This window comes from Ranitomeya imitator, chromosome 2 (genome assembly GCF_032444005.1).
Source record: "Ranitomeya imitator isolate aRanImi1 chromosome 2, aRanImi1.pri, whole genome shotgun sequence".
Classification (NCBI taxonomy): domain Eukaryota; kingdom Metazoa; phylum Chordata; class Amphibia; order Anura; family Dendrobatidae; genus Ranitomeya; species Ranitomeya imitator.
In genome coordinates this window covers 46,483,126-46,555,214 of record NC_091283.1, presented here as the reverse complement: position 1 = coordinate 46,555,214, position 72,089 = coordinate 46,483,126, and the positions used below count along the sequence as shown (strand labels likewise).

Genomic DNA, 72,089 nt, shown 5'->3' with positions numbered 1-72,089 from the left:
TGGCTGCATGGCCCCATGCACATCTCTTTGCCTCAGACTGCTCCAGTCTACTTCCTGGCACTTACTAACTCTCTTTTCCTCCAAGCCAGAATCTATATCAGGGAAGTTCACCCTTAATCTGGGTTCAGAGCTCCCCCTTCTGGCCTGGAGTATGAACATGTTGTGTGTTTTGTGATTACCTGATAAAAGAGATCTTTCATCGCTTCGTAGCCTGACATCACTCTCCCCGCGAGGAAAGCAATGCCACTGTGACAACCAGGACCCTGGGGCATCACACTTACACCATTCTTCATTCTCTACCTCTGATGTTGCTTCTCCCACTCTTCTGTATAAGATATCTGTATTGGTATAATCATATTTAGTGCTAAATAGTCCTAAAAATTAATTGATGCCTTGGAACTTTGAGAAACTTTGATGAATGTCTATAATGAAGGACAAGAAGAAGAATCAATCACTCTTAAGAGATACCGTTACAAGTGTTTTATTTTTATGGTGAATAATGCAAATTAAAGGTTGGAAAAGTGAAAGAATTTTTAACGTTTCAAACCATTCCGGGTCTTTATCGTAGAGTCGCTGAATCTGAAAACCAAGATGGGAAGAATGTGGCAAGTATAAATGGCGCTGTGGTCAAAACTGGATCCAATAGTGCTTGCTGTATGGGTATAGCAAGTGCTACCACCGCTATTGCAGAGGTCTCTTCTAGAGATGAGTGAGTGTGCTCGTTACTCGAGTTTCCGAGCATCCTCGAGTGATCTCCGCGTATCTTGGGCATGCTCGTAGATTATGTTTGTGTCCCCCGTTATGATACGGTGCTCTAGGAGCAACATGGAACGAGCTCTGAAGGAAGTGGTAACTCTACTGACCGCAGTCCCTAAGCTCAACACAACACTAGAAGTAGCCGTGGAATGCTCCTAACTCTCCCTAGGCATCTCGTCACTGCCTAAGAGCTAACTACCCCTAAAGATAGAAGCAGGAAAGCTATCTTGCCTCAGAGAAAATCCCCAAAGGATAGATTAGCCCCCCACAAATAATGACTGTGAGTGGAGAGGGAAAAGACATACACAGAATGAAACCAGGATGAGCACAGGAGGCCAGTCTAGCTTGATAGATAGGACAGGATGGAATACTGTGCGGTCAGTATAAAACACTACAAAAATCCACGCAGAGTTTACTAAAAATTTCCACACCTGACTAAAGGTGTGGAGGGCAAATCTGCCTCCCAGAGCTTCCAGCAAGACAGAATCAATTCACACTGATAAGCTGGACAAACATAGCACAGAATGGATAAGTCCACAAACTATGGACAGAAAAGGGCAAGCAAAAACTTAGCTTAACTGAACTGGTCAGGATAACAGGGAACTCCAAAGAGATGTGAATCCAATCAGGAACCATTTACAAGTGGCACTGGCTGAAGATAGAGCCAGACTTAAATAGCAGAAGAGACGATAAGTGGAGGCAGCTGATGGCAGCTAACTCCAAGGAGCAGCCATACCACTAGAAACCACAAGAGGGAGCCCAAGAGCAGAACTCACAAAAGTGCCACTTACAACCACCGGAGGGAGCCCAAGAGCGGAATTCACAACAGTACCCCCCCCCTTGAGGAGGGGTCACCGAACCCTCACCAGAGCCCCCAGGCCGATCAGGACGAGCCAAGTGAAAAGCACGAACCAAATCGGTGGCATGGACATCGGAGGCAACAACCCAAGAATTATCCTCCTGGCCATAACCCTTCCACTTGACAAGATACTGAAGCCTCCGCCTCGAAAAACGAGAATCCAAAATCTTCTCAACCTCATATTCCAACTCTCCCTCAACCAACACCGGGGCAGGAGGGTCAACCGAGGGAACAACGGGCACCACATATCTCCGCAACAAAGATCTATGGAAAACATTATGAATGGCAAAAGAGGCAGGAAGAGCCAAAGGAAAAGACACCGGATTAGTAATTTCAGAAATTTTATTAGGACCAATAAACCGAGGCTTAAACTTAGGAGAAGAAACCTTCATAGGAACATGACGAGAAGACAACCAAACCAAATCCCCCACACGAAGCCGGGGACCAACACACCGACGGCGGTTGACAAAACATTGAGCCCTTTCCTGAGACAACGTCAAATTGTCCACCACATGAGTCCAAATCTGCTGCAGCCTGTCCACCACAGAATCAACACCAGGACAATCAGAAGGCTCAACCTGCCCAGAAGAAAAACGAGGATGAAAACCAAAATTAGAAAAGAAAGGTGAAACCAAAATAGCTGAACTAGCCCGATTATTAAGGGCAAACTCGGCCAACGGCAAGAAAGACACCCAATCATCCTGATCAGCAGACACAAAGCATCTCAAATAGGTCTCCAAGGTCTGATTAGTTCGCTCAGTTTGGCCATTAGTCTGAGGATGAAACGCCGAAGAAAAAGACAAATCAATGCCCATCCTAGCACAAAAGGCCCGCCAAAATCTAGAGACAAACTGAGAACCTCTGTCAGACACAGTATTCTCCAGAATGCCATGCAAACGAACCACATGCTGAAAAAATAATGGAACCAGATCTGAGGAGGAAGGCAACTTAGGCAAAGGTACCAGATGGACCATTTTAGAGAACCGGTCACAAACAACCCAGATAACAGACATCTTCTGGGAAACAGGAAGATCCGAAATAAAATCCATGGAAATATGCGTCCAGGGCCTCTCAGGGACCGGCAAAGGCAAAAGCAACCCACTAGCGCGGGAACAGCAAGGCTTGGCCCGGGCGCAAGTCCCACAGGACTGCACAAAAGCACGCACATCGCGCGACAAGGAAGGCCACCAAAAGGACCTAGCAACCAAATCTCTGGTACCAAAAATCCCAGGATGCCCAGCCAACACTGAACAATGAACCTCAGAAATTACCTTACTTGTCCATCTATCAGGAACAAACAGCTTCCTCACTGGACAGCGGTCAGGTCTATCAGCCTGAAATTCCTGAAGCACCCGCCGCAAATCATGGGAGATAGCAGAAAGAATCACCCCCTCCTTAAGAATGCCAACCGGCTCAAGGACTCCAGGAGAATCAGGCGAAAAACTCCTAGAGAGGGCATCAGCTTTAACATTCTTAGATCCTGGAAGATACAAGACCACAAAATCAAAACGGGAGAAAAACAGGGACCATCGAGCCTGTCTAGAATTCAGCCGCTTGGCCGACTCGAGGTAAATCAGATTCTTATGATCGGTCAGGACCACAACACGGTGTTTAGCTCCCTCAAGCCAATGTCGCCACTCCTCAAACGCCCACTTCATAGCCAACAACTCCCGATTGCCGACATCATAATTGCGTTCCGCAGGTGAAAACTTTCTGGAAAAAAAAGCACACGGTTTCATCAAAGAACCATCAGACTCCCTCTAAGACAAAACGGCCCCTGCCCCAATCTCAGAAGCGTCGACCTCAACCTGAAAAGGAAGAGAAACATTCGGTTGACGTAACACAGGGGCAGAAGTAAATCGGCGTTTAAGCTCCTGAAAGGCCTCAACAGCCTCAGAGGACCAATTCGTCACATCAGCGCCTTTCCTCGTCAAATCAGTAAGGGGCTTAACCACACTGGAAAAGTTGGCAATGAAACGGCGATAGAAATTAGCAAAACCCAAAAATTTTTGAAGAACCTTCACAGATGTGGGTTGGATCCAGTCATGAATAGCTTGGACCTTAACAGGATCCATTTCTATAGACGAGGGAGAAAAAATAAAACCCAAAAAAGAGACCTTCTGAACTCCGAATAGGCACTTAGACCCCTTCACAAATAAACCATTATCACGAAGGATCTGGAACACCATCCTGACCTGCTTCACATGAGACTCCCAATCATCGGAAAAAATCAAAATATCATCCAAATATACGACCATGAATTTATCAAGATAATTGCGGAAAATATCATGCATGAAAGACTGGAACACAGATGGAGCATTAGAGAGCCCAAATGTCATCACAAGGTATTCAAAATGGCCTTCGGGCGTATTAAATGCAGTTTTCCATTCGTCACCCTGTTTAATACGAACAAGATTATATGCCCCTCGGAGGTCAATCTTAGTAAACCAACTAGCCCCCTTAATCTGAGCAAACAAGTAAGTAAGCAAAGGCAAGGGGTATTGGAATTTGACCATGATCTTATTAAGAAGACGATAATCAATACAGGGTCTCAAGGAGCCATCCTTCTTAGCAACAAAAAAGAAACCCGCTCCCAATGGTGACGAAGAGGGCCGAATATGCCCTTTCTCCAAAGATTCCTTAACATAGCTCCGCATGGCGGCATGCTCTGGCACAGACAGATTGAAAAGTCGGCCCTTAGGGAACTTACAACCAGGAATCAAGTTAATAGCACAATCACAGTCCCTGTGCGGAGGAAGGGAACTGGACTTGGGCTCATCAAATACATCCTGGAAATCCGACAAAAACTCAGGGACCTCAGAAGAGGGGGAAGAGGAAATTGACATCAAAGGAACGTCACTATGTACTCCTCGACAACCCCAACTAGTCACCGACATAGTTTTCCAATCCAGCACCAGATTATGTTCCTGTAACCATGGAAATCCCAGTACAACAACATCATGCAGGTTATGCAACACCAGAAAACGGCAATCTTCTTGATGTGCAGGAGCCATGTACATAGTCATCTGTGTCCAGTACTGAGGTTTATCCTTGGCCAAGGGTGTAGCATCAATGCCCCTCAAAGGAATAGGGCTCTGCAAAGGCTGCAAGGAAAAACCACAGCGCCTGGCGAATTCTAAGTCCATTAAGTTCAGGGCAGCGCCTGAATCCACAAATGCCATGACAGAAAAGGACGACAATGGGCAAATCAGGGTCACAGATAAGAGAAATTTAGGCTGTATAGTACTAATGGTAACAGACCTAGCGACTCTCTTAGTACGTTTAGGGCAATCAGAGATAACATGAGCCGAATCACCACAGTAAAAACACAGCCTATTCTGACGTCTGAATTCCTGCCGTTCTATTCTAGTCAAAATCCTATCACATTGCATAAGTTCAGGACTTTGCTCAGAGAATACTGCCATATGGTGCACAGCTTTGCGCTCGCGCAGACGCCGATCAATCTGAATGGCTAGAGACATAGATTCGCTCAAAGCGGCAGGCGTAGGAAAGCCCACCATAACAACTTTAAGGGTTTCAGAAAGACCTTTTCTGAAAATAGCAGCCAGAGCCTCTTCATTCCATTTAGTGAGCACAGACCATTTTCTAAATTCCTGGCAGTATAACTCTGCCGCTTCCTGACCTTGACACAAGGCCAACAGGGTTTTTTCCGCATGATCCACAGAATTAGGTTCGTCATACAATAATCCGAGCGCTTGAAAAAATGCATCTACATTCAATAATGCCGGATCCCCTGTTTCAAGAGAAAAAGCCCAGTCTTGAGGGTCACCACGCAGCAAGGCTATGATGATTTTTACTTGCTGAATGGGATCACCAGAAGAACGGGGTTTCAAAGCAAAAAACAATTTGCAGTTATTTTTAAAGTTCAAAAACTTGGATCTCTCCCCAAAAAACAAATCAGGAGTAGGAATTCTGGGCTCTAAAGCCGGAGTCTGGACAACATAGTCCTGGATACTCTGTACTCTTGCAGCAAGTTGATCCACACGAGAAAACAAACCCTGAACATCCATGCCAAAGCATATATCCTGAACCACCCAGATATCAAGAGGAACAGAAAAAAAAAAGACAAACTAGAGCACAGAAAAAAAATGGTTCAGAACTTTCTTTTCCTTCTTTAGAGAAGCATTTATTTCATTTTTGGCCACTTGTACTGTTATGATACAGTGGTCTAGGAGCAACATGGAACGAGCTCTGAAGGAAGTGGTAACTGTACTGACCGCAGTCCCTAAGCTCAGCACAACACTAGAAGTAGCCGTGGAATGCTCCTAACTCTCCCTAGGCATCTCGTCACAGCCTAAGAGCTAACTACCCCTAAAGATAGAAGCAGGAAAGCTATCTTGCCTCAGAGAAAATCCCCAAAGGATAGATTAGCCCCCCACAAATAATGACTGTGAGTGGAGAGGGAAAAGACATACACAGAATGAAACCAGGATGAGCACAGGAGGCCAGTCTAACTAAATAGATAGGACAGGATGGAATACTGTGCGGTCAGTATAAAACACTACAAAAATCCACGCAGAGTTTACAAAAAAAATCTCCACGCCTGACTAAAGGTGTGGAGGGCAAATCTGCCTCCCAGAGCTTCCAGCAAGACAGAATCAATTCACACTGATAAGCTGGACAAACATAGAAAGCACAGAATGGATAAGTCCACAATCTATGAACAGAAAAGGGCAAGCAACAACTTAGCTTAGCTCAACTGGTCAGGATAACAGGGAACTCCAAAGAGATGTGAATCCAACCAGGAACCATTTACAAGTGGCACTGGCTGAAGATAGAGCCAGACTTAAATAGCTGAGCAGAAGAGACGATAAGTAGTGGCAGCTGATGACAGCTAACTCCAAGGAGCAGCCATACCACTAGAAACCACAAGAGGGAGCCCAAGAGCAGAACTCACAAAAGTGCCACTTACAACCACCGGAGGGAGCCCAAGAGCGGAATTCATAACAGTCCCCACAGCTGCATGATTTGCGGATGTTAGACAACCTGAACACATGCAGAGATTGCTTGTTTGTTAGGGAATTTCCACATGTATTCAGGCTGTCTAGCAGCTGCAAATCATGCAGCTGTGGGGACACAAACATTATCTATGAGCACGCCCAAGATACTCGGAGAACTCCCAAGCATGCATCACTAGTCTCTTCTTCTTTGTTGACTTGTTGGGACAATCCATTCTCCCAGCACCTCCTAGAAATATTCCGAGTGCAGACCAATACCTATTATATGATGGAGACGAGCAGAGGAAATGTTCTTTTATGGATGCAGCATTTTATAGACCTGATTTCTTGGATCATCTCTGATGCGTCAAGGATCGGTCTATTATTTTGGCCACGTTCAGTATTTGGTCAGTATATTTAATCAGTATCTGTAAAGGTACCTTCACACATAACGATTTCGTTAACGATATCGTTGCAATGTCACGCTTTTTGTGACGTAGCAACGATCCTGCTAACGATCTCGTTATGTGTGACAGCGACCAACGATCAGGCCCCTGCTGGGAGATCGTTGGTCGCTGGGGAATGATCAGGACCTTTTTTTGGTCGCTGATCGATCGCTGTCATCGCTAGATCGGCGTGTGTGACACCGATCCAGCGATGTGTTTGAAGTGCCCCCAGACGCAGGGCCACGGGTTACTCGGTACCGGTCCTCTGTCTCAATACTGGGGTTGTCACGGTGGCTGGACCAGGTCCGTGACCCTGCCAAGGGGCGTCCAATAAAAGGGGTGATGGTAGTTTGTCAAGGGTTCGTGACGCCACCTGTGGTCTTCGGTCAGGGTGACCGACGCTGCTTAGGGGTCCGCTGGGGTGATGGAATGGCAGCTAGATGGTATACCTTCCCACAGGTGAAGTATATCCCCAGGGCTTCCCAGTAGTGTAGGTGGCGATGATGTGAGGCGCAGTGAATAACGAGGACACAGGGTTGCAGTCTCTTTACCTTTTACTGAAGACTTCAGGATCTGCAATCCAGAGCACTGCTAACAGGGCTGGCTGAGTCCGGCCGGTCCGAAGGCACATCCAGAGTTCCCTTTGCAGGTGGAAATCAGTGTCTACCAACTAGCGCCTGTGTGTTGTAGTTCTTCCCTGCTGAGCATTCGGGATAGTCCTCACAACTTTCATATCTGTTCTTTCTCTTTCTCTCCGTCCCCCAAGTTATTGTCTGGATAGGACACACCCGTTTGACGGGAAGGCTCGGAGCTATTCTGGGACCCTAGAGACGCCCCTCTCCAACTTTTCCCCCTATGTCTGCTTAGGTGATGTATGGTAGACAGCCAACCTAAAATCAACTGTCCTGCCACTGTTTGAAGTAATGCTTGGAGTCTGTTACTTCCTCTGCGTTCCGGCCACCGGCTACGCGCCTCAGCAGGATGTTGCCGATCACAATGCACGACTCCTACTGGATATCTCCTTGTGCTGCGATTTTGTTTCTCACTTCTCCACAATATTCTTCGCTTCATGTCCTTCCTTAGGATACCGCCGCAAGGTAGTGCAGGCGCGGTTCCGTACGTTCTGTCCTTTCTGCTAGGTACCTGCCAGGAACCCACCCCTGACAGGTCCTCCCTGGAACTCTCCCAGGCTGCTTCTCATCTAACTTCCTATCCAACCCCCAGTTTTACCAAAGTGTGAGGAGTGGCCTAATACATAGTGCCTTTTGCTCCCCCTGGTGGCCGGAGTGTGAAGTGTAATGTGTGACTGTGATACCTGGTCAGGTGAATTCCTTTAGTGCAATCAGACATAACATCACTCCCCTTAGTGGCAGAGCGACATTACTGCAACGACCAGGACTCTGGGGCGCTGCATGTTCACTTGTATCCAGGGTAAATATCGGGTTACTAAGCGCAGGGCCGCGCTTAGTAACCCGATATTTACCCTGGTTACCATTGTAAAAGTAAAAAAAAAACACAGTACATACTCACATTCCGATGTCTGTCACGTCCCCCGCCGTCAGCTTCGCTGCACTGACTGTCAGCATCGGCCGTAAAGCAGAGCACAGCTGTGCTCTGCTTTGCGGCCGGCGCTGACACAGTCAGTGAGGGAAGATGACGGCAGGGGACGTGACAGACATCGGAATGTGAGTATGTAGTGTTTTGGTTTTCTTAACTTTTGCAATGGTAACCAGGGTAAATATCGAGTTACTAAGAGCGGCCCTGCACTTAGTATCCCGATGTTTACCCTGGTTACCCGGGGACTTCGGCATCATTGAAGACAGTTTCAACGATGCCGAAGTCGTTCCCCTGATGGTTGGTCGCTGGAGAGAGCTGTCTGTGTGACAGCTCCCCAGCGACCACACAACGACTTACCAACTATCACGGCCAGGTCGTATCGCTGGTCGTGATCGTTGGTAAGTCGTTTAGTGTAACGGTACCTTAAGCCAAAACCAGGAGTGGGTGATAATATAAAAGTGGTGACGTGTTTCTATTATACTTTTCCTCTGATTGTTCCACTCCTGGTTTTGGCTTACAAATACTGAGGTAAAATACTGACCAAATACAGAGCGTGTGAATGAGGTCTTTGGTTGAAAATCTAAACATATCAAAAAGACGAATGCACCCAGCATATCTAGGCTGAGGATACAATTCTCATGTACAGTAATCTCAATTTTAATCTGATTCTTTTTTTTTTGTTTGTTTTGCTGCTTTTTTGCTGAATCTATTTCAAACTGATGAAAAACTCATGCACTTTAAATTGGATCCATTCACAATGACTTCGGAAATTTAAGAAATGAATCCAGCAGAAATCAGTTGTTGTTTTTTTTTTTTACCTGGAACAAAGACGATGTCTGCACAACTTAGGCTATGCTTACATGTTCAGTAATCATCTGTCAGAACGGATCCAGCAGCAATTTCTTGCCAAAACTAAATAGCCATCTGTTTTCTTCCATTTGAAACTGATCTAGTGAGCCAAAAAACAGATCCATTTCAAATGAAAAAAAATGGATGACTATTTAACAGATCCATTTTCCATAGACGTTAATGTTAAAAAAACAAAAAAAAACAAATCCAGTTGAAATCAGTTTTTTAGCTGGACAAAAAAGTTGCGCATGATTAACTTTTCCGGGTTGCTGCTGGATCCATTCTAAGACTATTGGACATTGCTGCTGGATTCGTATCTTTTAAAGAATTTAAATCAATGTGGTGAACAGATCCGTTTTAAAGTGCATCAGTTTTTCATCAGCTAGAAATAGATGCAGCAAAAAAAAAATAATAATGGAACAGATTCAGATGAATGATCACTAGACATGTGAACAAGATCCGGTTTTTAACATATAAGCTTATAGGAAACAGTTCCAAACATATGGTCACCAGTTACGTCATCTGTTACTAGAAGTGTTTTTCTGAATCCTTACAAGGCCTTCAGGGTCATATACTGAAATAACTGAAATAACATGGATGGAGTTCAAATGAACTGCTCATTTCTTTGGTTTTTCTGTAGTTTCTTGAAAGTTCTACGAACAGGGACTTGGCTACAACTTTTTTAACTTCTCATAGGCAGGTGTCAACAGTCTGGCCTCGGTCCTGCTCTGCCCCCATCTATATTGAGTAATAAAAAACAGAGCAAGGAGGCGCTTCTAGGATTACACCTGATGGTCAAGAGGAATGTACAATAAATCGGAGATCCACTCACCTGTCCGGGATGTGCACCCCTGCACAACCATGGGAGAAGCCTGCGGTGAGTAGAGAGCCGGCCGTCAAGCTGTGGGGCGTGGAATCCAAGCTGACATGTGACTAGACCACATGACCACAGGTCCTGCGGATCTCCAAATGGTAATGCCTGTGCTGCTCCATCCGCAACTCACAACGGAGTGCAGGTAAATGAAGGAAAGAATGTGCGGTCAGGCGGAGCGCTGGGCATATGGATAAGGACAGAAGCTCACCTGATGAAGGCGGCATTCAGCTGCTGAAACGTGTTGTATGTTCAGCATTTTAATAAAGGTTTGTACATTTAATCACCTTCTGTCCTTATCCATATGCCCAGCGCTCTGCCTCACCGCACATTCTTTCCCCCATCTATATTGAGGTCAGTTGACACAAGGTAAGGTTTTAATATCCCAATTCAGTACACATTGTCACGGTGAGATGTAATTTACGCTTTTTTTTATCAAAATAGTGTCAACTAAATACACTAATTATTTACATGCACTATTACTATTTACTACATGTATATGCTCATTTTGTTGTTTTTTCTCTGGGTTTTGACACTCAACTGTGCATAGGGAACCAGCCAACTAAGAGAGAGGTATCAATCGGACATGTTCGATTTCGAACATCCAATAACTTTGTTATCCTGGAGATGAGCCAATGACAGGGATGTCTGTCAATGGCTTTCTTACAGAAAACACAGGCATACTTGGCCAAATGAGCATTCATGTGTATGAGAGAGAAAGCCAAGATGGCTGTCGGCCATTTGGTTGGTTGAAGCATCACTCAGCTGAAAGCCATCTAATGCATATGGTGGGCGTAAAGCAGCAGTTAGACAAGATAGTTGCCAATTGGATTTGCAATTTAGCAAGACAGTAATCTACTAGTTATTCACACAGGGGGCGGTGATCTTGCTTTACCATCTTTTCGGGACCCATTTAGCAGTATTGAGTTAAATAAGTTGTGGGTTTTCTTCTTGCCTCTGAAAATGTAAAAGTATGGTCAGACATTGATCGCAGAAAAAAGACAAAGGATGCTGGCTCCATGAAAATGCTTATTAAGGCTATAATTATACTCAAAAGACAAGTGGCTTATTTTATATCTAAGTATATAGTAGTCGCATTCAGGAATATAAATAATCAAATCAATTATTTGTATTTTTTTAATTCATTCTTTTAAAGTATTGGTTATTTCTAATGACATTCTATCCCATAGTCACTAGTTAATTTAGATTATAATTTCTGCGGAAACAGATAAATATATTCCTACATATTTCCCTAAGTAGTTTACCAATTATGAAAAGTAAAGAGAGAATGCAGGGTGGAGACTTTCAGGACAATGAGATTGTTGAGGAGGAAGACACGTCTACACTAGATAATCTCCTTATACTGTTATAATTTCCTTAGTCCGTGTTGTCTGTGACCTATGATGTTTGCTTTGTATGTTTGATTTCATTAATGAGTTTGCAGAGTCCAAATTTTGACACATCATTATCATTAGATGTCGATAGATATATTGAATAATAGAATTCAAATATGAAATGTAGGATAAATTATTTTGAGCAATTTTGTCATCAAGAAACTAAAGCATATAGAAGTAAACTAAAGGGGTATTTGACCTAATGGAGAATCACAACCCTTCCCAAACAGTGGAGCGCAGGTGGCTTCTAAGATGGTTTCTGTGATGATCAGCAAATCATTGGGTCAAGTTCAGTCTTCACAAGAAACCAATTTGAAATACCAAATGAGAACCTAATTGACTAGGACCTAATATAAACCATAATATGGCATCAAAGGCTGCTAAACTCTACCTTTTTTTTTTGTAGTCTTTTGATACAGATTATGTTTAAATCAGTGAGAGAAATTTTTTTTAGCATATTCTAGGCTGTTCCGAAGTATGGATGCATTCTACCTTAGAAACTAAAAGAAACGACTAGACCCTGTTGTATAGAAATGGGATCCATCAAGCTCGGTTGATGTCCGTTGGGTGATAAAACTGGCATAGGCAGCAGCAGCTGGATTTTTTTATTTTTGTCACTATGATATGTTGAGTTCACAAGACAACATAACAAAGTGAGCGAGCTACCACTCCCGGGAAACCAAAGTAATGGGTTCCTTATTGAATGTTGCAAGAAAATTGCAAACTCTAAAGACATATTGATAGGAAATGTAAATTTTTATCCCCATTGGGACAACGATAATGATGTTTGTTGAATGCTATAGAAATTATTAGCGCTATATAACAAAGTAAAATAAAAATAAATATTGACACTGTGGATCCAGAAACTAACCTTTACTAGAAATTCAGCTTGGATTCTATTCCATAACATTTGTCACCTTGAACTTGTACTTTGACCTCTTAGTTTTGACTTTGGACCTATATTCTGATTACATCATGGTCCAATCCTCAGGCTTAACTTGACTTCACATCTATCTCTGGACACACCATCAACTAGCAGCTAAAGGTACCGTCACACTCAGCAACTTTGCAACAAGAACGACAACGATCCGTGACATTGCAGCATCCTGGATAGCGATCTTGTTGTGTTTGACACGCAGCAGCGATCTGGATCCCGCTGTGATATAGCTGGTCGGAGCTAGAAGTCCAGAACTTTATTTCGTCGTCAGGTCGGCGTGTATCGTCATGTTTGACATCAAAAGCAATGATGTCAGCAACGTTTTAAATGGAGCTAACAACCAGCGAGAACGAGAAGTGAGTCGCCGTTACGTCACTGGATCGCTCCTGCATGGTTCTGGAGTTGCTGTGTTTGACGTCTCTACAACGACCTAAACAGCGACGCTGCAGCAATCGGCTCATTGTCTATATTGCTGCAGCGTCGCTGAGTGTGACGGTACCTTTAGTGAAAATCTGACTTTCATGGGCTAAAGGTTAAAGACCTTTGGGTTCCTTAGACTTAAATTTAGGATTTAGTTTTGAAAATCATTACAATTGCAGATTTCCACAATAAAAGAAGGACATTTAAAATGAAATACATATTTGTAGATAATTAAGTAGATATCCATATTGCATGTAATTTTTCTTCCCACCTATTTACAGCCCATACACATTCATCAAGAGTCACATGATTATTTATTTTATTACACATATGATGAGGTAATGCCAAGTGGGAGGGTCAGAGCATGCACATTGGTGTATATATAGTGGCTCAGCATAGCCTGGCGGTACAGAAGACAATAAGGACACCATGTTCACCTTCCTCATTTTACTTCTTGGCATCTCCCAGAATGCTGCAGCCAGTTTGGTAAGTTCTACTGGAAATTCGACTAATTGCTATGATTTACGACTCTGTACAATGGTCTTTAGAAAGCCTATTATCATTTATTAAATATAAAAAATAAAAAACTATCCCACAAAAAATAGCAAACAGAATTAAACTTTTTTAGAGAAGTATAGTACAAATAAAATTTTAACTGAAAACTTAGACATACAGTATATAAAACCCTTTTCTATATGCAATTATATCCACCCAAGGGTCCCTAACTGTAAGTGGGGGGCCTTATATGGATTAGCATTTACAAAATTGTCAACCTCATGCCTTTCCTTTTTAATTACATTTTTGAAACTCTTGATCAAAGTTCTAGATATTGATAGGTCAGAAGATCTTTATTTTTGTGCAACAGATACAGTGGTGCAAAAAAGTATTTAGTCAGTCAGCAATAGTGCAAGTTCCACCACTTAAAAAGATGAGAGGCGTCTGTAATTTACATCATAGGTAGACCTCAACTATGGGAGACAAACTGAGAAAAAAAAATCCAGAAAATCACATTGTCTGTTTTTTTAACATTTTATTTGCATATTATGGTGGAAAATAAGTATTTGGTCAGAAACAAAATTTCATCTCAATACTTTGTAATATATCCTTTGTTGGCAATGACACAGGTCAAACGTTTTCTGTAAGTCTTCACAAGGTTGCCACACACTGTTGTTGGTATGTTGGCCCATTCCTCCATGCAGATCTCCTCTAGAGCAGTGATGTTTTTGGCTTTTCGCTTGGCAACACGGACTTTCAACTCCCTCCAAAGGTTTTCTATAGGGTTGAGATCTGGAGACTGGCTAGGCCACTCCAGGACCTTGAAATGCTTCTTACGAAGCCACTCCTTCGTTGCCCTGGCGGTGTGCTTTGGATCATTGTCATGTTGAAAGACCCAGCCACGTTTCATCTTCAATGCCCTTGCTGATGGAAGGAGGTTTGCACTCAAAATCTCACGATACATGGCCCCATTCATTCTTTCATGTACCCTGATCAGTCGTCCTGGCTCCTTTGCAGAGAAACAGCCCCAAAGCATGATGTTTCCACCACCATGCTTTACAGTAGGTATGGTGTTTGATGGATGCAACTCAGTATTCTTTTTCCTCCAAACACGACAAGTTGTGTTTCTACCAAACAGTTCCAGTTTGGTTTCATCAGACCATAGGACATTCTCCCAAAACTCCTCTGGATCATCCAAATGCTCTCTAGCAAACTTCAGACGGGCCCGGACATGTACTGGCTTAAGCAGTGGGACACGTCTGGCACTGCAGGATCTGAGTCCATGGTGGCGTAGTGTGTTACTTATGGTAGGCCTTGTTACATTGGTCCCAGCTCTCTGCAGTTCATTCACTAGGTCCCCCCGCGTGGTTCTGGGATTTTTGCTCACCGTTCTTGTGATCATTTTGACCCCACGGGGTGGGATTTTGCGTGGAGCCCCAGATCGAGGGAGATTTTCAGTGGTCTTGTATGTCTTCCATTTTCTAATTATTGCTCCCACTGTTGATTTCTTCACTCCAAGCTGGTTGGCTATTGCAGATTCAGTCTTCCCAGCCTGGTGCAGGGCTACAATTTTGTTTCTGGTGTCCTTTGACAGCTCTTTGGTCTTCACCATAGTGGAGTTTGGAGTCAGACTGTTTGAGGGTGTGCACAGGTGTCTTTTTATACTGATAACAAGTTTAAACAGGTGCCATTACTACAGGCAATGAGTGGAGGAAAGAGGAGACTCTTAAAGAAGAAGTTACAGGTCTGTGAGAGCCAGAAATCTTGATTGTTTGTTTCTGACCAAATACTTATTTTCCACCATAATATGCAAATAAAATGTTAAAAAAACAGACAATGTGATTTTCTGGATTTTATTTTCTCAGTTTGTCTCCCATAGTTGAGGTCTACCTATGATGTAAATTACAGACGCCTCTCATCTTTTTAAGTGGTGGAACTTGCACTATTGCTGACTGACTAAATACTTTTTTGCCCCACTGTATGTAATTCATGTCTGCTATCATTATCCATGAGATGGATGGTGAAGCCAGTAGTGACATTCTTCCGAGAGATGCAGATGTGCTCACCAAGCAAAAAGACTAAAGTCTGAATATGAAGTCTACAATACCGCATATTTTTTCATATTTCAAATGTTTTCAATACCGCATATTTCACCTCCATCACTGTACCCAGACAATGGGTACAGCGATGGGGGTGAAATTAATCCCATTCTGTTCAACTATTTTCATGATGATGTGGGAGAAGCTTTTTATCTCCAGTAATCCACCTGAAAATTGAAACAATGAAAATAGAACTTATGGGTAAAAGTCAATTATTTTCTTAATACACAATATTCATTTAATAGAGAAACTGAAATTTTAAATTGGGGGAATATTTTTAAAATCTGAAATAGTTGCTAAAACGGGTTAACAATATTAATAGAAATCAGATATGTAGGAAGAAATGGGATTGCATATTGTAAAAACATTTTGAACACTATGGAAAATAGTGTAAAAGTCTGATTCAAAGATTTGAACAGAGTCATTATTATAGTGGTTTTACAATTCCATATGAGGTAAAATAATTGGGTATAAATGAATTTGTCAAAAATGGAAGTGTTAATGCTAATTATTATAAGGAAGAAAGTGGTATTATTTATTATGAGGTACATGCCCTCATCATCTCCAGTCTTGACTATTGCAACATCATCCTCTGTGTGGTCTTCCAAATACCACTCTCACACACTTCCAATCTATCTTTAATTCTTCTGCCTAAATAATCCGCTTCTACCCTCACTATTCCTCCGCCCTCTGTCAATCCTTGCGCTGGCTTCCAGTTATCCAATGAATTCAGATGAAAATACTAACAATGACATATACGAACGTCCACAATCTATCCCCTCTATTCATCTCTTTCCTAATATCTGGATACATTCTCACATGTAACCTATGGAACTCATAAGATCTACTTCTATTCTCGGCACTGGAATGTTCTTTACACATCCTCCGGAATTTTTACCAAGCATCCCTTATAATCTAAAACTCACTACTTTAGAATATCAGATTGTCTTCCATGGCTGATGCCTTCGGACACAACCTGAAAACTTTTCAGAAAAGCTGTATTGCATTAACCTTGCTGCAACCTCATTACCACCAGAGTTGTTCCACTCTTTAACCTACCTTGCAGATTGTAAGACCAAGGGGGCATGGTCCACTCCTTCTTTGTAGTAGTCTTTCACTATTATTTTCTTGAGTTTACTTGCTTGTATTTTATATATGCATTGTATGTATGTAGACCCTCTTCATATGTACAGCACGTTGGAAATAATGGTGCAACTAAACAAACAAATAAATAATAATAATAATAATAATAATAATAATAAATTTAGGATGATTAAAAAATATATTTCTGAGACATTGGCACTAAGTCAAAGATAATCCTGCATTGGGTTTGTAGTGTCTTTAAAAAAAAAAATATGCTGTACAGTAGACTTTCCAGGAAAAGAATGAAAACATGAAAAAGAAAATGTAAACAGTGTTGAACTATAAAGATAAGTACCAAACTAATTTAAAATCTAATAGTAGGAGCATAATGATAAAAGACAGAGATATGAGACTTTATTTCACTTGGAAACATGCCCCCATAAGACGCTGACTCGAAACATGCGTTGGCGTAATCTTCTTCACTGCTACCACATTGCATTTCAGGAGACTATTTTTGATATACAGTACAGACCAAAAGTTTGGACACACCATTTCATTTAAAGATTTTTCTGTATTTTCATGACTATGAAAATTGAAAATTCACACTGAAGGCATCAAAACTATGAATTAACATATGTGGAATTATTCACTTAACAAAAAAGTGTGAAAAAATTGAAAATATGTCTTATATTCTAGGTTCTTCAAAGTAGCCACCATTTGCTTTAATGACTGCTTTGCACACACTTGGCATTCTCTTGATGAGCTTCAAGAGGTAGTCACCGGAAATGGTTTTCACTTCACAGGTGTGCCCTGTCAGGTTTAATAAGTGGGATTTCTTGCCTTATAAATGGAGTTGGGACCATCAGTTGTGTAGAGCAGAAGGCTGGTGGATATACAGCTGATAGTCCTACTGAATAGACTGTTAGAATTTGTATTATGGCAAGAAAAAAGCAGCTAAGTAAAGAAAAATGAGTGGTCATCAGTACTTTAAGAAATGAAGGTAAGTCAGTCTGAAAAATTGGGAAAACTTTGAAAGTGTCCCCAAATTCCATCTGGTTTGCGTTTAGTTGGACCATCATTTATTTTTCAACAGGACAATGACCCCAAACACACCTCCAGGCAATGTAAGGGCTATTTGACCAAGAAGGAGAGTGATGGGGTGCTACGCCAGATGACCTGGCCTCAACAGTCACCAGACCTAATCGAGATGGTTTGGGGTGAGCTGGACCGCAGAGTGAAGGCAAAAGGGCCAACAAGTGCTAAGCATCTCTGGGAACTCCTTCAAGATTGTTGGAAGACCATTTCCGGTGACTACCTCTTGAAGCGCATCAAGAGAATGCCAAGAGTGTGCAAAACAGTCATCAAAACGAAAGGTGGCTACTTTGAAGAACCTAGAATATAAGACATATTTTCAGTTGTTTCACACTTTTTTGTTAAGTATATAATTCCACATGTGTTAATTCATAGTTTTGATGCCTTCAGTGTGAATTTACAATTTTTATAGTTATGAAAATACAGAAAAATCTTTTAAATGAGAAGGTGTGTCCAAACTTTTGGTCTGTACTGTATCTATCTGTTACTATTTTTGAGAACCTAGTAGACCACTGGTTACTATTCATTATTATCTTTCTGTGATTATCTTTCTCCCTACATTCGGACTGTGTACTTTCATCCTGTATCTCCATTCATATACAGGTTTCTACCTTCACATTTATTTTTCATTTACAGACATAGGGTACCATCACACAGTCCCATTTCGATCGCTACGACGGTACGATTCGTGACGTTCCAGCGATATTCATACGATATCGCTGTGTCTGACACGCAGCAGCGATCAGGGATCCTGCTGAGAATCGTACGTCGTAGCAGATCGTATGGAACATTCTTTCGTCGCTGGATCTCCCGCTGGCATCGCTAGATCGGTGTGTTTGACACCGATCTAGCGATGCGTTCGCTTGTAACCAGGGTAAACATCGGGTTACTAAGCGCAGGACCGCGCTTAGTAACCCGATGTTTACCCTGGTTACAAGCGTAAATGTAAAAAAAAACAAACAGCACATACTTACATTCTGGTGTCCGTCAGGTCCCTTGCCGTCTGCTTCCCTCTGCTTCCCGCACTCACTGACTGCCGGCCGTAAAGTGAAAGCAGAGCACAGCGGTGACGTGTGCTGTGCTTTCACTTTCACTTTACGGCCGGCAGTGAGTGCGGGAAGCAGAGGGAAGCAGACGGCAAAGGACCTGACGGACACCAGAATGTAAGTATGTGCTGTTTGGTTTTTTTTACGCTGGTAACCAGGGTAAACATCGGGTTACTAAGCGCGGTCCTGCGCTTAGTAACCCGATGTTTACCCTGGTTACCTGGGGACCTCGGCATCGTTGGTCGCTGGAGAGCGGTCTGTGTGACAGCTCTCCAGCGACCACACTACGATTTACCTACGATCACGGCCAGGTCATATCGCTGGTCGTGATCATAGGTAAATCGTATAGTGTGACGGTACCCATAGTCTTAATAATTATCTTCTTTTGAAACAGACATTGTCTTCATATTTTCTAATGTGATTCTCTGCCGTTTGTACCTACCAAAGACACACTGTATTTGGTTATTGCTGCACTTTACACTTCCTACCCACTAATGTATTGTATACAGAAGTCTCAGTTTCTCCTATGTAATGTATACAGCAGTCTCAGTGTCTCCTTTGTGGTGTATACACTAGTCTCAAGATCTATGTGATGAATACAGCAGTCTCAGTGGCTCCTATGTAATGTATTCAGCAATCTCAGTTTCACCTATATGATGTATATACAACAGTCTGTGTCTCCTATGTAATGCATATAGCAGTCTCAATGCATCCTATGTAATGTATACGGTGCTTCATATTTGATGTATACAGCAGAGCTTCAGTGAATATTATGCGATATACACAGCAGACCTCCCTGACTGCTTAAGCGATATAAATGTTATGTGAGCAGTAGGGTTGAGCGAAACGGGTCGAAAATTTTCAAAAGTCGCCGACTTTTGGCAAGGTCGGGTTTCATGAAACCCGACCCGACCCCTGTGTGGGGTCGGCCATGAAGTCGGCGATCTTTTGAATCTGGAATCGGAATTCCGATACCGATTCCCGATATGTTTAAGATATCGGGAATTGGTATCGGAATTCAGATTTAAGTGTAAAATAAAGAATTAAAATAAAAAATATCGCAATACTTACCCTCTGACGCGCCCTGGTACTAACCGGGAACCTTCCTTCCTTAGAATCAGCCTTCCAGGACCTTGCGGTGACGTCGCGGCTTGTGATTGGTCGCGCGGCCGCCCATGTGACCGCTCGCGCGACCAATCAGAAGCCGTGACGTCACCGAAGGTCCTTCAAGCGCTGATTCTTAGGAAGGAAGGCTGTCAGAAAGAAGCAGGGCGCGTCCGAGGGTGAGTATATACCTAATAGGAATATACTCACCCTCGGACGCGCCCTGCTTCTTTCCGGCAGCCTTCCTTCCTAAGAATCAGCGCTTGCAGGACCTTCGGTGATGTCACGGCTTCTGATTGGTCGCGCGAGCGGTCACATGGGCGGCCGCGCGACCAATCACAAGCCGCGACGTCCCCGCAAGGTCCTGGAAGGCTGATTCTAAGGAAGGAAGGTTCCCGGTTAGTACCAGGGCGCGTCAGAGGGTAAGTATTGCGATATTTTTTATTTTAATTCTTTATTTTACACTAAAATATGGATCACAGGGCCTGAAGGAGAGTTTCCTCTCCTTCAGACCCTGGGAACCATGGAAACCCAATGCACTGCATTGGGTTTCGAGTTTCGGCCGACCCCGACCCCGACTTTTTTATAGGATCGGCCGATTTCACTCGACCCGACTTTTGAAAAAGTCGGGTTTCGTGAAACCCGACCCGATCCTATAAATGTAAAGGTCGCTCAACCCTAGTGAGCAGTGATGAATTTCCCACTTTAAGGAGACATGCATTCAATTATGTGTGTTTGGAACATCTTATTGCTGTGAGCCGTTGGTTTAAAAACTTTAGAGTAGCAATATAATCAATACCACTTAACATCGCACCCTTCACCAAACAGAAGCAGTTTCATACACTACATTAGGGATGAGTTAACTGAAAGTGTGACCAGATATTACAGGCTAATATTTTAGTTGATAAATTTGTATGGCCTGTAAATGAAAAAAATTCCACCGTCCCTATAGAGACTGTGTTTGCTTTAGGATGAGCTGTTGTGGCACAAGAAATCCATATACTGTCTTTTGCATGGGAACCCTTTGCTGCTCGTGATCAGTAGGGTTGAGCGAAACGGGTCGTTCATTTTCAAAAGTCGCCGACTTTTGGCAAAGTCGGGTTTCATGAAACCCGATCCGACCCCTGTGCGGGGTCGGCCATGTGGTACGCGACTTTCGCGCCAAAGTCGCGTTTCAATGACGCGAAAAGCGCCATTTCTCAGCCAATGAAGGTAAACACAGAGTGTGGGCAGCGTGATGACATAGGTCCTGGTCCCCACCATCTTAGAGAAGGGCATTGCAGTGATTGGCTTGCTGTCTGCGGCGTCACAGGGGCTATAAAGGGGCGTTCCTGCCGACCGCCATGTTACTGCTGCTGATCTGAGCTTAGGGAGAGGTTGCTGCCGCTTCGTCAGAAGCAGGGATAGCGTTAGGCAGGGTCCATTAACCACCAAACCGCTTGTGCTGTAGCGATTTCCACTGCCCAACACCACCTTCGGTGTGCAGGGACAGTGGAAGCTACATTTTTTTTTTTTTTCCTCAGCGCTGTAGCTCATTGGGCTGCCCTAGAAGGCTCCCTGATAGCTGCATTGCTGTGTGTACGCCGCTGTGCAAACCAACTGCTTTTTTCAAAGCACAAATCCTCTTGTTCCTTCCTTTCTGCACAGCTATCTTGTTTGTTTGTCCACACTTTTTATTTAATTTGTGCATCAGTCCACTCCTTATTGCTGCCTGCCATACCTGGCTGAGATTACTGCAGGGAGATAGTAATTGAAGGACACTCCCTGTTTTTTTTTTTTTTTTTGTGGGAGATTAAGATTGACATTTCTGCTAGAGTGCTATCCCTGCCTGTGACATCTCTCACTCAGTGGGCCATAGAAAGCCTATTTATTTTTTTGCTTGATTTGGGTTCTAAAATCTACCTGAAAAAATCACTACATCAATCAGTGGGAGAAAAATATTGGCCTCAGGGCTTGTGTGCCACTCCTGACTCCTGTGTGTGCCATCTCTCAGTCAGTGGGCCATAGAAAGCCTATTTATTTTTTTGCTTGATTTGGGTTCCAAAATCTACCTGAAAAAATCACTACATCAATCAGTGGGAGAAAAATATTGGCCTCAGGGCTTGTGTGCCACTCCTGACTCCTGTGTGCGTCATCTCTCACTCAGTGGGCCATAGAAAGCCTTTTTTTGTTTTATTTGTTTTCTAAATTCTCCCTGAAAAAATCATTTTATTTTATTTGGTTTCTAAATTCTTCCTGAAAAAATCATTTTATTCTATTATTTTTTTTTCCAAAAGTCTCCCTTAAAAAAAAAAAAAAAAATCAAATCAGTGGGAGATTAATATTTACATTTGTGCTTCAGTGACAGTCCTGCGTGTGTGGCATCTCTCTCATTTGTTGCCACCAACAACAGAGTGTGTAACATTGTGCCTGATTTTCGTTGTGGTCTCACTCACCTGTAAAGGGGTAGCTAAATCATACTGAAGTTATAGCTCACCGTGTAATTTGTGTGACAGCAACAAATACCGTTAGTTTGTTTACGTTTTTAAAACAATGAGGAAGTATGGTGGAAAAGGTCGTGGCCAGGGGCGTTCATTGTCAGCTGGTAATGAGGGTAGTGGTAGTGGTGGAGCATCAGCTGGTCGTGGGAAAAAAAATATTGCACCTAAGTCTGGAGCTGTGTAGCCAGGTTCATCGTCTGGCTACACAAGGCCTCGAACGCTCCCTTTTCTGGGAGTAGGAAAACCGCTTTTAAAGCCGGAGCAGCAAGAGCAAGTTTTGGCTTATCTTGCTGACTCAGCCTCTAGCTCTTTTGCCTCCTCTCGTGAAACTGGTAAATGTCAAAGCAGCGCGTCGTTAGTGGATGTTCACGGTCAGGGACAAGTCGCTTCCTTGTCCTCTTCAGCAAAAACAACAACAGAGAAGAATGCAGCAGGCGACACAACGGGTTACTCCATGGAGCTCTTTACACATACCGTCCCTGGCTTAGAAAGTGAAGCAGTTAACAGTCCATGCCCATTACAAGTTGAATCTGACATGGAGTGCACTGATGCACAGCCACAGCCAGACTACTATGCTGGTCCTTTGACTCAGACCACAACATTGCCCTCGCAGGGTGCTGATCAGGAATCAGACCCTGATGAGACTATGTTGCCCCATCACGAACGCTATACCACCGACCGACACGGTGACACAGACGAAGTTGCACACGAGCTACAAGAAGAGGTAATAGATGACCCAGTTCTTGACCCCGATTGGCAGCCATTGGGGGAACAGGGTGCAGGCGGCAGCAGTTCTGAAGCGGAGGAGGAGGGGCCGCAGCAGGCATCAACATCGCAACAGGTTCCATCTGCCGGGCCCGTATCTTGCCCAAAACGCGTGGCAAAGCCAAAACCTGTTGGAGGACAGCGTGGCCATCCGGTTAAAGCTCAGTCTGCAATGCCTGAAAAGGTATCCGATGCTAGAAAGAGTGCAGTCTGGCATTTTTTTAAACAACATCCAATTGATCAGCGCAAAGTCATCTGTCAAAAATGTTCAACTACCTTAAGCAGAGGACAGAATCTGAAAAGTCTCAATACAAGTTGCATGCATAGACATTTAACCACCATGCATTTGCAAGCCTGGACTAACTACCAAATGTCCCTTAAGGTTGTAGCACCCTCGGCCAATGAAGCTAGTCAGCAACGCAACATCCCTTCCGGCAGTGTAGGGCCACCATTTTCCGCACCACCTGCAGTATCTGTGCAGGTTTCTTTGCCAGGCCAAAGCAGTCAGGGTCAGGGAATCACCAGTTTCGTAGTAGGAAACACTGCATCTAGGGCACCGGTGGCAACAATACCATCTCCCACCGTCTCTCAGTCTGCCATGTCCACCGGCACCCCCGCTAGTTCCACGATCTCCAGCTCTCCAGTCCAGCTCACCCTACATGAGACTATGGTTAGAAAAAGGAAGTACTTAGCCTCGCATCCGCGTACACAGGGTTTGAACGCACACATAGCTAGACTAATCTCGTTAGAGATGATGCCCTACCGGTTAGTTGAAAGCAAAGCTTTCAAAGCCCTGATGGACTACGCTGTACCACGCTACGAGCTACCCAGTCGACACTTTTTTTCCAGAAAAGCCATCCCAGCCCTCCACCAGCATGTTAAAGAGCGCATCGTCCATGCACTCAGGCAATCTGTGAGCACAAAGGTGCACCTGACAACAGATGCATGGACCAGTAGGCATGGCCAGGGACGTTACGTGTCCATCACGGCACACTGGGTAAATGTGGTGGATGCAGGGTCCACAGGGGACAGCAAGTTTGGGACAGTTCTGCCTAGCCCACGGTCTAGGAAACAATTGGCTGTAGCCGTTCGCACCCCCTCCTCCTCCTCTTCGTCCTCCTGCAGAAGCGAGAGCTCGTCCACAGACCGCAGTCGCACAACCACTCCATCCGCAGCTGCCACTGTTGCACACCAGGTCTCCCATTATGGGGCAGCTACTGGCAAACGTCAGCAGGCTGTATTGGCTATGAAGTGTTTGGGCGACAACAGACACACCGCGGAAGTTCTGTCCGAGTTCTTGCAGAAAGAAACGCAGTCTTGGCTGGGCACTGTAGATCTTGAGGCAGGCAAGGTAGTGAGTGATAACGGAAGGAATTTCATGGCTGCCATCTCCCTTTCCCAACTGAAACACATTCCTTGCCTGGCTCACACCTTAAACCTGGTGGTGCAGTGCTTCCTGAAAAGTTATCCGGGGTTATCCGACCTGCTCCTCAAAGTGCGTGGACTTTGCTCACATATCCGCCGTTCGCCCGTACACTCCAGCCGTATGCAGACCTATCAGCGTTCTTTGAACCTTCCCCAGCATCGCCTAATCATAGACGTTGCAACAAGGTGGAACTCAACACTGCACATGCTTCAGAGACTGTGTGAACAGAGGCGGGCTGTTATGTTTTTGTGGGAGGATACACATACACGGGCAGGCAGTAGGATGGCAGACATGGAGTTGTCAGGTGTGCAGTGGTCGAAGATTCAAGACATGTGCCAAGTCCTTCAGTGTTTTGAGGAATGCACACGGCTGGTTAGTGCAGACAACGCCATAATAAGCATGAGCATCCCCCTAATGCGTCTGCTGATGCAAAGTTTGACGCACATAAAGGATCAGGCGTCTGCAGCTGAGGAAGAGGAAAGCCTTGATGACAGTCAGCCATTGTCTGGCCAGGGCAGTGTACAGGACGAGGTAGCGGGCGAAGAGGAGGAGGAGGACGAGGAGGATAATGGGGATGATTATATTTTTAATGAGGAAGCTTTTCCGGGGCCACTGGAAATTGGTGGCGCGGCAAGGCCGGGTTCTGGTTTTTTGAGGGACACAAGTGACGTGGATTTGCCTGAAACTGCCCCTCAACCAAGCACAACCGCAGATTTGAGAACTGGAACTTTGGCCCACATGGCGGATTATGCCTTACGTATCCTCAAAAGGGACACACGCATAACTAAAATGATGAATGATGACGATTACTGGTTGGCCTGCCTCCTTGATCCTCGCTATAAAGGCAAATTGCAAAATATAATGCCACATGAGAACTTGGAACTAATATTAGCAACCAAACAATCAACTCTTGTTGACCGTTTGCTTCTGGCATTCCCTGCACACAGCGCCCGTGATCGTTCTCACACGAGCTGCAGGGGCCAGCAGACCAGAGGAGGTAGAGGGGCAGAAATCAGAAGTGGCGTTGGCCAGAGGGGTTTTCTGACCAGGTTGTGGGGTGATTTTGCTATGACCGCAGACAGGACAGGTACTGCAGCATCAATTCAAAGTGACAGGAGACAACATTTGTCCAGTATGGTTACAAACTATTTTTCATCCCTTATCGATGTTCTCCCTCAACCGTCATTCCCATTTGATTACTGGGCATCAAAATTAGACACCTGGCCAGAATTGGCAGAATATGCATTGCAGGAGCTTGCTTGCCCGGCAGCTAGTGTCCTATCAGAAAGAGTATTCAGTGCTGCAGGTTCAATACTAACAGAAAAAAGGACTCGTCTGGCTACCCAAAATGTAGATGATCTAACCTTCATTAAAATGAACCACAACAGGATTTCGAAATCTTTTGCCCCACCTTGCCCGGCTGACACCTAGCTTTCCTATGAAAAGGTCTTGCCTGTGGACTATTCTGAATGCCTTTTCCAATCTCGTAATTTTCTGCACCTGATTGTCCAGCATACGACATGTTTACACCTCACTAAATGGCCAAACTCCCCACACGGGGCCGTGGTATCGACACTTCGCGACAGCACCCGTGAGAGTGCAGTTTGTCTGAAGAGGTGGGTGAGCCCGCTTTTGGTCGACGGCACTGCCACTGGGTCCCTCCTAGTACAATAAAGTGTCTCTGGCGGTGGTGGTGCGCACCCAACGTCAGACACACCGTTGTAATATGAGGGGCCCTGGGCCTGTACCGCCGGCCACAAGACAGTTTCCCCCCACCCCAGCTCAAACAGTGCTCTACCACTTGCAAAATTATCTCACAGCTCCACCAATGTTTAGTCTATGCGCTGACATCCTTCAATGCCTGCCACTGACAATACCATTGTATTGACATTTTTGTTATGTTAGGCCTTCGATGCCTGTCTGTGGTCACTCCTTCCACTAGGTCTCCACTGACCACACCACTGCTGCCCGTGTACCCCTGTAACCAATTTAAAATTGCCTACAGCCATGTGTTATTATTTTAGGCCTTCGATGCCTGTCTGCGGTCACTCCTTCCACTAGGCCTCCACTGACCACACCACTGCTGCCCGTGTACCCCTGGAACCAATTTAAAATTGCCTACAGCCATGTGTTATTATTTTAGGCCTTCGATGCCTGTCTGCGGTCACTCCTTCCACTAGGCCTCCACTGACCACACCACTGCTGCCCGTGTACCCCTGGAACCAATTTAAAATTGCCTACAGCCATGTGTTATTATTTTAGGCCTTCGATGCCTGTCTGCGGTGACTCCTTCCACTAGGCCTCCACTGACCACACCACTGCTGCCCGTGTACCCCTGTAACCAATTTAAAATTGCCTACAGCCATGTGTTATTATTTTAGGCCTTCGATGCCTGTCTGCGGTCACTCCTTCCACTAGGCCTCCACTGACCACACCACTGCTGCCCGTGTACCCCTGGAACCAATTTAAAATTGCCTACAGCCATGTGTTATTATTTTAGGCCTTCGATGCCTGTCTGCGGTCACTCCTTCCACTAGGCCTCCACTGACCACACCACTGCTGCCCGTGTACCCCTGGAACCAATTTAAAATTGCCTACAGCCATGTGTTATTATTTTAGGCCTTCGATGCCTGTCTGCGGTGACTCCTTCCACTAGGCCTCCACTGACCACACCACTGCTGCCCGTGTACCCCTGGAACCAACATCAGAAAATATAAAAATAAGTATTTTGCTTATAAAAAGGAAAATACTGGAGAGATATCAAATGCAGACATTTTAACATTAAAAACAAACACATACAACAAAAATCTGGTACAGTACTAAAAATGGCCACCAGCTACAATAACTTTCTCCTGCAAGTAGTTAACTGAAAGGTTTTTTCAATTTTAAACACAGATATGGCATCCACCGAGTGTTGTCCTGTCGCGTCTTCTTTATATTATTGCCAAGAAGATGCAAAACAATGAAAATAATAAAATCATTATTTACCAAAAAAATAGAGTAAGTCAAAACCACATTGCAAATAAACATTCATTACAAATAAAGAAGCAGGGCGCGTCCGAGGATGAGTATATACCTAATAAGAATATAATCACCCTCGGACGCGCCCTGCTTCTTTCCGACAGCCTTCCTTCCTAAGAATCAGCCCTTCCGTGGTGTAGAGAGAGGGTTTGTTACACTCCAAGGTGTTCCCCAGGTTGCCTTTCCTGAGCTTCGATCTTCCGGCTCTCGTTTAGTAGTTGTTGGAAACTACGCTGCATTAGGCCTACAAATTGGGTATGGGGTGTAGAGAGATGGTGTGTTACACTCCAAGGTGTTCCCCAGGTTTCCTCTCCATTGCTTCGATCTTCCGGCTCTCGTTTAGTAGTTGTTGGAAACTACGCTGCATTAGGCCTACAAATTGGGTATGGGGTGTAGAGAGATGGTGTGTTACACTCCAAGGTGTTCCCCAGGTTTCCTCTCCATTGCTTCGATCTTCCGGCTCTCGTTTAGTAGTTGTTGGAAACTACGCTGCATTGGGCCTACAAATTGGGTATGGGGTGTAGAGAGATGGTGTGTTCCACTCCAAGGTGTTCTCCAGGTTGCCTTTCCTGAGCTTCGATCTTCCGCCTCTCGTTTAGTAGTTGTTGGAAACTACGCTGCATTAGGCCTACAAATTGGGTATGGGGTGTAGAGAGATGGTGTGTTCCACTGTAGAGAGATGGTGTGTTCCACTCCAAGGTGTTCCCCAGGTTTCCTCGCCAATGCTTCGATCATCATGCTCTCGTTTAGTAGTTGTTGGAAACTACGCTGCATTAGGCCTACAAATTGGGTATGGGGTGTAGAGAGATGGTGTGTTACACTCCAAGGTGTTCCCCAGGTTTCCTCTCCATTGCTTCGATCTTCCGGCTCTCGTTTAGTAGTTGTTGGAAACTACGCTGCATTAGGCCTACAAATTGGGTATGGGGTGTAGAGAGATGGTGTGTTCCACTGTAGAGAGATGGTGTGTTCCACTCCAAGGTGTTCCCCAGGTTTCCTCGCCAATGCTTCGATCATCATGCTCTCGTTTAGTAGTTGTTGGAAACTACTCTGCATTAGACCTACAAATTGGGTATGGGGTGTAGAGAGATGGTGTGTTCCACTCCAAGGTGTTCTCCAGGTTGCCTTTCCTGAACTTCTATCTTCATGCTCTCATTAAATTGTGGTTAAACGGAACAACTGCATTTGGCGTACTAGTTGGTTTGGGGCCTACTATCGGTGTCTGCCGCTCCTTGCTGTTCTCCTGGTTTCCTGTCCTGAAATTCCGTTTTCAGGCGCTCGTTAAGTAGTTGTTAATGTTAGACTGCATTTGGCCTACTAGTTGGGTTGGGGCCTACTATCGGTGTCTGCCACTCCTTGCTGTTCTCCTCCACTGAACAAAGCTGTGCCGCCTGTTTACTACTGTTGCCAATTTTGAACTGCATTTCGACTACTTACTGATTTGGGCCAACTCTCTGTCAGCCTCTCATTCCAGTTGTCCTCCACTGCAATGCCCCCTGATTAGTCCTGTGTTACCAATTTTGAACTGCATTTAGCCCACTTTATTCTTTGGGCCTATATCTGTGTTTCCTCCTCATCCTGCCCATTGCCCAGCCAGTGATAGATGAGTCTGCTGGTACATTGACCCATAACGCAACATTTCCCGTGCACGCTACACTGCAAGATTGTGACCCTGCTGAAAGTCAGGTTCCTCTTCCCGCATACCATACCACCTTACACGGGGACAAACAGGAAGGTGCAGATGAAAGTGCAGGTTCCTTCATCAGGTGGGGGGAGGAATACTAGTTGGCGACGTCACTGGCACAGGGCCTCTCATGGTACGCAAAAGTGTTGCTGCCGGTGGGAGGCGCCCCCGCCGTGCAAACACACCGCTGTACTTTGAGGGGCCCTGTGCCAGTGCCAATGCCAACGAGTGGGCCCCCCCTGCTTGCTCAGGTTCACAGCACTTGCAAAGTTGAAATACTTACCTCTCCCTGCTCCACTGCCGTGACGTGGTCCAGATTTCCTGGGCCCACTAATTACTTGAACCAGCCCTACCCACCACAACTTTAGCCAAATGACCCCCAATTTCAAATGCCTTCCAATTATTATAAGGTAAATTACACTTGACAAGCTTCATTAAGAAGAATGGATGGTTTTGACATTAAAATGGGCACTCTAGGTGTTTTCCTGGCCCCCACTCACTGCCGACTATGCTGCCCCATTGATTTGCATTGGGTTTCGTTTTTCGGTCGATCCCGACTTTACGTCATAATCGGCTGATTTCACTCGACCCGACTTTTGAGATAGTCGGGTTTCGCAAAACCCGGCTCGACTCTAAAAAGGTCAAGGTCGCTCAACTCTACTCCATACATCTCGAGCTGCTGGCTGCACGTTTTCCTACGGAATGGGCGAAAGTGGGATTCATTATATCTCTCTTGTCGGGCAGGGCGTTGGAGTGGGCAACGCCGCTTTGGGAACGTGGTGATCGTGTGGTACAGAGTGCTCCTATCTTCCTGGACGCTCTGAGGCAGGTCTTTCTGGGACCCCGTGTCACCCACGATACCGCGCTCCAATTGTTGGCAATTACTCAGGCTTCGTCCATGGTCAGCCAGTTTGCCATCCTATTCCGGACTCTAGCTTCTGAGCTGGAATGGCCGGATAAAGTCCTTATTCCGGTGTTCTGGAAAGGACTGGCAGATCATGTGAAGGACGCCTTGGCCACCAGGGAGATTCCCGCCACACTGGAGGAGCTTATTACTATAGCTACCCGCATCGATCTCCGTTTTAACGAGCGGAGGTTGGAGCGGACCCAGTGTAGGCAGAGGTTTCGGCTGGCTCCCACCTTTGCCAAACCTCTAGAATCTCCTGTTATGGCGTCCGACTCCCATGAGGCAATGGAGGTTTCTCGAGCGGGACCTAGGTCTCAGACCGTTCGAGTACCTGTGGTATGTAAAAATTGCCAGCAACCGGGACATTACGCTAATAAATGTCCACGGCGGTCGGGAAAACGATTGCGTCTAGTGTCCATTGGAGGAGGTTCACTGGACACTGCGGCATTTTCCTCAAAATTGTCCTTTAAAGGGACAATCCTGTTAGGCACATCCACTCTTACAGTAGAGCTTTGTGTGGATTCAGGAGCAGAGGGAAATTTTATGTCTTCTGCTTTTGCTCTGCGCCACGCAATACCTCTGGTTATGCTTGCCAAACCAGTAACCGTTAGAGTGGTGAATGGGTCGACACTTCCATTACAGATCACACATCAGACTGTCCCTTTCACTTTAGCCATGTCCCCATCCCACCAGGAGATTATTTCCCTTCTTGTCCTTCCCGAGGGAATGGATGAGATTCTGCTGGGAATACCCTGGCTCCGTTTCCACTCCCCACATATTGAGTGGACCTCTGGGAGGATATTGGGTTGGAGTGAATCCTGTAAGGGCAGATGTGTGAAAGAGTGCGTTCAGGTTTCCACCACTGAGATACCCGCAGATCTCTCTACTCTCCCCAAATACTATTGGTCTTATGCAGACGTCTTCTCCAAAAAGGCCGCGGAGACCCTTCCGCCTCACCGTCCCTATGACTGTCCTATAGATCTCTTGCCTGGAGCAGAACCTCCTCGGGGACGTGTCTATCCCCTCTCTCTCCCGGAGACGGAGGCTATGTCCCAATACATCCAGGAGAATTTGGCAAGAGGATTTATTAGGAAGTCAGTGTCACCAGCAGGGGCAGGGTTCTTCTTCGTACAGAAGAAGAATGGAGAATTGCGTCCTTGCATAGACTACAGGGGTCTTAACGCCATCACCGTTAAGAATAAGTACCCGCTGCCCCTGATTTCTGAGCTTTTTGATAGGCTACGGGGAGCTAAGGTATTTACCAAATTAGACCTGCGGGGAGCTTATAACCTGATTCGCATTCGTGAGGGGGAATAATGGAAGACGGCGTTTAACACCAGAGATGGGCACTATGAGTATCTGGTGATGCCCTTCGGGCTCTGTAACGCCCCAGCCGTTTTCCAAGACTTTGTCAACGACATCTTCCGGGATATGCTTTCCACCTCGGTCGTAGTCTATCTGGATGATATTCTCATCTTCTCTCCAGATATTGACTCCCACCAGAGAGATGTTGGCAGAGTCTTCGACCTCTTACGGGCAAACTCTCTTTACGCAAAGTTGGAGAAGTGTGTGTTTGAGCAGGAGTCTTTACCTTTCCTGGGCTATATCATCTCTGCCCAGGGATTGGCTATGGATCCTGCCAAACTACAGGCTGTGATGGACTGGCAAGAACCTCATTCACTTAAAGCGGTGCAGCGCTTTATGGGGTTCATTAATTATTACCGCCAGTTCATTCCCCATTTCTCAACTTTGGTAGCTCCCTTGGTAGCCCTCACCAAGAAGGGAGCAAATCCCAAAGTGTGGTCTGAAGAGGTCTCCAGGGCCTTTTCTTCTACTAAGTCTCATTTTGCTAGCGCTCCCATCCTACATCGTCCCGATGTCGATAAGCCGTTTATAATGGAGGTGGATGCCTCTTCCGTTGGTGCTGGAGCAGTCCTCTTCCAAAAGGATGCTCAAGGTCGGAAGCATCCGTGCTTCTTCTTCTCCAAGACCTTCACACCAGCGGAGAGGAATTATTCCATCGGGGACAGGGAGTTGCTAGTGATGAAATTGGCTTTCTCTGAGTGGAGACATCTCTTGGAGGGGGCTCGTTTTCCCTTTCAAGTATTTACAGACCACAAAAATTTGCTATATTTGCAAACAGCCCAGCGGCCAGATGGTCCTTATTCTTCTCCCGATTCCACTTCACCCTCCATTATGTCGCTGGGGAGAAGAACATTCGAGCTGATGCTCTTTCTCGCTCTGTTGTGTCATCTGAGGAGGAGGAAGGAGAGCCTCGGCTTATTGTTCCTTCTGAGAGCTTGAGAACCGTTGCTCCGGTGTCGCTTGAGTCTGTGCCTCCGGGCAAGACTTTTGTGCCCATAAATTTGCGACCGGAGGTTCTCTCTTGGGCTCATTCCTCCAGGGTGGGTGGACACTTTGGGACAAAAAGGACATCTGAGCTGCTGGCGAGGACGTACTGGTGGCCGCATATGCTGCGAGATGTCAGAGATTACGTTCTGGCGTGTGTCTCATGCGCCAAAAATAAGTCTCCTCGACAACGGCCGTCTGGGTTACTCTATCCCTTGCCGGTGGCAGACAGGCCCTGGGAGATGGTCGGGATGGACTTTGTAGTGGGTTTGCCCAAGTCTCGCGGCTGTACCGTCATTTGGGTTATTACCGATCATTTCTCGAAAATGGTGCACTTGGTGCCGCTCCCACGGTTACCTTCTGCACGGGCCTTGGCAGCGTTGTTCATAAGACACATCTTCCGCCTACACGGCATGCCAGACAAAATTGTCAGTGACTGGGGTCCCCAGTTTGCGTCTCGGTTCTGGAGAGGTTCGTCGTCTTCTCAGCATTGAGTTAAATCTCTCTTCCGCATATCATCCCGAGACGAATGGGTTGGTAGAGAGGGCCAATCAGACTCTGGTCACATATCTACGACATTTTGTTTCTGCCAGGCAGGATGACTGGGCATCTTTATTACCATGGGCAGAGTTCGCCCTTAATAATGCTGTAGCCGACTCCACCGGTCAGACTCCTTTCCTCCTTAATTACGGCCAGCATCCGCGGGTTCCTGTGCCTATGCCCGTGTCCTCTGCTGACTCCAGGGTGGCAGACTGGGCAGTGGAGGCACGGGACATTTGGGACCGCACTCAGGATGCCATTCGGGCCTCGAAGGAGAGAATGAGGTCCTCCGCCGATGCACATCGGCGTCCTGCCCCGACCTTTGCTCCTGGCGACTTGGTGTGGCTCTCCGCCCGTAACATCAGGCTGCGAGTTGAGTCCACTAAATTTGCTCCTCGCTACTTGGGCCCATTCAAGGTCCTCGAGCAGGTTAATCCTGTGGTCTATCGTTTGGCCCTTCCGCCACACCTGGGTATCACCGACACCTTTCATGTGTCCCTATTGAAACCCGTGTATATGTCCCGGTTCTCCGAGTCATCTGCTGGGACATCGGGTTCGTCTTCGGACGATTATGAGGTGAATGCTATTTTGGGGTGCAAGGTGGTGCGTGGTAAAAAATTTTATTTGGTGGACTGGAAGGGTTATGGTCCCGAGGACAGGTCCTGGGAGCCTGTTGAGCACATTCGGGCTCCGCAGCTCATTGCTGCCTTCGAACGTAGCGAGGCCCAAGGAGGGGAGGGGCCCTAGGAGGGGGGGTGATGTTAGGAGTCGAATTTCCTCTGCTGCACAGGGGGAATCTCAATCCATCTCCGCTGCGGTCTCCCATTCTCCTCCAGCCGCAGTGGAGTCTGCTCAGCAGGGACGTCGATCCCAGCGTCTCGCTCAGTCTGACTCTGTGAGAAGAGTTACTGCTGCTTCTCCAGCTTCTGCCTTTAAAGCCTATACTGGTCAGCAGCGAGCGGACTTCTCTGGGACTAAGTCCTTATCTGCACACACTGAGCATGCCCAGGGCAAGATCTCCCGTTGGAGATCGAGGGTCATGTGCTCAGGCTCTGCGGCACATTCCATTGGTCCTCTTGGCAGGTCTTGGAAGGGCAAAAGTTCTATGGCCACTTCCTGTGTTGCAGCTATATAAACTGCGCATGACCGCACGGCCATGCGCTAGTATCAAGTCATATGTGCTTTGCGCCAGTGTGGTTAGCATAAGTGTGTTCAGGGACCCGGCTGAAATAAGCCCCTAGAATACCGGCACCTCCGGTGAGGAGATTGTATGAGTGTGTTCAGGGACCCGGCTGAAATAAACCCCTAGAATACCGGCTTCTCCGGTGAGGAGATAGCAGTCTGTGGTTAAGCAACACGCAATCAGCTTGGCAGTAAGCTTGTGCTCCTGTGAGGCTAACAGGGCGCAGTGCTTTCCTCTCGCGGCTGCTCTGTGAGGTAACAGAGCTAGTCTACACCGCCATATTGTGCCACCATTCACTAGCAGCAGGTTCTTCCTGCACGGTGGACCCCGGGCTGCGAACGCACCATTAATAATAAATATCTATTTCTACTCGGTGCGTTCCGCTAGCCCTAACAACAAGTTGCATGCATAGACATTTAACCACCATGCATTTGCAAGCTTGGACTAACTACCAAACGTCCCTTAAGGTTGTAGCACCCTCGGCCAATGAAGCTAGTCATCAACGCAACATCCCTTCCGGCAGTGTAGGGCCACCATTTTCCGCACCACCTGCAGTATCTGTGCAGGTTTCTTTGCCAGGCCAAAGCAGTCAGGGTCAGGGAATCACCAGTTTCGTAGTAGGAAACACTGCATCTAGGGCACCGGCGGCAACAATACCATCTCCCACCGTCTCTCAGTCTGCCATGTCCACCGGCACCCCCGCTAGTTCCACGATCTCCAGCTCTCCAGTCCAGCTCACCCTACATGAGACTATGGTTAGAAAAAGGAAGTACTTAGCCTCGCATCCGCGTACACAGGGTTTGAACGCCCACATAGCTAGACTAATCTCGTTAGAGATGATGCCCTACCGGTTAGTTGAAAGCGAAGCTTTCAAAGCCCTGATGGACTACGCTGTACCACGCTACGAGCTACCCAGTCGACACTTTTTTTCCAGAAAAGCCATCCCAGCCCTCCACCAGCATGTTAAAGAGCGCATCGTCCATGCACTCAGGCAATCTGTGAGCACAAAGGTGCACCTGACAACAGATGCATGGACCAGTAGGCATGGCCAGGGACGTTACGTGTCCATCACGGCACACTGGGTGAATGTTGTGGATGCAGGGTCCACAGGGGACAGCAAGTTTGGAACAGTTCTGCCTAGCCCACGGTCTAGGAAACAGTTGGCTGTAGCCGTTCACACCCCCTCCTCCTCCTCCTCGTCCTCCTGCAGAAGCGAGAGCTCGTCCACAGACCGCAGTCGCACAACCACTCCATCCGCAGCGGCCACTGTTGCACACCAGGTCTCCCATTATGGGGTAGCTACTGGCAAACGTCAGCAGGCTGTATTGGCTATGAAGTGTTTGGGCGACAACAGACACACCGCGGAAGTTCTGTCCGAGTTCTTGCAGAAAGAAACGCAGTCGTGGCTGGGCACTGTAGATCTTGAGGCAGGCAAGGTAGTGAGTGATAACGGAAGGAATTTCATTGCTGCCATCTCCCTTTCCCAACTGAAACACATTCCTTGCCTGGCTCACACCTTAAACCTGGTGGTGCAGTGCTTCCTGAAAAGTTATCCGGGGTTATCCGACCTGCTCCTCAAAGTGCGTGGACTTTGCTCACATATCCACCGTTCGCCCGTACACTCCAGCCGTATGCAGACCTATCAGCGTTCTTTGAACCTTCCCCAGCATCGCCTAATCATAGACGTTGCAACAAGGTGGAACTCAACACTGCACATGCTTCAGAGACTGTGCGAACAGAGGTGGGCTGTTATGTTTTTGTGGGAGGATACACATACACGGGCAGGCAGTAGGATGGCAGACATGGAGTTGTCAGGTGTGCAGTGGTCGAAGATTCAAGACATGTGCCAAGTCCTTCAGTGTTTTGAGGAATGCACACGGCTGGTTAGTGCAGACAACGCCATAATAAGCATGAGCATCCCCCTAATGCGTCTGCTGATGCAAAGTTTGACGCACATAAAGGATCAGGCGTCTGCAGCTGAGGAAGAGGAAAGCCTTGATGACAGTCAGCCATTGTCTGGCCAGGGCAGTGTACAGGACGAGGTAGCGGGCGAAGAGGAGGAGGAGGAGGACGACGAGGATGATGGGGATGATTATATTTTTAATGAGGAAGCTTTTCCGGGGCCACTGGAAATTGTTGGCGCGGCAAGGCCGGGTTCTGGTTTTTGGAGGGACACAAGTGACGTGGATTTGCCTGAAACTGCCCCTCAACCAAGCACAACCGCAGATTTGAGAACTGGAACTTTGGCCCACATGGTGGATTATGCCTTACGTATCCTCAAAAGGGACACACGCATTACTAACATGATGAACGATGACGATTACTGGTTGGCCTGCCTCCTTGATCCTCGCTATAAAGGCAAATTGCAAAATATAATGCCACATGAGAACTTGGAACTAATATTAGCAACCAAACAATCAACTCTTGTTGACCGTTTGCTTCTGGCATTCCCTGCACACAGCGCCCGTGATCGTTCTCACACGAGCTGCAGGGGCCAGCAGACCAGAGTTGTTAGAGGGGCAGAAATCAGAAGTGGCGTTGGCCAGAGGGGTTTTTTGACCAGGTTGTGGAGTGATTTTGCTATGACCGCAGACAGGACAGGTACTGCAGTATCAATTCAAAGTGACAGGAGACAACATTTGTCCAGTATGGTTACAAACTATTTTTCATCCCTTATCGATGTTCTCCCTCAACCGTCATTCCCATTTGATTACTGGGCATCAAAATTAGACACCTGGCCAGAATTGGCAGAATATGCATTGCAGGAGCTTGCTTGCCCGGCAGCTAGTGTCCTATCAGAAAGAGTATTCAGTGCTGCAGGTTCAATATTAACCGAAAAAAGGACTCGTCTGGTTACCCAAAATGTTGATGATCTAACCTTCATTAAAATGAACCACAACTGGATTTCGAAATCTTTTGCCCCACCTTGCCCGGCTGACACCTAGCTTTCCTATGAAAAGGTCTTGCCTGTGGACTATTCTGAATGACTTTTCCAATCTCGTAATTTTCTGCACCTGATTGTCCAGCATACGACATGTATGCCAAACTCCCCACACGGGGCCGTGGTATCGCCACTTGGCGCCAGCACCCGTGAGAGTGCTGTTTGTCTGAAGAGGTGGGTGTGCCTGCTTTTGGTCGACGGCACTGCCACTGGGTCCCTCATAGTACAATAAAGTGTCTCTGGCGGTGGTGGTGCGCACCCAACGTCAGACACACCGTTGTAATATGAGGGGCCCTTGGCCTGTACCGCTGGCCACAAGACATTTCCCTTCCCCCCCAGCTCAAACAGTGCTCTACCACTTGCAAAATTATCTCTCACAGCTCCACCAATGTTTAGTCTATGCGCTGACATCCTTCAATGCCTAGCACTGACAATACCATTGTATTGACATTTTTGTTATGTTAGGCCTTCGAAGCCTGTCTGCGGTCCCTCCTTCCACTAGGCCTCCACTGACCATTGTACTGCTGCCCGTGTACCCCTGGAACCAATTTTAAATTGCCAACAGCCCTATTTGTTTATGTTAGGCCTTCGAAGCCTGTCTGCGGTCCCTCCTTCCACTAGGCCTCCACTGACCATTGTACTGCTGCCCTTGTATCACTGGAACCAATTTTAAATTGCCAACAGCCCTATTTTTTTATGTTAGGCCTTCGAAGCCTGTCTGCGGTCCCTCCTTCCAATACTCGTCCACTGACCACACCACTGCTGCCCGTGGACCCCTGGAACCTATTTTTAATTGCATAGAGCATCCTTTTTTTAATAGTAGGCGTACAAAGTCTGTCTGCGGTCCACTATTGAAATTGTCTTCCACTGCCCAGAGCACTGCTGCTTGTGTACCCCTGTAACTTTTTTAAGCTGCAGTGAGCCACATTTTTGGTTTGAGTCCTACTACCTGTGTCTGTCTGCGCCACTCAATTCAGCTGTGTTCCTTTGAAAAAAGCAGAGCGTCAATAGTCTTGTTTTCAGCCTCTAGGAATTTTAAAACTGCATTGGGGGTACAACTTTGGTAGGGCCTACTAACGGTGTCTGCCTCCCCAAGGTGTGCACCAGGTTTCCTCGCAATTGCATCGATCTTAATGCTCTCGTTTAGTAGTTGTTGGAAACTACACTGCATTAGGCCTACAAATTGGGTATGGGGTGTAGAGAGATGGTGTGTTACACTCCAAGGTGTTCCCCAGGTTTCCTCTCCATTGCTTCGATCTTCATGCTCTCATTTAGTAGTTGTTGGAAACTACACTGCATTAGGCCTACAAATTGGGTATGGGGTGTAGAGAGATGGTGTGTTCCACTCCAAGGTGTTCTCCAGGTTGCCTTTCCTGAGCTTCGATCTTCATGCTCTCGTTTAGTAGTTGTTGGAAACTACGCTGCATTAGGCCTACAAATTGGGTATGGGGTGTAGAGAGATAGTGTGTTACACTCCAAGGTGTTCCTCAGGTTTCGTCCACATTGCTTCGATCTTCATGCTCTCGTTTAGTAGTTGTAGAAAACTACACTGCATTAGGCCTACAAATTGGGTATGGGGTGTAGAGAGATGGTGTGTTACACTCCAAGGTGTTCCCCAGGTTTCCTCTCCATTGCTTCGATCTTCATGCTCTCGTTTAGTAGTTGTTGGAAACTACACTGCATTAATGTTAGGACTGGCGGAACGCACCAAGAGAGATGTAATGGATGCGTTCGCAGTCCGGGGTCCACCGTGCAGGTGAAACCTGCTGCTAGGACATGACAGACGATATGGCGGTACTCATAAGTATACACGCGTGGGTTAAACCTCACCCAGCGTGAAGAAAGCGATCCTGTTGCGTCACAGGATCGTGGTACCGCACATAGAGCGCGAGCAAGTGGTCAGCGAACTAGACCCCAACAGGGATAGTAGTCCGATTAGACCCTTGCTGGCACTACACCACAACTGGGTGTGAAAAGTATATACAATAGAGGCACCGAAGTGCAAACTGTGCCGTGCTGGCAGGCACCACTAAGTACCCAGACATGGGTCAGGAAGCGCACACAGGCGCGTGGCGCCGCACTGGCGGTCACAGCAGAGGACGCTGACACGTGTGTGACACGTTGAGTGTTAAGTCGGGCGCTAGATAGCAGCCATACACCATACGCGAACAATCATACAGTAGGGTAGGGGTATTTAAAGGACGACTTGCACTCACAGCAAACACACGTATAAAGTTGTACACTAGCGCATGGCCGTGCGGTCATGCGCAGTTTATATAGCTGCAGGACAGAAAGCGGCCACAGAAACTTTGCCCTTCCAAGACCTGCCAAGAGGACCAATAGAATGCGCTGCAGAGTCTGAGCACATGACCCTCGATCTCCAACGGGAGATCTTGCCCTGGGCATGCTCAGTGTGCGCAGACAAGGACTTAGTCCCAGAGAAGTCCACTCGCTGCTGACCAGTATTGGCTTTAAAGGCAGAAGCTGGAGAAGCAGCAGTAACTCTTCTCACAGAGTCAGACTGAGCGAGACGCTGGGATCGACGTCCCTGCTGAGCAGGCTCCACTGCGGCTGGAGGAGAATGGGAGACCGCAGCGGAGACGGATCGAGATTCCCCCTGTGCAGCAGAGGAAACTCGACTCCTAACAATTAGGCCTACAAATTGGGTATGGGGTGTAGAGAGATGGTGTGTTACACTCCAAGGTGTTCTCCAGGTTGCCTTTCCTGAGCTTCGATCTTCATGCTCTCGTTTAGTAGTTGTTGGAAACTACGCTGCATTAGGCCTACAAATTGGGTATGGGGTGTAGAGAGATGGTGTGTTACACTCCAAGGTGTTCCTCAGGTTTCGTCCACATTGCTTCGATCTTCATGCTCTCGTTTAGTAGTTGTTGGAAAATACACTACATTAGGCCTACAAATTGGGTATGGGGTGTAGAGAGATGGTGTGTTCCACTGTAGAGAGATGGTGTGTTCCACTCCAAGGTGTTCCCCAGGTTTCCTCGCCAATGCTTCGATCATCATGCTCTCGTTTAGTAGTTGTTGGAAACTACGCTGCATTAGACCTACAAATTGGGTATGGGGTGTAGAGAGATGGTGTGTTCCACTCCAAGGTGTTCCCCAGGTTGCCTTTCCTGAGCTTCGATCTTCCGGCTCTCGTTTAGTAGTTGTTGGAAACTACGCTGCATTAGGCCTACAAATTGGGTATGGGGTGTAGAGAGATGGTGTGTTCCACTCCAAGGTGTTCTCCAGGTTGCCTTTCCTGAGCTTCGATCTTCATGCTCTCGTTTAGTAGTTGTTGGAAACTACGCTGTATTAGGCCTACAAATTGGGTATGGGGTGTAGAGAGATGGTGTGTTCCACTCCAAGGTGTTCCCCAGGTTTCCTCTCCATTGCTTCGATCTTCATGCTCTCGTTTAGTAGTTGTTGGAAACTACGCTGCATTAGGCCTACAAATTGGGTATGGGGTGTAGAGAGATGGTGTGTTACACTCCAAGGTGTTCCCCAGGTTTCCTCTCCATTGCTTCGATCTTCATGCTCTCGTTTAGTAGTTGTTGGAAACTACACTGCATTAATGTTAGGACTGGCGGAACGCACCAAGAGAGATGTAATGGATGCGTTCGCAGTCCGGGGTCCACCGTGCAGGTGAAACCTGCTGCTAGGACATGACAGACGATATGGCGGTACTCATAAGTATACACGCGTGGGTTAAACCTCACCCAGCGTGAAGAAAGCGATCCTGTTGCGTCACAGGATCGCGGTACCGCACATAGAGCGCGAGCAAGTGGTCAGCGAACTAGACCCCAACAGGGATAGTAGTCCGATTAGACCCTTGCTGGCACTACACCACAACTGGGTGTGAAAAGTATATACAATAGAGGCACCGAAGTGCAAACTGTGCCGTGCTGGCAGGCACCACTAAGTACCCAGACATGGGTCAGGAAGCGCACACAGGCGCGTGGCGCCGCACTGGCGGTCACAGCAGAGGACGCTGACACGTGTGTGACACGTTGAGTGTTAAGTCGGGCGCTAGATAGCAGCCATACACCATACGCGAACAATCATACAGTAGGGTAGGGGTATTTAAAGGACGACTTGCACTCACAGCAAACACACGTATAAAGTTGTACACTAGCGCATGGCCGTGCGGTCATGCGCAGTTTATATAGCTGCAGGACAGAAAGCGGCCACAGAAACTTTGCCCTTCCAAGACCTGCCAAGAGGACCAATAGAATGCGCTGCAGAGTCTGAGCACATGACCCTCGATCTCCAACGGGAGATCTTGCCCTGGGCATGCTCAGTGTGCGCAGACAAGGACTTAGTCCCAGAGAAGTCCACTCGCTGCTGACCAGTATTGGCTTTAAAGGCAGAAGCTGGAGAAGCAGCAGTAACTCTTCTCACAGAGTCAGACTGAGCGAGACGCTGGGATCGACGTCCCTGCTGAGCAGGCTCCACTGCGGCTGGAGGAGAATGGGAGACCGCAGCGGAGACGGATCGAGATTCCCCCTGTGCAGCAGAGGAAACTCGACTCCTAACAATTAGGCCTACAAATTGGGTATGGGGTGTAGAGAGATGGTGTGTTACACTCCAAGGTGTTCTCCAGGTTGCCTTTCCTGAGCTTCGATCTTCATGCTCTCGTTTAGTAGTTGTTGGAAACTACGCTGCATTAGGCCTACAAATTGGGTATGGGGTGTAGAGAGATGGTGTGTTACACTCCAAGGTGTTCCTCAGGTTTCGTCCACATTGCTTCGATCTTCATGCTCTCGTTTAGTAGTTGTAGAAAACTACACTGCATTAGGCCTACAAATTGGGTATGGGGTGTAGAGAGATGGTGTGTTCCACTCCAAGGTGTTCTCCAGGTTGCCTTTCCTGAGCTTCGATCTTCATGCTCTCGTTTAGTAGTTGTTGGAAACTACGCTGCATTAGGCCTACAAATTGGGTATGGGGTGTAGAGAGATGGTGTGTTACACTCCAAGGTGTTCCCCAGGTTTCCTCTCCATTGCTTCGATCTTCATGCTCTCCTTTAGTAGTTGTTGGAAACTACGCTGCATTAGGCCTACAAATTGGGTATAGGGTGTAGAGAAATGGTGTGTTCCACTCCAAGGTGTTCTCCAGGTTGCCTTTCCTGAGCTTCGATCTTCATGCTCTCGTTTAGTAGTTGTTGGAAACTACGCTGCATTAGGCCTACAAATTGGGTATGGGGTGTAGAGAGATGGTGTGTTACACTCCAAGGTGTTCCCCAGGTTTCCTCTCCATTGCTTAGATCTTCATGCTCTCGTTTAGTAGTTGTTGGAAACTACACTGCATTAGGCCTACAAATTGGGTATGGGGTGTAGAGAGATGGTGTGTTACATTCCAAGGTGTTCCCCAGGTTTCCTCTCCATTGCTTCGATCTTCATGCTCTCGTTTAGTAGTTGTTGGAAACTACACTGCATTAGGCCTACAAATTGGGTATGGGGTGTAGAGAGATGGTGTGTTACACTCCAAGGTGTTCCCCAGGTTTCCTCTCCATTGCTTCGATCTTCATGCTCTCATTTAGTAGTTGTTGGAAACTACACTGCATTAGGCCTACAAATTGGGTATGGGGTGTAGAGAGATGGTGTGTTCCACTCCAAGGTGTTCTCCAGGTTGCCTTTCCTGAGCTTCGATCTTCATGCTCTCGTTTAGTAGTTGTTGGAAACTACGCTGCATTAGGCCTACAAATTGGGTATGGGGTGTAGAGAGATGGTGTGTTACACTCCAAAGTGTTCCTCAGGTTTCGTCCACATTGCTTCGATCTTCATGCTCTCGTTTAGTAGTTGTAGAAAACTACACTGCATTAGGCCTACAAATTGGGTATGGGGTGTAGAGAGATGGTGTGTTACACTCCAAGGTGTTCCTCAGGTTTCATCCACATTGCTTCGTTCTTCATGCTCTCGTTTAGTAGTTGTAGAAAACTACACTGCATTAGGCCTACAAATTGGGTACGGGGTGTAGAGAGATGGTGTGTTACACTCCAAGGTGTTCCCCAGGTTTCCTCTCCATTGCTTCGATCTTCATGCTCTCGTTTAGTAGTTGTTGGAAACTACGCTGCATTAGGCCTACAAATTGGGTATGGGGTGTAGAGAGATGGTGTGTTACACTCCAAGGTGTTCTCCAGGTTGCCTTTCCTGAGCTTCGATCTTCATGCTCTCGTTTAGTAGTTGTTGGAAACTACACTGCATTAGGCCTACAAATTGGGTATGGGGTGTAGAGAGATGGTGTGTTACACTCCAAGGTGTTCTCCAGGTTGCCTTTCCTGAGCTTCGATCTTCATGCTCTCGTTTAGTAGTTGTTGGAAACTACGCTGCATTAGGCCTACAAATTGGGTATGGGGTGTAGAGAGATGGTGTGTTCCACTCCAAGGTGTTCTCCAGGTTGCCTTTCCTGAGCTTCGATCTTCATGCTCTCGTTTAGTAGTTGTTGGAAACTACGCTGCATTAGGCCTACAAATTGGGTATGGGGTGTAGAGAGATGGTGTGTTCCACTCCAAGGTGTTCCCCAGGTTTCCTCTCCATTGCTTCGATCTTCATGCTCTCGTTTAGTAGTTGTTGGAAACTACACTGCATTAGGCCTACAAATTGGGTATGGGGTGTAGAGAGATGGTGTGTTACACTCCAAGGTGTTCTCCAGGTTGCCTTTCCTGAACTTCTATCTTCAGGCTCTCATTAAATTGTAGTTAAATGGAACAACTGCATTTGGCGTACTAGTTGGTTTGGGGCCTACTATCGGTGTCTGCCACTCCTTGCTGTTCTCCTGGTTTCCTGTCCTGAAATTCCATTTTCAGTCTCTCGTTAAGTAGTTGTTAATGTTAGACTGCATTTGGCCTACTAGTTGGGTTGGGGCCTACTATCGGTGTCTGCCACTCCTTGCTGTTCTCCTCCACTGAACAAAGCTGTGCCGCCTGTTTACTACGGTTGCCAATTTTGAACTGCATTTCGACTACTTACTGATTTGGGCCTACTCTCTGTGTCAGCCTCTCATTCCAGTTGTCCTCCACTGCAATGCCCCCTGGTTAGTCCTGTGTTACCAATTTTGAACTGCATTTAGCCCACTTTATTCTTTGGGCCTATATCTGTGTTTCCTCCTCATCCTGCCCATTGCCCAGCCAGTGATAGATGAGTCTGCTGGTACATTGACCCATAACGCAAAATTCCCCGTGCACGCTACACAGCAAGATTGTGACCCTGCTGAAAGTCAGGTTCCTCTTCCCGCATACAATACCACCTTACACGGGGACAAAGAGGAAGGTGCAGATGAAAGTGCAGGTTCCTTCATCAGGTGGGGGGAGGAATACTAGTTGGCGACGTCACTGGCACAGGGCCTCTCATAGTACGCAAAAGTGTTGCTGCCGGTGGGAGGCGCCCCCGCCGTGCAAACACACCGCTGTACTTTGAGGGGCCCTGTGCCAGTGCCAATGCCAACGAGTGGGCCCCCCCTGCTTGCTCAGGATCACAGCACTTGCAAAGTTGAAATACTTACCTCTCCCTGATCCACTGCCGTGACGTGGTCCAGATTTACTGGGCCCACTAATTACTTGAACCAGCCCTACCCCCCACAACTTTAGCCAAATGACCCCAATTTCAAATGCCTTCCAATTATTATAAGATAAATTAAGATTGACAAGCTTCTGTAACAAGAATGGATGTTTTTGCCATTAAAATGGGCAGTGTAGGTGTTTTCCTGGCCTCCACTCACTGCCGACTATGCTCCCCCATTGACTTGCATTGGGTTTCGTGCTTCGGGCGATACCCGACTTTTCGCGATAATCGGCCGATTCCACTCGACTCGACTTCTAAGATAGTCGGGTTTCACGAAACACGACTCGACTCTAAAAAGGTCAAGGTCGCTCAACCCTAGTGATCACTTCTGCAACTAATAATGCAACAGTAATAGCTCTACTGTATATTATATCTAGAACTATGCTCAAATGATCGCACTGTATTATGTCCACCATGCCCATATAATGGCACTATATTATATCCAGTACTAATACAACACAAAGTCCAATGAAAAACACTATCCTGCAAGACAAGGCTGTTTACAGCTTGTTTATCAAGCTGTGGAAGGTAGAGTATACACCGAGTGACATATTGTAACTGTAATAAAAGAAGGATACTTTTTTGTGAACCCAACTTCATAGAAAAGCAAGGTAGAACATGCTATTCTATACATTAAGAAAAAAGGATAGCAATTTGTAAACATCAAGGTTTTGTCAAACATTTTTGTCTCCCTTTCAATTTCTATTGTGAAGTCGATTAAATGTTTCCCAATTTTGTATGTGATGCCATATAATCATATTTGTCAAATTTGCTGTTTCAAGTGCTCAATAGTTGCATTAGAAAATTTGTATCAGTAGTTAAAATGCTATTGAAGAAACATGCTATAAAATAATTTTCACAATGAAACACTGACATTGTAATTTTTCAACAGGTTCAAAATTTTGAAGGTTCTGTGGATGATCTGGGGGTCTGTCAATGCTCCGTGGGTCTCCCAGATTCTACATTCCCCGCAGATCGTTTGGAAATCCTGGAAATATCCAACCAGAACCTGAGTCTCACCATCCAGCAGGAAATCACAAAGGTATAGTGAGAATTTTTGGGACATCTACCATTCTCATCCCCTTGTAATAGATGAAGACCAGACATAGGCAAACTGCAGGCCACGGGCCACATCCATTCTTTTGACTGTTCATGTCTGGCCTGGAGACCGGCACAGCCAAAGGACTGTAAACAGTGGCATACCAGTTGCAAGTTAAGGAACCCTGGGACCGAACAACACAGCGATACCCTACTTGGCATTTCAATATCAGCAATGGAGGAATAGGGAGCCGTTTGGTGCCCAGCTCCACCATTCAGCTTGTGCATTTGAGTCTCACCACAGCAGGCATGATGATATCACTAGATCATACTGGCTGCATGGAGTCTTAAGGCTATGTGCACAAGTCAGGATTTCTTGCAGAAATTTCCTGACAAAATCCTGACAATTCGGACAGAAATCCACATGCGTTTTTTTGCGCGGATTTTACGCGTTTTTTGTGCGGATGTTTTGCGTTTTTTTCCGGACACTCCAATTTAATGGGAAATCCGCAAAAAAGCCGCAAAAATAATGAACATGCTACTTCTTTTTGCGGAATGCGTTTTTTTGCGGAAAAAAACACAAACGTGCACAAAACATGCAGAATGCATTCTAAATGATAGGATGCATATTGTTTGCATTTTTTTAGCGATTTTATTGCGTTTTTATCGGGAAATTCCGCAAAAAAACGCAAAAAATACGCAACGTGTGCACATAGCCTTAGTCTGCACAAAGGAAGGACCAAATCAGTTTGTTTGTTATGTTTTTTTTTTTTTTTTCATTGACCATAAATTCTTTTGGAAAGACAAGTCTGGGGACATCATACCGTGCTGGGGTGATGTGAAGGATTTTTTTGTTTGGGAGAGATGTGGAGACATCATACTGTGTGGGGGGGCTGTGGGGTCATAGTCTTTTAGAGCACTATGGGGGCCATCATACTGTGTGAGGGAGAACTATAAAACATCATAATGTTTGGGGGCCTATGGGAGATGATATCATTTGGGGGTCTGTGGTGGCCATACATTCTGTGTGAAGGAGAGCTATAAGACATCACAATGTTTGAGGGCCTATGGGAGATCATACCATTTGGGGGTCTGTAGTGCCCATCATACTGTGTGTGAGAGAGCTGTGGGACATCATAATGTGTGGGGGCTTGTGGGAGATCATACCATTTGAGGGTCTGTGGCGGCCATCATACTGTGTGTGAGCGGGGATGTGGGGGACATAATTCTGTATTAAGAGCTATGGGAACATCCTACTGTGTAGAAGGAGCTGATGATAAAGGTGCAAGGGCTGAATAAGAGGAACAGTATTATTTATTAACTTTGTAAAAAGCAGTGAATTATATGGGTTTGGTTGGCTGGTATTGTAAGAATATGGATCGCCCCCAGGCGCAGGGCAATGGGGTACTCGGTACGGGTCCTTCGGTCCCTTCTGTCTGGGGATGTCACGGTAGCCCGACCCAGTCCGTGGCCCTGCTAAGGGGCGCCCAATTAATGGTGATGTAAGTTTGTCAAGTGTTCGTGACGCCACCTGTGGTATTCGGTCAGGGTGACCAACGCTGCTTAGGGGTCCACTGGGGTGATGTTATGGCAGCTAGATGGAATACCTTCCCACAGGTGAAGTGCTTCCCCAGCGCTTCCCAGTAGTGTAGATGTTGATGGTGGGCGATGCGAGACGCGGTGAATAACGAGGACACAGTGGGTGCAGTCTCTTTACCTTTACTGGAGGCTTCAGCATCCACAGTCCGGAGTGCCAAGCTACAGGGTCGGCAGAGTCCGGCCGGTCTGATGGCAATTCCAGAGTCCCCTGAGCCAGGTGGAAATCAGTAGCCTTCCCTTTGCGCACAGTAACGTAGTAGGCCCCTACTTGCATTAGCTCCTAATAGGGTCCTCACTCTTGTTACTCTTCTCCTGTCCCCCAGATGGATAGGACAAAACCCGTATGACGGTGGTGGCCTGAGGCTATTTTATAGGGACCCTAGTGTCGCCCATCCTCCGCATTGCCACCTTGTCTGCTTAGGCTCTTAGGTCGGACAGCCAGCTTGGAACCGACTGCCCTGCCGGTCTCTGAAGTAAAGCATAGAGTCTGTTACTCCCTCAGTGCTCCGGCCACCAGCACTGCACTTCAGGGGGAGGCAGCCTGCTTCTAGCTAGTCTCCCACTGATTTGTTACTCCTGTTGCTACGACTTCGTTTCTCACTCACTACGACACATTTCCCTTCTTGTCCTTTCCTAGGAGGCTGCCGCAATCACGTGCAGGTGCAGCTCCTTGTGCCTTCTGCCCTCCTCCTCAGACCGTAGTCTGGATCTGACTGGGCCTTGCTCCAGCCAGCTCGGCCTGGAGACCTTTCTCGCTAGTCTCCAGCCAGGAACTCCTCTCCCCTTGTTCTGCCTCACTTCCTAACCAACCCACCAGTTTTACCCTAATATGAGGAGTGGCCTAGTAGATAGAACCCTTAGCTCCCCCTGGTGGACTGGAGTGTGAAATGTGTGTGTGGCTGTGATACCTGGCAGGGTGAACTCCTTTGGTGCCATCAGACGTAACATCACTCCCCATGGTGGGAGAGCAACATCACTGCAACGACCAGGACTCTGGGGCGCTGCAAATACATGTTACAATAAGCGCTATTGAGCATACAGTATATTATTAGTAGCAGTGAGTAAGTATATTTAATACTGCTCAATATAACGTGATACAAGTAATAATAACATTAATAATACTGAGTTATCCTTATAATTATTATTATTTAGAATTCAATTCAGTTTATTAACTCTCCACAAGAGTCTTCGTCTCTCGCATGGACCCTTGTGAAAATTAATTGTCCTCCAGTGATGTAGACTACTATTGCCAGGTACTATTGCCAGGTACTAAATTGTAAGATTTGATCATCCTTCCAAAGATGTGAGTTTTTTTCCTTTTTAATTAAAAATGGTCCATAAAGTAGGGGAGGATCACCTAATCTGGACCTCTCTTTTAGCCAGAGTGGCCAGTCATTAACAAAGATAATCTCCATTTCTCAGACAAGGACCACTTATGTAAGACTGATCCTAAAAACATATAGTCCACCATTGCTTTGGAAGTCAGACCCAAAGCAATCAGCTCATCATACACCCATTATTAATCTATTAAAGGGGTGCTAAAATGAGACAATCAGTTTAAATAAATATATCCCCTATTGTTCACCATAATGGAGACATTGGCACCAAAGATGAAGTGAGACTTAAAATTATACAGGAATACAATTATTTTTAAATTCAGAGTTTCTCCATTTCATCTATGGTACACCTAAAATCTAGCCCTACATAGCTTTCCAGGGACCCTATTTTTGATTGACCGATTTAATCCATAGTTTTCACTTCTTTCATTTTCATAAAATGTTCCTACTTTAGGATTTCACTATTGACTAAATCCATAAACTTAAACCAGAGAGTAACTTTGCTCCCAATCAGTATACATGAAACAATGTCATATTATTCACCTAGATCCATCACTATGAGAGTACACTGATTATGTACATGGAGCGGCTGGTAAACCTGGCTGAACGTGTGGAGGTGATGGAGATTGGAGGTCTATCATACTCTAAGCTGGACTTTGAGCTGGTGAAATTGGAGATTAAAGAAATGGAGGCTCTGATACTGCAACTGAAAACGTCTATGAATGGTTCTAATTCTCTAGTGGAAGCTTTGTACCTGGAGGTAAGAAACGTGGATGGGAGCAAGAACATGACTAGAAACTCTTAGGCCATACTGTGAAATCTGTAACATGGACCACATCTACCATGTGCCATTAGACACTACACCAACTCATATGTTTATGTCATTCAGATTACGGCTGGTGAGAGCAGAAGAAATACACAGACATGTGATTTCCAGTAATCTCCACTGATTGCCTAGAGTATTCATATATTTATACCCTTCATGAATATTGGAATTCCCTACATAAATTTAGCCGTTTCACACGATAGCAAATAGCAGAATTCATAGCTGGGTAAAAAGTAAAAGACGCTATCTGTATCCTCACAGTTTATTCATCCATTCATAAGATTTTTTGTTCTAGTCCTCTTGTGAAAGCTACCACTCCCTAAATATGAGATTTGGTAGGTCTGAAGACATTAACTAGTTTATTAGTCTAGTATATCCCCTCCTTTTATTCATGTCTGTCAAATGACTCTATCTCTTCCTGATAGATGAAGGAGGTTATCCCACTCATTTTATCACATGGTACAAGCATAAACCTTTTCGATACATGGGATAAACCATCTAGGGTTGGTTCAGTAGATGCAGTCATTGACATCTCAAGAATTTGTTAGGCCACAGGTGTGATATTTGTTGGTCAAATGAGGTTGTGGCTTCCAGGCAGTGCTGGTCGGTGGAGCATGATGCATGAGAAGGAGAGGAGTGTTGTAGCTATTTGCTGAAATAGAGAATACAGTATTAGGTCTCTGAAAGCAGTCAGCCATCTTCTTGCACAAGTAGGCACACAGATCATTCCAAAGTATATCACTACATATATAGCCAACTGGGCCATCCAGGATTCCAATCTTCTTGTGAGTTTGTCTTTCTGAACTTCCCTTTCAGTTGCCTCATTTGCTTTATATGATTTTTTACCTGCAGAACCCAAAATTGGCCGAATGGGTCAATATAGTGGCAGCAAGTTTGGCACATTCCTAGTTGTGAAGTTGTGATACAGTCTATTATGATAGCGCACTGGTTGTTCATCAACTGTCCTGCAAGCGTAAAAAATATATTTAAAATCCCTAACATATACCGTAATCAGTAACATCAAAAAGCTCCAAAAGTTTCTTTAGATTGCATTCTTAACAGATAAATCTACAATTGTGAACGCTAACTCAAATTTTCCCTGCCTCTTGTTTCACTAACGTGTATTTATATGTTCCCATAATTCCAGCATTTTTTTCCAGACCCAGTTATTCCAAGCTCATTCATTATATGGTGAAAAAGTAAATACATTTTTGCTTTTCTTAAAGAGCTTGTCCACTACTTTTACGTGTATCTGCAGGATCCCGCCACGGCCACTATACAATTGATGAAGTTGTGCTGTTTTGTTCCGCAACTGATAATATTCATCCAGCACCCGCACCGGAAACAGCTCAGTGATGGGGATGTCTGGTATTGCCATTCCACTGATCTGATATTGATGACCTAACCCAATGAAAGGTCATCAGTATAAAAATAGTGGACAACGCTTCAAAGATCTGATTACATAGGAAACCTCTTGGTCATTTGATGATGCACCTTGCACTTGTAATGAGACAAGCACTTTTGTGATTTACATGACCAGTGATGATTCTTATCCTGTTGAAGCAATCTATAACGTTTCCACATCCTAAGTGGGCCAAGTGGCAAAAGCAGAGTTGTCACCGTTGCTACGGAACAATAAAGCGGCAATGATAAGTGCTACAGTTCTACTAATTGCCTTACTTGGCAAAATTGTACTGTTTTGCTGCCATTTTGCAAAAAAAAATGCCATTTTGCCATGATTTTGTTGTAATTTGACAATAAACTATTATTTGACTACATCATACCCTTTCACAGGGAAAGTTACTCTGACATTTGTAATTCATTTGAATATCTGTTTTGAAACTTTGGCCTAAATTATTATTAGTTAGAAAATCTCTTTGCAATATCTGAAGTCCATGTGTCAACAAGATGACTTCTTGACATGATCGTATGTTTAAGTGTAATGAGTTATCTGTTGCAGATACATAACATCTCCCTCGTGGTGAACCAGCTGGAAGTCTATGACAAAAACAATGTTCTGGCAATTAGAAGAGAAATTGCGGCCTTACAAAAGAGGTTGGAGGATTGTGAAAAGAGCCAAACAAGACTAAATCCTAACCCTCTACTTGCTCCAATGAATTACGGTGAGTCAGAAAATCCTTAATCAAAATATCAAAAGGGTAAAATGTTAGAAAAGCTTAAGTTTCTTTACAGCAGTGCTTCGTCACATGCAATATTTTACCTTAAAGCTTACCCCAATTTTGTGGTAGTTGCTCAAGGAGACTCTACAAAGCCCCAAATTTAGCACATAATCATACAGGCTAATATCAACTCACTCCCTGTTAACTGAGGAGGCCCACTGGGTTTGTAGGTTTGTAGCACCCATGTCTTTTTGGCTAACTGTACTTTGTCAAGCCCAAGGTTTGGATATACATTGGATCTACTGTAACTCTTTCACCAAAGAGACCCCTTACACCTAAAGCAGAGTTTTCTAGTTACACCAAGTTACATAGTTACATAGTTATTAAGGTTGAAGAAAGACTATATGTCCATCTAGTTCAACCCATAGCCTAACCTAACATGCCCTAACATGTTGATCCAGAGGAAGGCAAAAAAAAACCATGTGGCAAAGAGTAAGCTCCACATTGGGGAAAAAAATTCCTTCCCGACTCCACATACGGCAATCAGACTAGTTCCCTGGATCAACGCCCTATCAAGGAATCTAGTGTATATACCCTGTAACATTATACTTTTCCAGAAAGGTATCCAGTCCCCTCTTAAATTTAAGTAATGAATCACTCATTACAACATCATACGGCAGAGAGTTCCATAGTCTCACTGCTCTTACAGTAAAGAATCCGCGTCTGTTATTATGCTTAAACCTTTTTTCCTCCAAACGCAGAGGATGCCCCCTTGTCCCTGTTTCAGGTCTATGATTAAAAAGATCATCAGAAAGGTCTTTGTACTGTCCCCTCATATATTTATACATTAAAATAAGATCACCCCTTAGTCTTCGTTTTTCCAAACTAAATAGCCCCAAGTGTAATAACCTATCTTGGTATTGCAGACCCCCCAGTCCTCTAATAACCTTGGTCGCTCTTCTCTGCACCCGCTCCAGTTCAGCTATGTCTTTCTTAAACACCGGAGACCAGAACTGTGCACAGTATTCTAAGTGTGGTCGAACTAGTGGCTTGTATAGAGGTAAAATTATATTCTCCTCATGAGCATCTATGCCTTTTTTAATGCATCCCATTATTTTATTTGCCTTTGTAGCAGCTGCCTGACACTGGCCCCTGAATATGAGTTTGTCATCCACCCATACACCCAGGTATTTTTCATTGACGGTTTTGCCCAGAGTTTTAGAATTAAGCACATAATTATACATCTTATTACTTCTACCCAAGTGCATGACCTTACATTTATCCCCATTAAAGCTCATTTGCCATTTATCAGCCCAAGCTTCTAGTTTACATAAATCATCCTGTAATATAAAATTGTCCTCCTCTGTATTGATTACCCTGCAGAGTTTAGTGTCATCTGCAAATATTGAAATTCTACTCTGAATGCCCCATACAAGGTCATTAATAAATATGTTAAAAAGAAGAGGGCCCAATACTGACCCCTGTGGTACTCCACTGCTAACCGCTACCCAGTCCGAGTGTGCTCCATTAATAACCACCCTTTGTTTCCTATCCCTGAGCCAGCTCTCAACCCATTTGCACATATTTTCCCCTATCCCCATTATTCTCATTTTATGTATCAACCTTTTGTTTGGCACCGTATCAAAAGCTTTTGAAAAGTCCATATACACTACATCCACTGGGTTCCCTTGGTCCAATCCGGAACTTACCTCTTCATAGAAACTGATCAAATTAGTCTGACATGAACGGTCCCTAGTAAACCCGTGCTGATACTGGGTCATGAGGTTATTCCTCTTCAGATACTCCAGTATAGCGTCCCTTAGAATGCCCTCCAGGATTCTACCCACAGTAGAGGTTAAGCTTACTGGCCTATAATTTCCGAGTTCAGTTTTTGTTCCCTTTTTGAATATTGGCACCACATTTGCTATACGCCAGTCCTGTGGTACAGACCCTGTTATTATGGAGTCTTTAAAGATTAAAAATAATGGTCTATCAATGACTGTACTTAATTCCTGCAGTACTCGAGGATGTATCCCATCCGGGCCCGGAGATTTGTCAATTTTAGTGATTTTTAGCCGCCGCCGCACTTCCTGCTGGGTTAAGCATGTGACATTTAATTGGGAATTTTTATCACTAGACATTTTGTCTGCCATGGGATTTTCTTGTGTAAATACTGATGAAAAAAAGTCATTTAGCATATTGGCTTTTTCCTCATCCTCATCCACCATTTCACCCAGACTATTTTTAAGGGGGCCAACACTATCATTTTTTAGTTTCTTACTATTTATGTAGTTAAAGAATATTTTAGGATTATTTTTACTCTCTCTGGCAATGAGTCTCTCTGTCTCAATCTTTGCTGCCTTGATTTGCTTTTTACAGAATTTATTTAATTTTCTGTATTTATTTAATGCCTCCTCACTACCTACTTCCTTTAATTCTCTAAATGCTTTCTTTTTGTCACTTATTGCGCCCCTTACAGCTCTATTTAGCCATATTGGTTTCCTCCTATTTCTAGTATGTTTATTCCCATACGGTATATACTGTGCACAGGTCCTATCCAGGATGCTAATAAACGTCTCCCATTTTCTTTGTGTATTTTTGTGTCTCAGGATATCGTCCCAGTTAATTGCACCAAGATTCTCTCTCATCCGTTGGAAATTTGCCCTCCTGAAGTTTAGTGTCCTTGTAACCCCTCTACTACACATCTTTTTAAAGGATACATGAAAACTTATTATTTTGTGATCGCTATTTCCCAAGTGACCCCCAACCCTTATATTTGATATGCGGTCTGGCCTGTTGGTTAATATTAGGTCTAGCAGTGCCCCCCTTCTTGTTGGGTCCTGACCCAGTTGTGAAAGGTAATTGTCTCTCATAGTTGTCAAAAACCGATTACCTTTGCTGGAACTACAGGTTTCTGTTCCCCAATCTATTTCAGGGTAGTTGAAGTCCCCCATAATAATGACTTCTCCTTGAGTCGCAGCTTCATCTATTTGCTTTACGAGGATATTCTCCATTGCTTCCATTATTTTTGGAGATATATAACAAACCCCTATCAGTAATTTATTATTTTTTCCCCCTCCCCTTATCTCCACCCACAGGGATTCTACATTTTCATTAAATTCACCTATATTATCGCGCAGGATTGGTTTTAAGGACGATTTTACATATAGACACACCCCTCCCCCTCGCTTATCTGTACGGTCATTTCTGAACAGGCTATAGCCCTGCAAGTTAACAGCCCAGTCATGGCTCTCATCCAGCCACATTTCAGATATCCCCACCATGTCATAATTATGCTCCAACAACATTAGTTCTAATTCGTCCATTTTGTTGGCGAGGCTTCTGGCATTAGTATACATGCACTTTATGTTCCTCTCTGTACTTCTATTTCTTAAATTATTAACTGTTCTGACCCCACCCCCCATGCCACCGCCACCCCCAACTTCCTTATTTGTGCCCAGGTCTCTGTCTGCACTATCTTCCCCTCCTATAAAATGAATACCCTCCCCCCAAATTCCTAGTTTAAACACTCCTCCAACCTTCTAGCCATTTTCTCCCCCAGCACAGCTGCACCCTCCCCATTGAGGTGCAGCCCGTCCCTAGCGTAGAGCCTGTAGCCAACTGAGAAGTCGGCCCAGTTCTGCAGGAACCCAAACCCCTCTTTCCTACACCAATTCTTGAGCCACTTATTAACCTCCCTAATCTCCCGTTGCCTCTCTGGCGTGGCACGTGGTACCGGCAGTATTTCGGAAAATACCACGTTGGAGGTCCTTGCTTTCAGCTTGCAGCCTAATTCCCTGAAATCATCTTTAAGGACCTTCCACCTACCTCTAACTTTGTCATTAGTGCCAATGTGCACCATGACCGCTGGGTCCTCACCAGCCCCTCCCAATAATCTGTCCACCCGATCAGCGATGTGTCGGACTCGAGCGCCAGGTAGGCAGCACACCGTTCGACGATCCCTGTCTTTGTGACAGATTGCCCTATCTGTTCCCCTAATAATTGAGTCGCCCACTACCAGCACCTGTCTGGCCTGCCCTGCTCTCCTATTTCCCTCCTTACTGGAGCAGTCACTCCTCCGGCTTTCAGAGGACATGCCTGGCTGCAGCAGTGCTACCCCTGTACTGGCACCCCCCTCATCTGCCAACTTAGCAAACTTATTGGGGTGTGCCAGGTCAGGACTAGCCTCCCTGGCACTCTTCCCTCTACCCCGCTTCCTAACTGTCACCCAGCTTGCTACTTCATTGTCCTGCAGCTCCATCCCACCATCCCCCCCCTCATCTGTCCCATTGAGCGTCTGCTCCGTGAGCAGAAGACTCCTCTCCATATTGTCTATGGATCTCAGTGTTGCCAGCTGCACATTTAGAGTCAGAATCTGGGTTTCCAAATGCACAACGTGCTCACATCTCGCACAGCAGTATGCACCCTCGATCGGCTGCTCAAGGATTGCATACATGTGGCAAGATGTGCACTGGATGGCATTAACAAGAGTGGAGCACATTTCCTAATGGGGATTGCACCAGACAGAACAGTTCAATAAAAAAAATAAAAAATAAAAATAAATACAAAGTATTAATAAAAATCAGACAGCAATTCAGTAATTCCTCCCTTGGAAACTCCCTGACTCCAAAGTCACTGAATCACAAGTCACACTTACTGCCATCCACACTTACACTCAGGCCACACTCAGCTCACACTCGCTATGCTGAAGATTTAAAGATTTTTTTTTTCTTTTCTCTCCCTTAACAGCAATCCACCTTGCTGTCCAAATGCACTTCCAAAAAGTTAAGCTCATTTGTTGTATCGTCAAGAGTAAATAAACTTTAAAAAAAATTAAGGATCACTGTCATGATCCGTTCCAGAGTTTATTAATGTCTGCTCTTTTTTTCTGGACGGATCATGTCAAGGGTTAACTTTGCTCTGCCTCTTTCTGGGTTCAGGTTTGCTATTTAGCTCCCATGAATCTTGCTGGCTGTGTCAGCTATAGCTCTGTCTTTGGCGTGTGAACCTGACTCTGGAAGCCCTTGGTTTGTCCTACTGTGAACCCTGACTTGTCCTGTGTCTGTTATCTCCCCCTGCCTGCCCTTTCCCGGTGTCTTTTTGTTTGTCTGTATATCTGCTTGACTCCCTTGTTATGATCTCTTGGCTTAGCTCTTTGACTCTGTTTCAGTTTGTCGCTATTGTACCGTATTTTGCCCATCCTGGTTTACTTATCCCTTGCTATGTCCTGACTATTCATTCTGTCTAAATCCGTTTGTACTATTGTGCTGTCTTGTGATCTGTCTCGGCTTTCCTGACCTCGCTCTCGCCACTAGGTGGCATCTGTTCAGTTGCTCTGTGTGTGCAGTCTGGCTTCCCTACCAAGCTTCCCCTGGTGGAGGTTGCACTGTACCGCACTGCAGCTGCATGACAATCAATTTCTTCTGTTATATGGGAACCGTCTTGGTCATGTGATTCAGCTTGCACTTGTCATGAGGCAAGCACTTGTGTGACTCACATGATCAGGGCTGACTTTTATCCTCTGGAAACAATCTACAAAATTTCCCATGTAATTATTTTACTGGTATCTAAAGTAGTATCTCAATCACTATGATATAGCAGAAGTGCAGGACAGAACATCTACTCTTGTACTGTAGAGAGGAGATATTACTGTAGACAATCAATACATGATAGCCCTACTAATGGAAACAATTAGGGAATCCAGACTTTAGAAGAAGAGACCAGAAATCAAACGGTCACTGTTAAGGACTGGCGGAACGCACCAAGTATAGATGATATGAAACTAGGTGCGTTCGCAGTCCGAGGTCCACCGTGCAGGTAAAAACCCTGCTGCTAGTAAGACGGACTATATGGCAGTACTATAAGTATACACGCACGGGTTCACTTCACCCTGCGTGAAGGAAGCGATCCTGTTGAGTCACAGGACCGCGGTACCGCACATAGAGCGCGAGCAAGAAGTCAGCGAACACAACCCCAACACAGGATTGAAGTCCGATTAGACCACTTGCTGGCACAACACCGCAACTGGGTGTGTAAGGAAACTATTAAAATAGTATATAAAGGCACGAGAGTGCATGCAGTGCCGCACTGACGGATGCCACTAACCACCCAGGCTTGGGTAAGGAAAGCGCAGAGGAAGCGCACGGCTCCGTACAGGCGGTCACAGCAACTAGACGCTGTTATGTGTGTAACGTGCTGTTGGACAAGTCGGGCGCTAGATAGCAAACATACACCTTCCGCGAACAGTCATCCAATAGGGAGGGTATTTTAAAGAGCGACTTTCACTCACAACACACACACATATTATCAAGACAATACTAGCGCATGGCCGTGCGGTTATGCGCAGTTTATATAGTTGCAGCACAGGAAGCTGCTACCGAAGTTTTGACCTTTCAGGACCTTCCTGGAGGACCAATGGAATGTGCTGCAGTACCTGAGCATGTGACCCTTGATCTCCAACGGGAGATCTTGCTCTGGGCATGCTCAGTGTGTGAAAATAAGGACTTAGTCCCAGAGAAGCCTGCTCGCCGCAGATCAGTGCAGGGTACAACAGGAGAGCCAGAAAAGGCAGTAGTAACCCTCTGCACAGAATCAGTCCCAGCAAGACGCTGGGAGCGACGCCTCCGCTGAGCAGACCCCACTGCGGCCGATGCAGAATGGGAGACCGCAGCAGACACGGATCGAGATTCCTCCTGTGCAGCAGAGGAAACTCGACTCCTAACATTACCCCCCCTCCTAGGGCCCCCCTCCTTGAGCCTCACTACGCTCAAAAGCTGCAATAAGCAGCGGAGCCCGAATGTGCTCTACAGGCTCCCAGGTTCTATCCTCTGGGCCGTGACCCTTCCAGTCCACCAGATAAAATTTCTTGCCACGTACCACCTTGCACCCCACAATAGCATTCACCTCAAACTCATCCGTGGATGAACCCGATGTCCCATCAGATGACTCAGAAAACCGGGACAAACGAATGGGCTTTAAGAGGGAAACGTGAAAAGTATCGGTGATACCAAGGGGTGGAGGAATAGCCAAACGGTAGACCACAGGGTTGACCTGTTCCAGAACCTTAAACGGGCCAATGTAGCGAGGAGCAAACTTAGTGGACTCAACTCGCAGCCTGATGTTACGGGCGGAGAGCCACACTAAGTCGCCAGGAGCAAAGACCGGAGTGGGGCGCCGGTGTGTATCAGCCAAAACCCTCATTCTCTCCTTGGAGGCCCGGATGGCATCCTGTGTGCGGTCCCAGATGTCATGTGCCTCCACCGCCCAGTCTGCCACCCTAGAATCGGTGGATGACACGGGCATGGGCACAGGGACACGCGGATGCTGGCCATAATTAAGGAGAAAAGGAGTCTGACCAGTGGAATCGGCTACGGCGTTGTTCAAGGCAAATTCCGCCCAAGGTAGCAAAGATACCCAGTCGTCCTGCCTAGCAGAGACGAAATGACGCAAATATGTCACCAGAGTCTGGTTGGTTCTCTCCGCCAACCCATTTGTCTCGGGATGGTATGCCGAGGAGAGGTTTAACTCTATGCTGAGTAAACGGCAGAGCTCTCTCCAAAACCGAGACGCGAACTGGGGACCCCGATCGCTGACAATCTTATCAGGCATACCATGCAATCGGAAAACGTGCTTAATGAACAACACCGCCAAGGCCCGTGCTGAAGGTAACCGAGGAAGCGGCACCAAATGCACCATCTTAGAGAAATGGTCGGTGACAACCCAAATAATGGAGCAGCCACGCGACTTGGGTAAGCCCACCACAAAGTCCATCCCGACCATCTCCCAGGGCCTGTCTGCCACCGGTAGAGGGTAAAGCAACCCAGCAGGCCGTTGCCGAGGAGACCGATTCTGGGCGCAGGAAACACACGCCTGAATATAGTCCCTGACATCTCGGGCCATATGCGGCCACCAGTATGTTCTCGCCAAAAGCTCAGATGTCCTCTTGGTCCCAAAATGCCCGCCCACTCTGGAGGAGTGAGCCCAAGAGAGAACCTCCGGTCGCAAGTTAGCTGGCACGAAAGTCTTGCCCGGGGGCACAGACTCTAGCGAAACCGGAGCTACAGTTCTCAGGCTCTCAGAAGGGACAATAGGCTCCTCCTCCTCAGATGACACTACGGAGCGGGGGAGAGTGTCGGCACAAACGTTCTTCTCCCCGGAGAGAAAATGGAGAGTAAAATGGAACCGGGAGAAGAACAGGGACCATCTAGCCTGGCGAGAATTCAGCCGCTGGGCCGTTTGTAGATATACCAAGTTCTTGTGGTCAGTGAAGACTTGGATGGGAAAGCGAGCTCCCTCCAAGAGATGTCTCCACTCTGAAAAAGCCAACTTCATGGCTAGCAACTCCCTGTCCTCGATGGAATAATTCCTCTCCGCTGGTGTGAAGGTCTTGGAGAAGAAGAAGCAAGGATGCTTCCGACCTTGAGCATCCTTTTGGAAAAGGACTGCTCCAGCACCAACAGATGAGGCATCCACCTCCAAGATAAATGGTTTATCAACATCGGGGCGATGTAGAATGGGAGCGCTAGCTAAATGAGACTTGATCGAGAGAAAGGCTTTGGAGACCTCCTCTGACCACAACTTGGGATTTGCTCCCTTTTTGGTGAGGGCAACCAAGGGAGCTACCAAAGTTGAGAAGTGTGGAATGAACTGGCGATAGTAATTAATGAACCCCATAAAGCGCTGCACCGCTTTAAGAGAATGGGGTTCCTGCCAGTCCATTACAGCCTGTAGCTTGGCAGGATCCATAGCCAAACCCTGGGCAGAGATGATATAACCAAGGAATGGCAAGGACTCCTGCTCAAACACACACTTCTCCAACTTGGCGTAGAGGGAGTTTGCCCGTAAGAGGTCGAAGACTTTGCGAACATCTCTCCGATGGGAGTCAATATCTGGAGAGAAAATGAGAATATCATCCAGATAGACTACGACCGAGGTGGTGAGCATATCTCGGAAGATGTCGTTCACAAAGTCTTGGAAAACAGCTGGGGCATTACAGAGCCCGAAGGGCATCACCAGATATTCATAGTGCCCATCCCTGGTGTTAAAAACCGTCTTCCATTCATCCCCCTCACGGATGCGAATCAGGTTGTAAGCACCCTGCAGATCTAACTTTGTAAATACCCTCGCTCCCCGTAGCCTATCAAACAGCTCAGATATCAGGGGTAATGGGTATTTGTTCTTAACGGTGATGGCGTTAAGACCCCTGTAGTCTATGCATGGACGTAAGTCTCCAGTCTTCTTCTGTACGAAGAAGAACCCAGCCCCTGCCGGTGACACTGACTTCTTAATGAATCCTCTTGCCAGATTCTCTTGGATATACTGAGACATTGCCTCCGTCTCCGGGAGAGATAACGGATAGACTCGACCCCGGGGAGGCTCAGCACCAGGCAAGAGGTCAATAGGACAGTCATAGGGGCGGTGAGGCGGAAGGGTCTCCGCAGCTCTTTTGGAGAACATGTCTGCACAGGGCCAATAGTGCTTGGGGAGAGAGGAAAGATCTGCGGGTACCAGTGTAGTAGCAACCTGAACGCACTCCCTCTGACATCTACCCTCGCAGGATTTACTCCATCCCAAAATTCTCCCAGAGGACCACTCAATATGAGGAGAATTGTAGCGAAGCCATGGTATCCCCAACAGGACCTCATCAATTCCCTCAGGAATGACTAATAGGGAGATTATCTCCTGATGTGATGGAGACACAGAAAGCGTGAAAGGAATGGTTTGGTGGGTAATCTGTGAGGGTAGTGTTGACTAGTGTTGAGCATTCCGATACCGCAAGTATCGGGTATCGGCCAATACTTGCGGTATCGGAATTCCGATACCGAGATCCGATACTTTTGTGGTATCGGGTATCGGTATCGGATACATAGAGATGTGTAAAATAAAGAATTAAAATAAAAAATATTGATATATTTACCTCTCCGGCGGCCCCTGGACTCAGCGCGGGTAACCGGCAGGCTTCGTTGTTCAAAATCAGCGCTTTTAGGACCTGAGAATCACGTCCCGGCTTCTGATTGGTCGCGGGCCGCCCATGTGACCGCCACGCGACCAATCACAAGCCGCGACGTCACCGCAAGCTATTAACGCGCTCATTTTTAAAAATGAGCGCGTTAATGGCTTTCAAAGACGTAGCGGCTTGTGATTGGTCGCGGCCACGCGACCAATCACAAGCTGCTACGTCTTTGAAAGTCATTAACGCGCTCATTTTTAAAAATGAGCGCGTTAATAGCTTGCGGTGACGTCGCGGCTTGTGATTGGTCGCGTGGCCGCGACCAATCACAAGCCGCTACGTCTTTGAAAGCCATTAACGCGCTCATTTTTAAAAATGAGCGCGTTAATAGCTTGCGGTGACGTCGCGGCTTGTGATTGGTCTCGTGGCGGTCACATGGGCAGCCCGCGACCAATCAGAAGCCGGGACGTGATTCTCAGGTCCTAAAAGCGCTCATTTTGAACAACGAAGCCTGCCGGTTATCCGCGCTGAGTTCAGGGGCCGCCGGAGAGGTAAATATATCAATATTTTTTATTTTAATTCTTTATTTTACACATCCCTATGGATCCCAGGGCCTGAAGGAGAGTTTCCTCTCCTTCAGACCCTGGGAACCATGAGAATACCTTCCGATACTTGATGTCCCATTGACTTGTATTGGTATCGGGTATCGGCGATATCCGATATTTTACGGGTATCGGCCGATACTATCCGATACCGATACTTTCAAGTATCGGACGGTATCGCTCAACACTAGTGTTGACCCATTTACCACTCGAACGGTTACTGGCTTGGCGAGCATCACCAAGGGTATTGCGTGACGCTGGGCAAAAGCGGAAGACATAAAGTTACCCTCTGCCCCAGAATCCACGCATAGCTCGACCATAAGAGTGGATGGGCCTATGGTAATTGTCCCCTTGAAGGACAACTTTGAGGCAAACGTCGCCGTGTCTAGTGTACCTCCTCCAACTGCCACTAGACGCTGACATTTCCCCGACCGCTGAGGACCCTTGGAGGCAAGATGTCCTGACTGCTGGCAAAGGCTACGTTCACACTAGCGTTGTGCGCCGCTGCGTCGGCGACGCGACGCACAACGCACCGAAAAACGCGTGCAAACGCACGCAAAAACGCTGCGTTTTTCGACGCGTGCGTCGTTTTTTGACGAAAATCGGACGCAAGAAAAATGCAACTTGTTGCGTTTTCTTGGTCCGACGCTAGCGTCAAAAAAGACGTACGTGTCGGAAAACGCAACAAGCAAAAACGCATGCGTCCCCCATGTTAAACATAGGGGCGCATGACGCGTGCGAACGCTAGTGTGAACGTAGCCTAACATGACGGACCTTATGTGCACGGGCGGACAGAGATTTGGATCCCGCTCGTGTCACCTCTAAGGCCTCATGTGATTTGGATGCCTGGATTGGAGATTCCAAAGGTTTGGCGAAGGTGGGAGCCAGCCGAAACCTCTGCCTACACTGTGCTCGTTCTAACCTCCGCTCGTTAAAACGGAGGTCAATACAAGTAGAGACAGTTATTAATTCCTCCAGTGTGGCAGGAATCTCCCTAGTGGCCAGAGCGTCTTTAACGTGATCAGCCAGGCCCCTCCAAAATATGGGGATAAGGGCCTTATCCGACCACTCCAGCTCGGAAGCTAAAGTACGGAAGCGGACGGAAAAATGGCTGACCAAGGACTCACCCTGAGTTAAAGCCAGTAGTTGGAGCGCTGTGTCATGGGTGACTTGAGGTCCTAAAAAGACCTTTTTCTGAGTGCTCAGGAACAATGGAGCACTCTGCACCACATGATCACCACGCTCCCACAGCGGCGTAGCCCACTCCAACGCCCTGTCCGACAAGAGAGAGACAATAAATCCCACCTTATCCCGCTCTGTAGGAAAACGTGCAGCCAGGAGCTCGAGATGGATAGAGCACTGACTCACGAATCCCCTACAAGTTTTGCAATCTCCAGAAAATTTTTCTGGCAACGGGAGGCAGGATAATGTCGGAACTGGGGTGGCAGTGGACAAGGTTGCTGCAGCCATGCTAGCAGCCTGTACAGCAACTGCGGTAACATCCACAGCTGAGGTTGAGCTCTCGAGAGCTGTCAACCTACCCTCCAGCTGCTGGATATACCGCAAAGATTGCTGAATGTCCGCCATTTACTAGCCAGACCTTGGCGCTAGTATTATGTTAAGGACTGGCGGAACGCACCAAGTATAGATGATATGAAACTAGGTGCGTTCGCAGTCCGAGGTCCACCGTGCAGGTAAAAACCCTGCTGCTAGTAAGACGGACTATATGGCGGTACTATAAGTATACATGCACGGGTTAACTTCACCCTGCGTGAAGGAAGCGATCCTGTTGAGTCACAGGACCGCGGTACCGCACATAGAGCGCGAGCAAGAAGTCAGCGAACACAACCCCAACACAGGATTGAAGTCCGATTAGACCACTTGCTGGCACAACACCGCAACTGGGTGTGTAAGGAAACTATTAAAATAGTATATAAAGGCACGAGAGTGCATGCAGTGCCGCACTGACGGATGCCACTAACCACCCAGGCTTGGGTAAGGAAAGCGCAGAGGAAGCGCACGGCGCCGTACAGGCGGTCACAGCAACTAGACGCTGTTATGTGTGTAACGTGCTGTTGGATAATTCGGGCGCTAGATAGCAAACATACACCTTCCGCGAACAGTCATCCAATAGGGAGGGTATTTTAAAGAGCGACTTTCACTCACAACACACACACATATTATCAAGACAATCCTAGCGTATGGCCATGCGGTCATGCGCAGTTTAGTTGCAGCACAGGAAGCTGCTACCGAAGTTTTGCCCTTTCAGGACCTTCCTGGAGGACCAATGGAATGTGCTGCAGTACCTGAGCATGTGACCCTTGATCTCCAACGGGAGATCCTGTCCTGGGCATGCTCAGTGTGTGAAAATAAGGACTTAGTCCCAGAGAAGCCTGCTCGCCGCAGATCAGTGCAGGGTACAACAGGAGAGCCAGAAAAGGCAGTAGTAACCCTCTGCACAGAATCAGTCCCAGCAAGACGCTGGGAGCGACGCCTCCGCTGAGCAGACCCCACTGCGGCCGATGCAGAATGGGAGACCGCAGCAGGCACGGATTGAGATTCCTCCTGTGCAGCAGAGGAAACTCGACTCCTAACAGTCACTTTGAAAAGCCTCTTGTATTCTACAGTGGACACTATAATGCTTTCCGAAAAGACAGTCATGTCCAACAATGCTAAGCATTAAGCCTAAAGGAAACTAGGCAATAGCAAACCTGAGAGGCCTAAAAGTAACCAATTACTAATGATCCTCATTCACCCTGGTTATGCTTTAGAGTTTTTGCACAGGTATGATGCACCACTTGTAGTGTCATATCAATGATGACCCAATGCTGCAATGGCTGCAAAACCAAAATATGCCTCTGAACTTTTGAGATAATTCAGATTTTCATTTTTGAAATATCGGCATGCAAATAATCTGCTTTCCAAAGCGAAAAAAAACAACTTACCACCTATTGGAGGTACTGACTTAATGATTCAATATAGTATTATTTAACAAGCCTTGTAATGTTACCAGGGATGTATGCAAGGCTTGTTAAATGGTTGAACGTTGACTTACATTGGGCACGTTTTGCAGAATAAAACTGTAACAAAATGTGAAAATATAATATTTCTGGACTAAGGTAAGTAATGAAGAAAGACAAGACTCCAGCTAGCATAGTAACCTAAGGAATTATGAAGTAACGACATCAATATAATGAATAAAAAATATATTAAAAACATGGTATAAAGTCTCCACTCACTTGGCAGCGCTTGAAGTATACATGGAAAGCAATTTCTTAGAGAACATTCCGGCAGGTGTATTCAAGCTTCATAAACCATGCAGTAAATAAATCTCAAAACGGTCCTTGGGCGTAAGGAAAAGCAAAAATTGTTCAAGTACATTGGCTCAAATGTGCTCCGAGTTTTAAACATATTTTCATTAAAAAATAATATTTTACTCATTATCTGGAGGTCGTGACTTAATAATTCCTTGGGTTACAATGTTACTAAATGTGTAAAAATCTAAAGAGGTCTGAAGAATGTTGCAGTTTTCAACATTTTATTCATGGATTTTTGTTATATGAAAATTTTCCATGCAATTATGTTCCAATTTGCAGGCAAATGTGATCATGGAGGAATAGTGAATATCAGCAAACCTTCTGTAGTACAACTGAACTGGCTAGGATTCAACTACAAATATGGAGGTTGGGGAAGTGACTCGTTTCTTGGTGTGGACAAAGATATCCAATTTGTGGCACCTCTCAATACAGACAGCAGGAGAATGGACACCCTACGATTCTACAACACCTACAATGATCTTTTGATCTACAAACATAAAGAAGAAAAAGTCCTTCCAGTAGGGTATGATTACAGTAAATCTGGACAAGGAGGAGGGATGATCATGTACAACAAATCACTGTACTATAACTGCTATAACACCCAGAATCTCTGCAAACTGAACCTACAGACCAACTCTGTGGAGCGCAAGGTTCTCACTAATGCCGCCTACAACAATCGGTTTTCATACTCATCATCTGCTTGGCAGGACATAGACTTGGCCAGTGATGAAGATGGGCTTTGGGTCATTTATGCAACTGAAGCCGATGGTGGTAACATTCTCATTGGTAAACTTAATTCCACCAATCTTGAGTTGATGCAGACATGGTCCACTACCCAGTACAAACGTGGTGTCACCAACGCTTTCATGGTGTGCGGTGTCTTATACGCCACCAGAGCCCTCAGTACAAAGCAAGAGGAGATCTTCTACATGTATGACACTAAAACCAGCAAAGAAGCCTACCTGAGCATAACATTCGATAAGATGATGGAGAACATGCAGAGTCTTTCCTACAACCCCAACAATCACAAGCTCTACATGTTCAATGATGGTTATCTTCTTAATTATGATCTTAATTTCAAGGAGCTTAAATGAGATTCTCAAATTTCAGTATATAAAAATTATCAAAAATAATCCAAAGATCTGTTGATGATTCATACTTAAAAAGGTTGTCTGAAAAGTCTGCTTTTGTGACAGAAATAGTACCAATACTGATAACAAGCTGTGTCTGAATAGGCTATTGATCCCTTTTCTGGGAAAACCAGACTCTATTAATAATACTGATATCCCAAAGACCTTATTAATATGTTATTGATAGATTTACCGGTGTTCTTTTATCTAAATCAGAGTTTAGATGTTATATCTTGAAAAATGGAGAATTCTAAAAATGTTGTATTTGATTGATGTTTATTGATTTAATTTCACACCAATAAAGCTGAATGATATTGCAATCTGTTTAGTCAAATAAATTATATTTTTCATTCATATGAACTAAAAATAATAATAATTAGATCAAGTGAGTAATTGAAAAACTGATACTTGGGAATGATCATATGAACAGATAAAGAAGTAGTTTGAAGCCGGTCCAATTCTGTAAACTTAACAGCAATCCACTATTTCTGCCATTTTTTTTTTTAGCTAAAATGTCATAATAACTCCTTCTCACCAGTTTTGGTGTTCATGACCAAGTCCCATTTTACAAATCTGATGTGAGACACTTTATTTGGTAATCATTTTGGAGTGTTTCTCCATATCCCAGTGATTCTGCGTTTGTTTTTACTTTAGGCTAGTGACAAATGTAGTCATACCACACAAAATAATTATTAACTAACATTTACCATATGTTTACTTTGCTTATGCATCATTTTCAAATGTCCTTTTTATTTTTTTAGAATGTCAAAAAACATTAAAGATTTAGCAGTAAGTTTTTTATTTTTTCAAGGAAATTTCAAAAACTTATTTTTTGTTTGCAGCTAATTCACTTTTGAAGTGACTTTGATCAGCCTATGTACTGTATTAATAAATCCCAAAACGTGATGTCATTTCAAAAACTAAATTACCCAAAATGTTCAAAACCACATTCAGGAACATTGTTAATCACTTAGATGTCTCACAGTAATTAACACAATGTTCAATGAAACCATGAATAATTACACTTTTTCGAATTGGAGATAAATCAACTTTTAATTTGATTTAGCCCCAAACTTTTCATTTCACTATGGATAAAAAAAAAAAAAATCAGACCCACAATCCATTATGCTATTTCTCTCGAAAGCAAATAAATATCATATATGGTCAGAATCTACTATTTGGTGACATGACTGGGGTTGCAACGGAAGTAGCAGAACTAGTTGATCTTTGGAGAAAAAATTTGGCTGGAATAGACTGACGCCATTTACAGAGATGTAAGTGAAAAAAAAAAACAGTTGGGAAAGTAAAACAAATGCAAGCACAAAGCATCATTTTTAAATTCAATCACTTATATTCTTTATGTTAATGAACACAAGCTTATATAAACCTAAAGAAAAAGAAGATGCCAAGAAAATGTCTCTAGAGCACATAATTTTCATTAATATAAAAAAATATATAAATAAATGAGTAACTAGCTGAAAGTCTAAAGAGACACCACTGGATGACAATATAACATAATATGATGCAAGAGATACTGTACCTATTCCCTATATAAAGGTGTCCAAGAAAATACATTTATAGGACACGTGTTTTAAACTACTATTCTAAGGGGCAAGCAACAGTAAATTGCACAGAAAACTCAGCAATGGTAATAAAGACCAATTAAGCTTACATAGTGTAAATTCAATATCCTGCAATTGGGTAGCCCTTGACAACGTGTGTTTCACCCAGCTTCATCAGGGGGTGTGAACACAAGCTTGTATGACAGATGATAAAGCATATACAGTGGGCCAAAAAAGTATTTAGTCAGTCAGCAATAGTGCAAGTTCCACCACTTAAAAAGATGAGAGGCGTCTGTAATTTACATCATAGGTAGACCTCAACTATGGGAGACAAACTGAGAAAAAAAAATCCCGAAAATCACATTGTCTGTTTTTTTAACATTTTATTTGCATATTATGGTGGAAAATAAGTATTTGGTCAGAAACAAACAATCAAGATTTCTGGCTCTCACAGACCTGTAACTTCTTCTTTAAGAGTCTCCTCTTTCCTCCACTCATTACCTGTAGTAATGGCACCTGTTTAAACTTGTTATCAGTATAAAAAGACACCTGTGCACACCCTCAAACAGCCTGACTCCAAATTCCACTATGGTGAAGACCAAAGAGCTGTCAAAGGACACCAGAAACAAAATTGTAGCCCTGCACGAGGCTGGGAAGACTGGATCTGCAACAGCCAACCATCTTGGAGTGAAGAAATCAACAGTGGGAGCAATAATTAGAAAATGGAAGACATACAAGACCACTGATAATCTCCCTCGATCTGGGGCTCCACGCAAAATCCCACCCCGTGGGGTCAGAATGATCACAAGAACGGTGAGCAAAAATCCCAGAACCATGCGGGGGGACCTAGTGAATGAACTGCAGAGAGCTGGGACCAATGTAACAAGGCCTACCATAAGTAACACACTACGCCACCATGGACTCAGATCCTGCAGTGCCAAACGTGTCCCACTGCTTAAGCCAGTACATGTCCGGGCCCGTCTGAAGTTTGCTAGAGAGCATTTGGATGATCCAGAGGAGTTTTGGGAGAATGTCCTATGGTCTGATGAAACCAAACTGGAACTGTTTGGTAGAAACACAACTTGTCGTGTTTGGAGGAAAAAGAATACTGAGTTGCATCCATCAAACACCATACCTACTGTAAAGCATGGTGGTGGAAACATCATGCTTTGGGGCTGTTTCTCTGCAAAGGGGCCAGGACGACTGATCCGGGTACATGAAAGAATGAATGGGGCCATGTATCGTGAGATTTTGAGTGCAAACCTCCTTCCATCAGCAAGGGCATTGAAGATGAAACATGGCTGGGTCTTTCAACATGACAATGATCCAAAGCACACCGCCAGGGCAACGAAGGAGTGGCTTCGTAAGAAGCATTTCAAGGTCCTGGAGTGGCCTAGCCAGTCTCCAGATCTCAACCCTATAGAAAACCTTTGGAGGGAGTTGAAAGTCCGTGTTGCCAAGCGAAAAGCCAAAAACATCACTGCTATAGAGGAGATCTTCATGGAGGAATGGGCCAACATACCAACAACAGTGTGTGGCAACCTTGTGAAGACTTACAGAAAACGTTTGACCTCTGTCATTGCCAACAAAGGATATATTACAAAGTATTGAGATGAAATTTTGTTTCTGATCAAATACTTATTTTCCATCATAGTATGCAAATAAAATGTTAAAAAAACAGACAATGTATTTTCTGGATTTTTTTTTCTCAGTTTGTCTCCCATAGTTGAGGTCTACCTATGATGTAAATTACTGACGCCTCTCATCTTTTTAAGTGGTGGAACTTGCACTATTGCTGACTGACTAAATACTTTTTTGCCCCACTGTATATACTTATGTTACACAAGTTTCCAGTCCATACAGACAAGGAATGTCCTTTTCCAAATGCAGGGGTGTAGGGCTTCATGGAGACGCTTGTTGATGCATGGGTAAAGCTGGTATGAGATCATACTTGCAACTTTTTGTAAAGTATATACTTGTAAACCAAGTGAGAAAAAACGGCACTCGTGTCTTCATAAAAAACGTATTTATTTAGTCCAGATTTAAAAGCAGCAATGGTAGTCACAATTGGCACAGAAAAAACTATATGGCTGTAGGGTAACACATACAAGCCTCAAGAGAACGCATGTCTGACATATATGGTCCTTTGTCCAAGCCTTACTTGTCGTGAGTGCTGGCTTTTTCACTTGCTTTTTCACGTGGAGTACTTCTGCTGAGCATCGGACAGGTGAGCTGATTGCTCTTTTATCTTACATATATACTTGCCGCTAGCGAGACCAGTCCAAAGGAGGAAGATGCAATTCACATATTTAACCCACATTTTAATTTTTCTTTAATGATACAGATACCTTCATCATCACACGATTTGTTAGTATAGAGACTATTGATGTCAAGAGTAGCCAACAAGGCGAAATCTCTGATCTCAACAGTATCCACTTTAATGAGAAATTGATTAGCGTAGGACAAACAATGACTAATGAAACAATTTGATTCCATTTTATATCACTCTCTGCAACCAAGGTGTATCAGACAATTTAGATTGAGGCACCTTGAGTTCCACCCATTTTACTAACTACTGTAAATGTTAGTATAGTCCATGCTGATTGGACCAGAGTACTGAAAACCTTCTACTATCTCTGGCAATTCTAGCACCTCTTCTGCTAAGAAAGCCTCTTCAATGTCATGAGTATATCAAGCTGCAAGGTAATGATGTTGCCTCTGGACCAGGTTCATGTGAATATTTTGGATTAACTCTTCTCCTAACTCTTCTTTTTCAACTTTTTGGGCGATTAAGGTGCAGATATCTGTGAATCTAGAGCCTTAATAAAGATCGTAGACATGAACTATGTTAATGGGGCACTGTTATCTACCAATACCATAATGGTGAATGGCACGTCCGTTAAAAATCATGCATTAGTTGTGGTCAGGGGGATTCTGAAAACAATAAATGGCCTAATAGTTACAGATAGTCTCAGAGGTGCAAGGGCATCATTAGTCAGGTGACTATAGGAATACTGTGAAAGACCATGTAGGCACATGGGTTCAGGCAAGATCCATTTGCTACCTTGGGTTCAGTCCAGTTGTTCTGATCAAGAGATTGTGCTCCCCTAGTGCAAAAGGCGTTAGACTGCTGTCTGGTCAAATGATCATTCGGCCAACAGCTAACTCTCCTGACTCCCCTTTATACATGAATATTCTTTTTGGACAAGTATACCTGTGGTCTCTATGAGAAATGCACTGCCAGAGCCCTTTGGCAGTGGTTTATCTCCCAGAGAACAAAAGTATTACCCAGTAAGTGTTGATGAGGCCCAGAAAGGTTCTGGATGACGTTGGGTCCGAGCAGAATCCAGACCCTCATCACCAGATGTTAACCACTGGGGGTGGAGGTAATCCTGATAATACTCAGATACCAGAGGCGCACACGGACTGTACTGTGGTGTCAGGGCAAGAAGAGGAGGAGGCTAACTCATAGGGTGAGGAGTGTGAGAACAGAAAGGATGATGATGATGTTGTAGATCCCATTTGGTGTGAACCCAGAGATATGCAACTGAATAGCTCAGTAGAGGAGGTAAAGGAGGAGGAAGATGAGGAGATAATGTTGTGGTTTCCCACACAGACACAAAGAGATGCAACGATGACAAGCACTCATTCTCAGCCCCAACTCTGGCTGTGAACAGCACCATTCACGAGTGTGCAGTTTGCAGGGGTAGTAAGGGCTGCCTATCCTGGGCCTGTTTTAGGACCGCAAAGTATGAACCAACACACGTTATCTGCCAAATTTGCAAAAAAAATTG

The 72,089-nt window shown here is 45.5% G+C and overlaps 1 protein-coding gene across 1 annotated transcript; it reads left to right on the top strand.

Annotated features, from left to right (window-relative positions):
- Positions 1-13,460: 13,460 nt before the first annotated feature.
- On the top strand, positions 13,461-67,053 carry LOC138661743 (olfactomedin-4-like). Its single transcript, XM_069746633.1, has 5 exons — positions 13,461-13,533; positions 45,708-45,857; positions 49,337-49,549; positions 51,576-51,738; positions 65,883-67,053. The coding sequence occupies exons 1-5, from the start codon at positions 13,477-13,479 to the stop codon at positions 66,695-66,697; spliced, it is 1,398 nt and encodes a 465-aa protein (XP_069602734.1). The 5' UTR covers positions 13,461-13,476; the 3' UTR covers positions 66,698-67,053.
- The last annotated feature ends 5,036 nt before the right edge of the window (positions 67,054-72,089 follow it).

Bases quoted from the DNA above. Each gene is read 5' to 3' on its own strand.
- LOC138661743 (XM_069746633.1), top strand. From the start codon at position 13,477: ATGTTCACCTTCCTCATTTTACTTCTTGGCATCTCCCAGAATGCTGCA. The intron at 13,534-45,707 runs GTAAGTTCTACT...ATTTTTCAACAG, and splicing joins AGAATGCTGCAGCCAGTTTG to GTTCAAAATTTTGAAGGTTC. The intron at 51,739-65,882 runs GTGAGTCAGAAA...TCCAATTTGCAG, and splicing joins ACTTGCTCCAATGAATTACG to GCAAATGTGATCATGGAGGA.